The 60,948-nt window shown below is 42.5% G+C and overlaps 1 protein-coding gene, 2 long non-coding RNA genes and 1 other non-coding gene across 4 annotated transcripts; 3 read left to right on the plus strand and 1 right to left on the minus strand.

Annotated features, from left to right (window-relative positions):
* The first annotated feature begins 15,895 nt into the window (after positions 1-15,895).
* Positions 15,896-15,969, plus strand: trnat-agu. Its single transcript has one exon. It is a non-coding gene; the product is annotated as a tRNA-Thr (tRNA).
* An 18,922-nt stretch (positions 15,970-34,891) lies between these two features.
* LOC118299187 lies at positions 34,892-36,625 on the minus strand. The gene is made up of 2 exons (XR_004789783.2): positions 36,120-36,625; positions 34,892-35,318 (listed from the first exon to the last, which is right to left on the minus strand). It is a non-coding gene; the product is annotated as an uncharacterized LOC118299187 (long non-coding RNA).
* Positions 36,626-36,696: 71 nt separating this feature from the next.
* Positions 36,697-59,627, plus strand: LOC118299186. Its single transcript, XR_004789781.2, has 4 exons — positions 36,697-37,055; positions 48,039-48,129; positions 57,773-58,021; positions 58,386-59,627. It is a non-coding gene; the product is annotated as an uncharacterized LOC118299186 (long non-coding RNA).
* Positions 42,051-45,234, plus strand: zgc:162730 (uncharacterized protein LOC564559 homolog). The gene is made up of 2 exons (XM_035622693.2): positions 42,051-42,209; positions 42,863-45,234. The coding sequence occupies exons 1-2, from the start codon at positions 42,177-42,179 to the stop codon at positions 44,117-44,119; spliced, it is 1,290 nt and encodes a 429-aa protein (XP_035478586.2). The 5' UTR covers positions 42,051-42,176; the 3' UTR covers positions 44,120-45,234.
* Positions 59,628-60,948: the final 1,321 nt, after the last annotated feature.

Here is a 60,948-nt window from a genome sequence, read left to right on the forward strand (position 1 = left end):
GAGAAGACAGATAAATTACTGAAGGAGGAGGAGGAAAGAATCACAGACAAAAATGAATAGAGAGGATGGTTAATCAAGCACACAGAGAGGTGGACAGCTAGAATGTGAAAACACTTTAGGAGAGGAAACTGGAGTAAAAAGATGCTATAGAGGATACATCCAGATATGCTTCGGGCTATTACAGTAAGCATCATGGGGGGAAAAAAATACGAGCCGAAACGCATGGTGAAATATTAAATTGCTTCACGCTCCCTACAGTATATTCCTCTCCTATAGTTGGAAGTCAGGGTAGAGGGGAAAAAAAGGAAAGAAGAAGCAGTCTTAGAAAGTCAGAGGGAACGCAATGTAAGGTAGGAGGAGTTCTGAAGTCTTTCTGTCTGCTTTCATCTCCGTGTGTCCTCTTTCTTCTTCTCCTTCTGAAACTGTCCTTGAAGCAGGGAGGGAACATTCAGTGCTGGTGAGGATGGACAAAAGACAAAACATCGCGCACACACACACACACACACACACACACACACACACACACCTATACTTTATATAGACACAAAGACATACAGTATGTACAGAAGTGTGCCAGGGGACAGATGGGGGACCGGAATGATATTCACAAACTGACACGTGTTGCTGAAGATGCTCCCACACAAACACTTTTTCCTTTTTTATTTTGTTTCGTTGTCTTTCCCTTGTGATTCCATGAACTCCGCTCTCTCTCTCTCTCTCTCTCTCTCTCTCTCTCTCTCTCTCTCTCTCTCTCTCTCTCTCTCTCTCTATGTTTCCCTCTCAGATTGCCTCTCTCCCTCCCTTACACGTTATCTGTCTTTTTCATTCATACTTGGATTTGGGTCTTTTCCTCAGCTCTCTCTGTCCCTCCATCCCTCAACATGGCTTTTTTCCTGCTGCACAGATACATTCATTTCATGTCCATGAAAAAAACAACCACCCACCAGGGCAGTTGTCAAAGCGGATTAATCGCGTATAGCAAATTCTGTCAAAACCTATTTTCTTCTCTTTAGTTTTCGATCTCTTAATGGTGCCAACCACTCATGGACAGGGTTAGCAACGAGCATAAATTCCACCAATGACATACAGACAAGCATATACATGGAGGAAAAGAATGTGAACAGTGGGAGATCTGTTAATCATTTATTCTAGCCTCAGTTTTCCCAGCAAAGGAATCATTTCTACTTTCAAAGAAATCTTGGAAAAGACTATTTTACCATGCTGGGAAAAGGAAATGTGCAAACGTAGAGCATTCCAATGTAGCTGCTGCAGAAAGATCACCGAATTACTCGATGATAAATGCTGTTGATTTTGAGATGTGCGTGCCTGTAAACGGGAAGAAAAACACACGATGCTTTGCAAGAGCAAATAACGGAAGCTTTCCTGTCATGTGTTTGTCACGCGTCGCACAAATTATTCCAGCCGTGCGAAACACAATCCCTGTAGTTATGCATCTTAGACAGAGTACATTAGACTTGAGCCGTATGAATAGACGTTGGCTGGTCTTTACACGCCTTCAGCCATGCTCGCAGTTCTATGAGGCTCTACTTAGGCACAGCTGTACTCTAAGCGAAATCCTAACATCAGCAGGTTTGCCCACCAGTTTAGTTGAGCTGATTAGCATATAAACATTTAATTTTTAATTAGCACTCAACACAAAGTACAGCTGAGGCGTATGGGGATTTGCCTTAAGTACTTCTGACCAAAGATATTTCAGTCTGGACCAAAATGGTGAACTGTACCCAACTGACTTTGCCTCTTGCATGTGGCTTAAAAAAATACAATTTCAAATATACCTGTATATAGAGTTTGCCTCCAGAACATCACAGTTCCTAGCTCACATTTATTTTGCATTCATTTCGCTCACTGGCTGTAGGTGTTTCAACCAAACAGGAGAAACTTGCAGGCTTTGGGGACAGCTCCAACTTTTGAATGCCTCAAGGAAGCTGGAGCGACTTGATGGGTGATTGTCACTGCCTTCTGTTTCTGTGATTTTACCCACTTATGAACTCTGAATGCTCAGCCTGAAGGTCTGAGGCTGTTTCCTCCAGTTGGGATCCATGGAAGAGGAGCAGCAGCACACCGGGGCCCTGACACGAATTGGTTAGTGACGTACATTGAACCCACATCTACACTCTCACACAGACACCTGCCTGCCAGTGCCGCTATCAAGTGGAAAAATAAAATCCACTTCCCTGATGTCCTAACAGTACTTTGATCAAAGCTTTGTGGGTATGTTATGCAGGGGATAGAGCTGCATGGAGGAAATATAAGCAGCAGCCAGAGTTCAATGGTTACACGTTACACAAACTCATACCTCCAACACATCATCAAGGTAAACAACAGTTTCAACCTTATTTTTGTGGAGTTGTGATCTGGTTGTTAGCAGTGAACAATACATTATTTATTATATATATATATATATATATATATATATATATATATATATATACATATATCTGTGTGTAAACTATTACTAAATGACACGAGAGTCGTAATGGCTCTGCCAGTGCATCAGAATGATTGAAATGGAAATAGATTGGAAGCTTTCAAAGAGGTTGAAAGTCAGAGAGTTGGATAAATCACTGCTGCAGGGGGAAAAAAAACCCTGTGTAACTTAATTCTTTAAACTTCATGAGCGACTTCCTTGCTTTGAAAGAGGCTGCAGACATTTACATATTTCTACATTTACATACAAGAAACCTTTTTAGATATTATTATTATAATCCATGTGGCTCGTAATGTAGAAGTGTATTAGGCGTGACTGTGTGCCGGCGTGTCCACTGGCATCAGCATGCTGTCACATAATTCATCATACAAAAAAAAGGTCATCAGTCACTTACACACCCACCCAAAACACACAATATGTGTGACAGTTTAGAAACACCAACTTCACATGCTCCTATCCCTGACAAGGAAGAGGATAAATGAACAAACACACATGGGCAGAGTCAAGTGCGCACTCAAGCAGCTCCCTGTCCTCGACTGACTTGGTGATATTGCTGCCAGCAGCACAGAGCTCAGCTGAATGTAACAGGGTGGGATAAGGGGGAACACATTATCAGAAGTCAAGTCGGAAACTGGTCTCAGTCATGGCCAATCAAATTATGCTTAAAAGCAGCACTCTCCACAGCATCCTGATCATTTCCTGATGAAAAATGTGTACACGGAGTGAATCAAAAAAACCAGGTCTCTCCCAGGAGGTAAGCTGATGTTGTTGTGTGAGAGTTGCGGACTCACCATGACCGGACGCCTCCATTTATATTGTTGTGTAGGAGGATTGTTGTGTGGCTCCAATATGCTCTGACTCTGACTAAGACAACACATTCACACTATAACCAAAGGTCTGTATCCTTTCTGATTGCATAATCAAGGTGGAAGTGTCAAAGTACAGCAGTGACCGAACTTCCCTTAGACTCTAATTTTCCATATTCCTATACCTACTTCTGTGTTCTGTGAACTGAAAATGTATGATTTGCATCCAGTACTTTAATCTGTTGTAACTAACTTACCACAGTCTCTGCAAAGAAATAAACAGCATCTCAAGCGCACATAGTGTCAATATTCGGAAAAAGGAAGGAAAATGATGCAGTTATTTTACACAGCACACTGAACTGTCTGTTCTGTTCTAGCAATCTGAGTTGAGCAGGTACCAACCACTGCGAGAAGTGTCAAATGATTTGCGGCACTATGTCACACACCGCCTAATAAAAGTCATGGCCAGGCTCGGACTGGCATTCTGGCAAGTCTGGCAAGTGCCGGACCAATTGTGGGCCGCAGGGCAATGTTGGGAAAAGAATTGTTGGGAGAAAAAAAATCGGTTACAGGCGTTTTTTCTGTGTCTATTGCAGCGAGAGCCTGTCTATTAAAAACAACAAAATAAATATTTTGCGGACTGCCCACTTGATGCTGAAGGCCCATCTGACAGGTGCAGTGAGTGCTACAGTCCCCCCCCCCCCCTCCTCCCACCCCTTCAAGTGGATCCGTCCATCCAAAATAGTCCCGTCCATCGTTCCCTAAAACAGCAGCACTGCCAACTTCATATCTACTTAGCCTATTAAATAGCCTGATATTGCGGTGCATATGTCAACAGAGGCGTGTAAAACCTCACTCCCCTTCACGTTAAGGGAGATGTGCTAGCGGCGGAGGCCAGCGTCCATGCATTTTAGCCTCCTCGCTAGCGCGTCCGCCTCCGATGCCGGAGGTCGGGAGTTCGAGGTCACTGCTGTTGCACATAGCGATGTTGTGGGGAAAATGGGGCCGGTCCGAACAAAATTGCAGAGTTTTGTTCTCAGTCCGACCCTGGACTGATGCAGAAAGACTAGCTCACTGGTGTCCTGCATCGGGAGTACATTGACAAATCCGGGGCTGGTCAGCCCAGTCTATGTGGCTGTAATGCGGGATGCACATGAAACCATGTTGGAGGCTTGTTTTAGGACAGAGCTGTTCTGGGTTGAGATGTTTTCAGTCAGTCAGATTGGAAGAGGCTGACTCTACATGAAAGGACAGATTGGTTTGTACTGAGTTCTGTTTGTGTTTATGGGAGGATTTTGTTGAGAGTCTCCCTTGAAGGTTGGTTTGTTGAGGCCTACTGTAGGTTTTAATGTGAAACTTGGCTTTGTTCTTGAGTTGTTCTGAATTATTTCACACAGAAATAATACAGAAGGGGGAAAAACATGCAGGCATTGTTCTGATTTGTAAATTATTGAAAATACTCTTTGATCTCTTATGACTCATATCAGGAGTGGTGGAAGGGGTATAGTTATACATTTCCCCATTTAAGTGTGTCATTTATTCATAATTAATAGTGAATATGAATAATTCATTGGATTTATTCATTATTTTGTGAAGATTGGTTTGATGAAGGTCGACCGATTACTGATTACAGATAACACTCTAATAGTAAGTGTGTTCAAATGCATGCATGTATTTGTGTATACTTTAATGTGTACATTTATGTGCTTACATAATGTAGCTGGTGTTTGCCCTGTAGCCATTTTTAACACCTAAAATCACATGAGCCAAGGGTTTCCCACATGAACTCATCCAACTTCATGCACACGCTTTCACACAGTTTGATGGAGAGCCAGACTGTTAGATGACTATCATCAGGGTCAATCATCCCCTCAGCCTTTTGCTGTTTAGATGAATGATCCGATCGGAGTTCAAAATTACCTGATGCGAGGCTGGAGCTTAAAAAGAGCCTCAGTGCGGCTTTAACTCAAAGCTGGTCTGATGAGCGCCGACAGCCGATGTGAGGCCGGTCGACTTCAGGATGCTTGAATTTAATTTGAAGGGTTCTGCAGAAGCATTATTTTACAAAACAGATGTGATGGGTGATTCCCCCTTTGTAACCCTGATAACACAGTGTACCCCTCCTTCTCGCTACCCCTTTTACTCCCAACACACAAGACTGACAAGGCTCCTCTAGTATTTACAGTGTAATATTTCTGTTTCTTTCCAACAGTAATGACTTTGTAGCTTTTAATGGGTTCTGTAAGGTAAAAAGATGAATGTATGAAAATGACAGAAATTAGCAGCCTGTGTGAGTTAAGACCATAACTGACAATTTGTTCTGATTGCAGTAGTGATTTCCAGTTGAGCATTTAACAGTGACTCGTGATGCAAACAACCTTTTTTTAGGGGGGGGGCGGAGCAGCCGGCAGAACACACGCAGTTACATTAACATGCAGAAGGCCCTGGTCGGCCAGCAGGGGTTTGAACCCAGGTGTGAATATGAGCGTCGATGGTTATTTGTCTCCGTATGTTGGCCGTGTGATGGACTGACGACCTGTCCAGGGTGTACCTCGTCTCTCGCCCAACGGAAATGGATATTTGTATACATGGAAGATTGTATACATGAATATAGTCCATCCAGATATAATACAAAAAAAACCCGATGATAAAAAGTGGTTGTACATATTAAACTGACAGGATACAACCTGTTAATGTGTGATCTTCCGAAGCTGCTGCAAGTCAATCTGCTGCTAGGCGTAGCTTGGCACTGGAAGGACAGACATGGGACTGCTGTTAATCTTCTCATCAAAAACACAGCAAGAAATTGAGCGCCTGTATTTCCCCAAATGTCAAACCATCCTTTTAATGGATTCAGCGGATAAAGGTGTCTGCCTTTATAAAATGTTATCAGCAGAAAAGTTGAACAGAGCGCAGGCGGCTCATACACTATGAATTTGTTTCGTGCCGTTGCATCCTGCAGTTGTGGCAGCTGCCAGCAGGGGCAAACTTCAGCTGCACGCAACAGTGGCCACTGCATTATATGTCTCACTGTGTTAAAGTACCGGATAAGTGTCGGCCTCAGCTGTTGCCAGTTCAGAGCTTTGGGTGGATATTACCGTTTGGAATTATTGGTTGGTTAAGTCCTGCGCATGCTTTATGCTTTACTACACGTTGTACCTTTACAGACAGTAAAACTTAAATTTCTGAGCAACTTTTTAGAGTCCATCCATCCATCAATTTTCTTCCACTTATCTGAGGTCGGGTCGCAGTGACAGTAGGGTGAGCAGGGTATTCCAGACATCCCAGATGGATGCTGAGCTTTCCCAGGCCAGATGGGATGTATAATCCCTCCAGCCAGTTCTGGGACTACCTCGTCTTTCCCCTCCCAGTTGGACATACCCCCCAAAGGAAGGCGCCCAGGAGCGAGCGTAGTCATATGCCAGAACCATCTCGACTTTGGCGAATTCCTAAAAAACCTTGTTGTAAGAGTGTGGAGGAAAAGCGAGAGTGTCAGTGTCAGAGAGACTGACAGGGAGAGGAAGCGAGGAAGAGATCAGATAAAACCGACAGCGGAGAATTGAAGTTAATTTGTTTCTTTGATGACAGCAGAACACCCACGGTGATTAGCAGAGCACTTTCAATTGGGATATCTCTTCCATCTATTACAATACAGATCCTCTCTTGTCCATTTATATCCCAATCTGCCTCTTATCTATTCAGGTCCCTTTTCCCCAAGTTCCTCATCTCCTTTCCTTTCCATCCCACACAGATAGTTGCCTCATGCCCCCCCCCCTTTTTGTGTCTCTGATGCAGTTTCATCTCTCAAGTTTTGATACACTTTCCTTCCTAGTCTCCTTGTCTTTTTTATCCATCTCCTTTTATTTGCACTTTCTATTTTTCATCTTCTGAAGTTCTGTGGCCTCTTTAGTCCCTCCCCTCAATCTCACCTTCCTCCTGTTTCGTATTCATACCTTCTGCCTTTTCTGTCCCATTAGCATCTCCTCTCATCCCCCTGTCTCCCGAAACTACTTCCTCCCCAGTTATCTCTTCTCCTGTTTGTTGCCTCTCACGCGCTCGCCCCTTCTCTGAAATGTATTACTGTCATCTAGTGTTTAAAAACATGAACCACAGCAACGCTGAGTTTGATCAGCGCACTGAGGAAGTCCGTTCCTCCTCTCCTATCCCCTTATTACCAAAACATTTCAAATCAACAGCGACAACAGTAAATGTTCCTTGATAATGACGATATTCATTTTGGGGGTAATTATTATATAATTTTTTTGGGCAAGTATGAAATGCACACTGCAAGGGAAACAATTAAAATTTTCCTCATTTATTAGTCTGGCTCATTAACTTGCTTAAACAAACAACCCATACTAACTAATTACTGGATCAAATTGAGGAAAAAACAGCAGCGATGATGCATTGTAATAGCTACAGTTCTCACCACATGTTGGAGATGAACCATCTTGATAGAAAGCGTGGCTAGAAAGTATTCACATTTATAAAGAGGCACCGATGCAAAGTTTGAGCTCCGGGGCAGAAAACTAATAAAGCCGCAGCAGCATTTATATTTCTGGCAGCACTTAGGCAAGCCCAACGAAATCAACTGTATGTTTCCTTGGAGGGAAAACGGGGCTGAGGTATTCTCCTGCTGGATAGAAGCGATGTTCACTCAGATTATTCCAGAAAGTTGACACACACATACACACACACACACACACACACACACACACACACACAAACTGTTTTGAAAACTTCCCTCATAAAAAACAGGATTTTAAAATTCCACAGCTACTTATCAGCTGCAGGGGATCTACACACCTGTTTTTTTTGTCTGACAAATTTATTGTGATGGATGAAGCCACATGATGCAGTTTCCAGCCAAAGCCAGCTCACACATGTTTGTTATCTGCCTCGGGCATCTCGCAGTGACGCCGATCGGGAACTCATCTGAGCATGTTCCGTACCCTTCAATCAATTGCAGGCCACTGTCCGTAAAATCCCGCCGGTGTATGCGTGCACAGGGCGTCGCCCAACAGCCTGAGAAAGTTGCCCAACGTCGAGGGGACTGGGAGAAAACATTCCAGGACCGTTTCTGAAGAGGACGATTTGGTTGAAAGGATTTGAAGTTTCTGACAAAACTCACACCTTCAAACTCGCCCAGTCTTGCTCGAGCAATATATTTCATAACCACTGAAGGATTTGACGGGCTTCTCTTACTCAGCAGGAAGCAGGTGGTTAAAGTGTAAAGATTATGATAACATAGTCATGCTTTTAACAAGACAGATGAAAGTGATTACAGTTATAATTTTAAATGAACACAAATGAAAATACAAGGTGTGGCGTCTCCACACGTCTCCCCCACAGGCCTCCCTATCAACAGTCGGCTATGACGACGTTCCCCGACTTCTGAGACAGATCTCCAATCGTGCGAACAGCAGGGCCCGCTGTCTCACTGTCAGGTATGTGAAGGTTAATGCTGCCTTAAGGTGAGGGATTACTGCCAGCTTAAACTCGGGTTTCAGTTCACGTCTTTTTGACATCGGCAGGGGTTGATCATTATCTGGAGTGAGTCAGAGTACTAAAATGACAAATTGATAAAAACTGAGGAATGCGGGCTTCAATGGATTCATACCTCTTAGTATAGAAAACCAGGAACATGAATGTGGGAAGCTTAAGTGAAAGGAATAAAGTTGGAACTAACAAAATAGAAGGACTGTGGCATGAGAAGTCAGAAGTGGGGTTTGAGTCTTTGGTAAAAGATATGTAGTGACTCTGTCTCGGGCTGGAAGGTGTCTCCACTGCTGAATATTTAAAGCCTGGTGATGACCAGCCTGGTGCAGGGAAATTGAAGCCAAGCAGCCAGTCGTGACAGAATCCAGAACATGGACTCGTGTGTCTGGCTTAGCCACGGCCTGGAGGTACACGGAGCTGCAGATCCCTGAGTGCCAGCATCCGGGGATTTAAAACTAGTATGAGCAGCCACAGGGACAGGGAAGAGGGAGTGCGGGACAGAGCCGACGTGCAGGAATCTGGTGAGGTTCAACACAAGGCAGGCTGCAGTGTTTGTCAATTCGAGGAAGTCTGCGAGACTGTGACTTGGAGCCCTGCAGAGGATACATCTGCTTGGATAGACGCTGCGGAGCGTGAACCGGCAGGATCACATGGTGGATGCAACAGCGTGACTTTTTTTATGATGATGAGACAAATAAACATAGTGCATCGACAATACGTCCAAGACTTCTAAGAATCACAGCGTGAATCTGGGCAGACGGAGCAGAAAAGTGTTTTTGATCCATACTTGATCTAAAATACGGTTTGTTCAATTTACTCAGTTTGCTTGAGCTGAATTTAAAATTGATTGTTGCTGTTGGACCTCTTCCCATATTGTTATTACAGTAAGCGAGGCGAAGGAGAAAGTGCATATCAACATTAAATGAATTGAGCCTTCAGGACAGAGACAGCTGCTACCTGCCAAACTCAGTAATAACCTCGGTGCAGGGTACAATAGTTACGTCAGGCAGCAAATTACCTTTATCAAACACTTTTACAACAAATTCACAGATTCTCTTCGTTGTCGTTGCTCGTCCTGTCTTTAGCACACTGTAAAAAAGAAAAGTTGTCAAATGTCACAGTACAAAGTATTGAATTCAGTTTTGTGTGCCCGCTCCGCTGTAGCAGACCTCTTTCACAATTTTACAGTTACAGTTTCTTCAAAAGTGAATCAAAATAGGGCTTTGTAATTTCAGTAAATTGTTCTTTTTGTAACAGGCCATGTTTTAAAAGCAGAAAGCATTCAGATCACATCGTGCTGTCTCAGTGTGACCTCTGGATGTCTGGTTAAGTGTTTGCCGGTTCAAAGAGAGTGATGAGTCTACTGTTTCTTCAGTGTGAGAACCTGATATAGAGAGCCACATTGCACTGCACACACACATCCCATCACCATCATGAGGACACTTAAACAAACACACAAACCCCCCAAAAATGAAGCCTCCTGGCATGTTCCGTTTCAAAGTTTAGAAAAACAAGATGATTTGTAATTAATATTTGAGCATAAATTAAAACTCTTTTGCTGGGCGTCATTAAGGAACATGTAGTTAATGACCCATGTAACCAACCACATACACACACACACACACACACACACACACACACACAGAATTTGTTCCTCTGCCCAAAATTAAAGAGGTAGAAAAAATATCAGAAAATTGCAGAAACATATTTGTTAATTTGACAACAAATGCAGACAAATACTGTAGTGTGTTGTGTAGCTGGTTATTCACACACACACACACACAAACACAAACATACTAAATGTGTTGTTGTTTTTGCAATGTACAGAAAAAACTGTATTGTTTAGTGAATTATTACATAATTGCTCTTTTAGTATCATAAGTAAACCTTGTTCTATAATGGGTGAAAATTTAGATTATACTTAATAATGATCACATTTATATGAATTGAGCTGAAGATAATTTTTAAGGAACAAAGATATTGTTTATTGAGATACGGACGGTTGAAATGCACCAGGTTAGTTTGACCCGGGAACATTACTGCTGTCCCTTACAGTTAAACACAACACGAGGAGAAGGCACATGCACACACTCGCACAGAAATAAATCTCAGACAACGAGAGACACGTAAGTGCAGTGGGATTTACTGAGACACGGGAGCAGATTTTCCAAACACACAACTCAAACACACAAAGCTCTGAGCTTGGATAATATAAAACATATATTTAGATTATGGCATCTAAAGCTACTGAATCTGTTAAGAAGACAATTTATGCTTTATGGGCCCATAATTGATATCCATGTAACTGTAGGCTAATCCCACCGTTATTGGTTCTAAATAACTAAAGTCGAGCAGTGTAAGCCCTGTGGGCAAAGGATGCAACACCAATTCGGGGAATGTGTCTTGGTTCAGACCGACCTCAAACATGGACTGAACCTGCCAGTCACACATCAAAGACGCACAGGGGGATCCTTCTTCCGCTTTGGAATCTTTCCCGATCTTTGAAAGCCACCATGCAGAATCAAGTGTTGAAACCTGAAAATAAACGTGAAAAAAATGAAGGTACATGTAGTCAGTGGCCACCTATGTGGTTACAGATCACATGTAGCTTTAAACACATTCTATGTTACAGGATGCCGCTGTTGAGGCGCTGATGCTCGTGTATTATGATCAACTAGTTGCAGCTTTTCAATGAGCAGTGGATGTATATTTATGGCCCGTTCTCTCTCGGGCCTCCCACACACCAGCATAGATCAGTGAAAGCCCTGCCGCTGGCATCATTTCAGTTGGGAGAGAGGATGGAGATGTGAGGCTGGTTCTGGTTCAAAGTCTTGAGGATGAGGGTGGATGGTGGTAAACAAAACCCGACACAGTTTCCTGCAACACCGCCCGGCACTTCCGATCTCCACCCATGTAAACAGCAAGTGACCGGCAACGGACGAAAAATCCAAAGTCCATGCATAATACCGCTCCATGTTGTGGGTTTTAGTTGCCGTAAGGTGCATCTGTCATGGCCTGAAAATGAAAGACCGGCGTTAGTCAACACGTTGATGTTTAGCCATTTAACCTCACTCCTCCTTTTTTGTAGTTTAGTAGTGATTATGAAAAGCATTTTTCGCTCAGAAGAAAATATATGACTTGGTTGGCTGCTTGCTTGTCTTACCTAAACTCTCCAACTCACAACAGGGATTCAGACTTTCTTACTGGAAACAATTGCTGAAGTGGCAGCAGGTTAGCATCATAGTTCAACTTTGACAGACATTACTTCTCCCTTTTTCTAGATTTTTGTTTTGTCTTTGTGTACATCTAAAAGTAAAGACACTTTAAATGGATTCTATAAATGAAGCATATCCTTGTACTTTTCTTGTACAGCACCTGCCTCTTTAGTCAGTATTTCCTGAATCGTAGCGAGGAAGAGGTTGAGGTCTCTCAGTGAGTCTTGTTGATCGGCTGCTGCAAACACTCAGTCCCTGCCCTCTCCGCAGTTTCCTGCTGTGCATCTGAACCATTGAACCATCTGACTTCTCCTGATGAATTGATTTATTTATGATTGCGGTAGACTCTGCTTCGTACTGTAGGTCCACATTCTCCTGGGATCGCATTTGTTCAGTGAAGTAATTCACTGAGCCGTGGAACAAAGGTTTTATGCTAAAAATGATAAAAATATCCAATGAATCTGCCTCAATGAACAAAGTGATCACTGGCGGAGCAAATGCGCTTGTTTTTATTGTCAGGAGTATATGTTGGCTAGTTAACATCGGAGAGCTGGGACACTTTGAGCACGCTCCTGCTTTGATTGTATCACATGTGGAGAGCTGTAATGATTCTTTCCTTGGACCCAAATGTTAACTTAAGGTTTTCATAAAAAGAGTTGTATTGACTGATGTTTACGCTTCTGTGTTGACCTTCAGAACAGTATCAAGGGGTTTCCACTTTCATAGAAGGGAGGAGGAAATGTAAAGAATGGAGTTCACGTGGAAAGAACGGACTTCTTTCATGAGTGCACTATTTGGGCCAGGGTACAAAGTACGCATATGGAGGAAGTTGTGCTTGACGTCTGGGTCAGAAGTAAGACTTTCACTCAGGAGACAGGGGTCGAAGTCCCATTTTATTTCTAGACTTTAACGTATCATTCTCATTTTTCAGTTTTAACTTGCGGCTTGGTTACGTTTAGGCAACACAAACACTTGGTTAGGTTGCCGCAAGCCCTTGGGATCTTCTCAATAATTGTCAGAAGAAACTGAAATATGTATTCAGAATATACAACAAATTACACTGCAATCTTTTTCATACTAATTAGGCTGACTTCACATGTTCTTGCACAACCACAGCTTCATTCAGAGTTCATTCAGGACTCAGTGGAACCAATACAGGGATAAGGCCTTCTGGTTTAGTACTGCTCGTTTTTTGTTTTTTTTTCTACTTAGTCAAATTTTGTTTTGGCATTGGTTCACCCTTAAGTCAAATATCACACGTAAATAATCATGTAAATAGTTAGTAGCAATAAATAGCTCCTTTTGTATCGACTTTCCTCTCTCTGATCTCATTGTTATGTTGCCCTCCCAAATCCCTAGTCGGGACATACTGTATGATGCATCTTGCTGATACATCAGGTTGACACCCACTTCATGTAGTTGTGCATGTGTGTATGTGTTGTGAAAACCAGTTTACAACCTTTGACACACCATACATCTGCATGTACATACTCGACCTATGCTGCCTGGCTGTCTGATAAAAACAGTTGTGGGATTTTTCCAGTCGAGTCCTAAATGTTTACAGAAGGACACTTGTGAAATTGTGTAATGGTTCAAATGTGAACGTGTGGTGAGGGAGGTTAGGTAAGTGGATCTGTCACGTCTGATTCATGCCTTCTCAGATCTGCATGGTTGTGTTTGTTCAGGAAGCGCTGGCAGGCCGAAAAATTGTGGAGTTGAGACACCTTTCTGTGCCCCCCAGCATATCAACACACACCAACATTCAAAGTCTTGGAAAGACACAAGCAAGGCCAAGCGAGTGGGCAGAATATAAGATAGAAAAGTGCACACCCACGGATACACATGCACACAAACACCTGCAAAGCTGCCCGAGAAATGTCTGCCCCAGTGAGAAGGTCAGAGCACAAACGTGCGTGTTGTAGCAATGGTTCAGCTCCCCAATGTGGGGAAACACATTTGCCTTTTAAAACCCTCATGCGGGGGAAGCTAATTGCAAATCCAAACATGAACTCTTTGGCTGCCCTCCGTCTGGTCCTGTTTGTTCAGGCAGTCATTTGCTTTTCCACCTTTCCCCCCCACGAATCACTTCACATCAAAACTGCTGCTTATCTCAATGAGAAAAGAATAAAGAGGAGTCAGAATCACTTCTCCTCTGAAATCGCAATCGAGTTCGAAGCCGAATGCAAAGGACGATGATTTGTTGGGTGTTGATTAGCTTGAGATTGAGTGTCATGATTCCTGTGGGCCTATATTTGACACCACTAGACTATTCCTACGTTTGCTGGAGTTTCTGAGCTGTAGCTCGTTTCTCGTATCCGGGGATGGATGTTGGTCTTGAGTCCTGACGATGATGGGGTTGTCCTTGGAAACCTCAACCCACAGTGTATAACTATACTCTTATACACGGTGATGAAGGTCTTTGTAGCCACACACAAGGCATGGCACACTAAGTCCAGTCAATTTGGTCTCAATTGAACATGTCAACAACTATTAGATTGTTTACCATTAATAAATTGAATCCTACTCAATTTGGTTATCGTCTCGAAACCGAAATGTGAGACTTTTACATGTTTATCTGGACCAGGTAAACCTCTCTGTATGTCACAGTATACTGGAGTTTTAAATCTGGTGTTCTGTGGCGCCATGCCTGCGTTGGTGCAGCAGTCGTGACGTGTTTTTATGATCGCCAGAGCTGAAGATGGGAGTAGGCCCGTGGTGGAAAAACATGGTAAACCTCCAAGAAGGTTCAAGATAACTAGAAGTACAAGTATAAGTTTCTGATGCTCCAGATAAAAAAAATATGACGTTCAGAAGCAGGGTTACAGTCTAGTAAAAGGAAAGGGATGCAACATTTAACAGTAATTGTGTAACTATTTTGACTGCCAGAAGAGGGAGACAAAAGCTTCACACTGCAGATTTAACTTTTCCTCAAGCATTCACGAAGATGTTCACATTTTTGGGATTAGAGTGAAAACTAGTTGTTATTCATTTATTTGACGTATTATTATTTACAAATGATAAATTTTTGTTAGTATGAATTTCTTATTTGTTTGTTCATGTATGTGTTTATTATTGACTAGAGATTTGAAGAGATTTCCATATCCCACTCAGGATGAACTTAAATAACCTTGGCGATCATCTGATTTCCACCATTGTTACTCTAAGTAAAACTTAATTACATGCTTACATTTGAAAGTAAGATAGTAGACCTCCTGAATTGCACAATGGTAGCCTTGTAATTTGTGAGCATGTTAGCATTCAAAACACCCAGCCTCATTGAGCCAGTAGCATGGCTGGAGGCCCTTAGTTGAGTTCATTTCTATTGACAGGACACTTTGCTGAACAATTAGAGATGGGTCCGTGTCCTAAAACTGTGTGAAATCAAATGCGAGTGAACAGGTCTACGACGAAAATTTAAAATTAATTCATCCTCAAAATGTGCCCTGTCTACTTTAGCCATTGTTAGAGTAATGGTTGTCGTGTGTGTGTGTGTGTGTGTGTGTGTGTGTGTGTGTGTGTGTGTGTGTGTGTGTGTGTGTGTGTGTGTGTGTGTGTGTGTGTGTGTGTGTGTGTGTGTGTGTGTGCGCACGTGCGCGTGAACATATATTCTGCAGCTGGACAAGGCTCAGCCACCAAGGAAATAACGGTGCTTGATTTCCCAAAACGGCCCTGTGTAATAATGATACTGTTGTCAGGTCGAGAATAGAGCAGGACGTAATGACACACAGTATATGAGTTATGTCACAGGGGCACAGTTTCGTCCACTGAACAAATTACAAAGAACTAAAATAAATTAACATGTATGAGATATATTTGAGATAAATTTGATTTTCTTTTTTGGCGGGTGGGGGGGGTTGGTTACAGCAGAACATTTTATTTGTCATTTATTCAGCTTCTTATAACGTGTAGATGAGGGTAGGTGACGTGGTGCTGTGGCTTAGTTGGTTAAAGTGCCTGTCTAGTAAACAGGAGATCCTGGGTTCAAATCCCAGCAGTGCCTAATATGTGTTGCAGTTGCCTTCCTACTGCATTGTTTGCAGTAGCAATAAGTTTGCATGGATTCAACGCAGTATGTTTATGTCACTCAGGTCTGAATTGCTGGTTTGAATCCTGGCTCCTCTGGTCTGCATGCCAACGTGTCCTTGGGCAAGACTCTGAGCTGCAAATGATGTCTGATCGCAAAGCGCCGTGTAAATATATTGATTTGACTTGTAGTGTAAAGTTCTTTGAGTAATATAAATCAATTTACATAGATGTGGCATATTTTCTTTTCCACTCCTGTGGTTATGCCATTGGCCCAGACGGCCTGAAGATGTCACTTCAAGTCGTTTGTATTTGCAGACATCATATGAGTCTGTGAAAAACAACACATTATGCGCAGCAAGAAGCAGCTGTTTCAAATCAGGAATCGATACAACGGTTACCGTGGCGAGTTAGAACACAACTGACGTGCATTCAAATCCAATCAGATTCAATTTGGCTGGACTGACATTTAAACTCAGGATGCATATGCAACTGAAAGTTTGAAGCCAGTGGGATCCCAATGTCGATGACACAGAGGCTAATACTATACTAGGCATATGACACTTAAACAAAACAGACCAGTGGTAAGTTAGTATTTTAGTTCTATATTCAAATATATATATATTTTAATTTTTTGAACAAACATCAGGGAAAATGCAGTTCACAGTCTGATTTTCTTGAAAGTTTTTTGGAAAGTCAGATTCTAAAACAAACACAAGGGCAGACAGCATGACCTCCACCGCAACTCACACATATCATTTCTTTATCAAATTTTCTGGTTTAGAAAATTAAATATTTTTTAAATATCAGAAAATTCTGTTTTTGTGCCTGTGCTGTGTGTAATGTGACCCTTGATGTGCGATCGAGCAGGTGTGAACCTCTGTGCATTAACTGTACAATCTACCAGTGAATTTGACCCCGACTCCAAAGCTGTTCCTGAACCAGTTTTACTGACGTTGAGCAGCAGGTGGCAGCACTACATTAGTGAAACAGACATTAATAAAAAGGAGGGGAAGCTACAACTGTGAAGTGAACACACACCCTTTGCAAAACATGGCAGCTCTTCGGGGTGGTGAACAAATGGTGCTGAAAGAAACAAGAAATGTCAGGGTTTGCGATGAATGCCGATCTTTTCAGTTTTGCCTCCAGACACCGTTGCCATTGTGTAAATCCCTGCTGTCAGTGATCATGAGTCATTTGTTTGAAGAGTAGAGACTGTTTGTACTCTTTCACATTATACAGGATTTCCCAACTGTGTGATGAACAAAGTTGACCTTAATATGCCCTGAGCAGGTTATATATGAATGGTAAAAGAACACTGACAAAAGTCAGCAAATTCATCCATGACGGCCTTAAACTGTCCTTAAACAAAATAATAATTACAGATCAGGCAGACGAGATAATCAGGCAGATAGGAATACTCATGCCACTCTAAACTATTTATTTAAAAAACAAAAAAAACTGTCGTTAAAAGTCTGATAGTGTGATAGATTTTTGTGTATATTGACCTTCTTGAGAGTTTACACACCCTGTGACATTTTCAGTCTATTAATAACAAGGCACTGCCTGCACCGAAAAGGTCAATAACCACTTCTGTCGGCAGTTTTTAGCCATATCTTCTTTCCACATAGCGATGCGTAGGAAATAGGTGAAGATGGCGTCGATACTGAATACAGGCAAAAAACAATTGCTAAAATTGTACTATAAGTCAAACTCTCGCAATATAAGGGACTATATAAGAGGTGCCAGAAAGAGATTGAGGGCAAAAACCAGTTTGGGGGCGTCTGACTATAGCTTTTGCCTGTGAAGCAGAGCTTCAGCTCAGAAAGCGGAAGAAACAGAAAGGCTTTCAGAAAAGGAAGTGAGGCCCCTTTGGTACACAGGAGCGGAAGGTTCCAGTGGGGTGGGTGGATGCTATTCAAATCAAATCAAAAGCCTATTTGGTACATGATGTACTGTTCATAGCCACGCATGCCCTACTTCCCTTTACCACAAAGCAAATAAATAGTTACCTCCATATTATTGCTTCACATTTTGGCAGCTGCTGCACCTCTTTACAGTGACTCCTCCGGGGATTGTCTAACATTCAGGTGTCAAAGTCGACCATCGCAGACATTTGTGCTTCACATAGTTGACGGATGGATGCTCCTTTCTACGCCGTTCGAGGGAATGACGTCACGGTGTCGTTGAGGACGGGTCACCTTTGTCATTTCGCCAGTAGTCTCACTGCACGCGTTCTAAATTGTTGAACTTTTTTCAAGGCTTTGCTCTATGAGTCTGCAGGTGTGACCGCAGTCAGTGACCCCCCCAATCTATTATTGCTCCAGCATCGGCCTCTTCAGTTGACAATGCCGCGGGTCCAGCAACTCATGTTGTGTCCATCACACCCTCAGACCGTCGCGATTCATCAGACCAGACAACCTTTTACCTTTTCCGTTCATCTCAGTCGACCACAGACACTCTTACTTGTTTGACATTGACAGACGAGATAATGTGTCATGGTTTCTTGCGAAGGCCCATTTCACCTGATGTTACCCATGTGCATCTATCACACAGTAAATGTTGTGGTGTCTTGTGGTCCAGCAGCACTTCCTCTCCCATGACGCCCACTGGCGCTCAGACTCAGATTACCCTTTTAGTTCACTCTGGTTTGTAGTTCATGTACAGAGGACGCGTGGAAATGGCTTGTGGAAAGGGAGGGCCCAGGACTTCCGGAGTGTCGGGGGTCTTGTTTTGTTTTTTTGTTCCAGTGTGTGAACCGTGGAAAACCACCCACAAGTCCTTGACACATTTTTAGAGTGACACGATACGGCTCCTGTCAAACCACGGGGGTTTCTTAGTAGATGTGCACTGTACTGTAGAAGTCTAACTGACGGATTCAGAGACAATTGTTGTTTCCTTATGGTATATGAGCCCAAACATATCTATACAGTGTGCACATTGTGAGAGGATACACATCAGGATTACACTGCTTACACATCTTTATGTGGATCAATACATGTGTACCGTCCACCGTGGTACTCATCTAGTGTGGAGGCAGATTGGTGAGCCTTCAGGCTTGTACTTTTTCACGCAGTCTTTTCTTGTATCAAGCTGATTTTTTAATTTAGTGTGTTGTAAATATTAGTAGTGTAAAAAAAACACAAGTTATTGATCAATAACTAATAACTGTCCAGCCTTTCAATGCTGTGTTCTTCTTGAAACAGCAGATTTGTGGCTCAAGAGCAAAAAGAAAAAGCTCCTACTTTATTTAAAGTGGTAATTGAAAACATAAATCAGAGGTAAAAAAAAAAAAAGGCAAGAAAATTCTATTAATAGTCACGTTAATGCGTGACACGTTCTGTCATTGTCATGAAACGGTTTACCGTTCAGGCACTCATCATTACACGTGTCACAAACGAGCAGTCACCAGATGGCTCTGAATATGAGACAGACCACATTCACAATGAAACAACCGAGTCACACAATGCCGGTTTAAAAAAATGTCACTTATGACTGTAAGCTTTCACAGTGACATTGTATACCACTCGGACAGAAAGCAAACAGACGTCTAATCATCTAACATTAGACCTTCCAGTCATAGGTACTGTACTGTTTCATTTGTAAAATGAATTTGCTGGTTAGTTGTTAGTGCAGGGCACAGATCTGAGTCGCTGTTGAATATCGTTAAATGTGTGCGCACTTGTGCAATGCAGGAAGGCTGCAATGACTGGCCTATAGATGGCACGTGGTGCCTTATCAGCCCACAAGATGCATTCACACAGTCAGGAAACGTACCCTTACTTAAATACGTTAGGCTTATGTGTTTAGCGTTTGCTGATTGCTAACCAGTATTTTTGACATAAAGAGAGCCATTAAAATGTGGCTATGAAATTAAAGAGAAAAAAAAAGTCCGCCACTGCACTTTGTACTTTTAATGGATACCATCTCAGCAGTGCAATAAACACTAACATGTTGCATCTAGCATCTACCCCACCCCGGTAGATAATCAACCAAGTAGATAATCAACAGCCACCACTGCTTCAAGGATATAATCACTTGCAATGTTGTTGTTTTTTTAACTGATTCATCCTGCTAGAGCACCGGGCTCAAAGAATCTCCTGCAGTGGGATTATTCAAAACCGAGGCAATAAACTCTAAGCGTATGATTTGAGACTTTTGTGAGATTTCAAAGTATCACCAATGCCTATGAGATTAAGTGTGAGTTCACAACATTTGAATTGGAATTTGATCGCCATATTGCTTTAAACTCCAGACTAATAGTCCTTAACTCTGAGGTGATTCAGACATTGTCAGACATCTGTCTGACTTTTGGCCTCATAAAACACTTCAACATGGATGGAATAAAACAATAAACGTGTAAACTTCAAGCACTCATGGCGCACACACACACACACACACACACACACACACACACACACACACACACACAAACACACACTGGGCCAGTAGAGGTACTCTGACGTCAGCCAACACTTACTGCACCTCCTCGCCAAGTGAAATAAAAACACACATTCATACACTCACGTGAATGCAAAAACAGTATACAAGTAAAGCAGGCAGATTAAATACACAGACATGCTGAAACACTACAGGGGAAATGAAACATGCTTGACATTTGGTTAAGTGAACGGAATTAATAGACATGAACGCACACACGCACACACACACACACACACACCTCTTAAATGCTCACAGGCCAACATTGAATCAGCTGACATAGTGCAATAAAAGACACTACTGCTCACAGACTTGAGACAGAAAGTGTGACTTGTGTCAGTGGGAGTTCTGACCTAAAGGGAAACATGTCAGATGTCCTGATGCATCTTTCTATATTTAGGACCAATGGCCAAACAGCACATTCAAGTGACTACATTTTTAATTGAATTGTAATAAATTGTAATGAATATTAACAGCATCCAAATTAAAGGCCTGACCTTTACAGAGAAAAAGGGAAAGAAAAGTAATAGTGAAGCTGTCACCTTGGCATTATGGTAAGACACACTATATGCAAGTGTTTCCACGTGCATTATGTTATTGACTTGCAAATCCACACATAATGTAACTGTTGTAAGACAAGCCCTCCAGTCCAGTGTGTCTCCTGTCTGCCAGAAGCGGCCCCCTATTTTGTATTATCAATTTTGTGCAGCCGCTGTTGTATTGTTGTCGGGTCATGACCGACGTCTCTGCTCTCCCACGGTCCAGAGCTGGGGGTCTGTGGGTGTCACTCTTTAGGATGTAGCCAGATGCGCGATACATGCTCGATCCTTTCCCCCAAACAGAGGGAACGCAGCAGCAGTTTCTGGTGAAAACGTGATTCATTTACTGGGCCCCGCTCCTTGTTTTAAAGAAATCATTAACTTCAGCGTGCGATTCCAGGAAAATGCCAGGATATACCTCATTTGGACTTTGGATGATGTTTTTTCTTGGACTCCCAAAATGCAGTTTTTACAAGGGAAATGTTTAAACACATAAATATATAAAAACTAAATCAATATGTAATAAAAGTGTGTAAAAAGATCAATAATGTGCTGAAAATGTGTATTTTATTCCCCTTTAAATTTTCTGCTTTCACATCAACACATTAGGTCCAATCCAATCCTCAACTCCCACTGGAATATTCACACCTGATTACCTTTTTTTTTTTTTTATTGCCGCTGAATTTTCCAGTTTCTCCGCCAGTAAATTCCTTCCATAGTCGATGGTTACTTGGGTTCAGACTGGCCAGAGTCAAAATCCGTTTTTTCCCAGATCAGTTCCTCCCCATGAGCAAGCAGGCACACACCCTGTTTTATCACCGTCAGATTGACACAACTGTAGACACATGGAAAACGTACCGCAACATATTCAAATGCTGAGACTGATGTGTGAGAGAAATGGTTTCGTCCATTGCTCCTTATGAGCTCCCAGTTTCTGTAATTGGATGTGTGTGCGTGTGCATGTGTGTCTTTATGTGTGTGTGTAGGTTCCTCACAGTTTCCCCGTCCAACAGCTAGAAAATGAATATAACCATGAGGAAGTTAACCTTTAACAAATCTTCCAGTACAAACACTTCTGCAATTTGATTTTTTACACACCAAAGTACACAAAGTCACACACTTTTTGATGATCTGCCTTATTTATACTTGTAGGAAAAATAAATAGATGACACGAGGAAGCTCCCACTTGACAGAATTTCCACAAGCAGTTGTTGTTTCCAAAACACAACTCTGACAGGTCAATGTCTTTCTGGCCGGTGGCTTGTGGCTGAACCTTTGAAGCGGCGAAGGAAATTTCAAAAGCGTCGGTTTTGTGCCGTTGGCTCACTGTTACCGAAGGCACAACTCCCCATGTCCTCTCGAACACTGAGGGATTCAGAGTCACAACTGGAAACACAACAGCAAAAAAGTGAAAGAAAGTCAAATTTAAATTTCACAGTCTGATGACATACATGACAAGAGGTACCGCCGACAGAATATGTTTTTGTCCGTACCTATGGATTAACACACTTGTGAAAAAATGTGATGTTTCCAAAGCTTTATGGTTACGGTTTGATTTGGATCAGGCAAAATGACGAATTCGGTTTGGGAAGAGATATTTGTGTTCAAATTAGGTACTTGATTTTAACACGTGTCGTTTCTCAAACCTAGCTTGACAAAATCATCTCGGTGGCTATACTGTAAAACCTTAAAGAGTAACTTAACCCCCTGAACCTCTTTTTTCGACTGAAAACCCATGGATATGGGTAGACTACTCAGCAGTGTTGGTGATGGATGCAGGTCCGAGTCTTGACGTTTTTCGTGCAAAGAGTTTTAAATTCTTCACTTTCTGCAGTAAATCTGCATAACAACTCCTTCCGACTGGTTGAAGCCAGGCTATTGCGATTTGATTTTGCTATTGGCTGGTCTGCAGGCAACTTACGTCACCATGAACCACTCCCTCCTCTTGTAAAAACCATGTCTCTGACTGTGCAGATTGTGAGAGAGGAGGAAAAATCCAAGTGTGGAGTGAAGCAGATTGCAAGGACTGAGCATATTGACTGAGTAGTTGCCTGCAAAATGATCGACGTAAAGATAGAAAATTGGAAGGTTCATTGTTGAAGAAAACAACATCTGTGATTACTGTGTAGAGAGCTGTGGAGAGGCTTTCACAGGAACTGACTTTCCCAGTGTCCGAGCCCCACAATGAGCCGTCACTAAGAGGGACGCTGGCACGAGTGTCTTAGCCCCGCCTCCCTGCACTGCGTTTCAAAGGCATTTCTTTTTTTAATTTTCCGGGGTAGAGGCACTTCGGCCGAAACTTTAAGGTGAGGGTGAGGGAATGATTGTGGTCGTGCTTACACAAAACAAATGCTGATCGTCGGTTGTTACTGGGAAGCAAACTGCAGCGAACCCCTGTGGTGAAGTCAACTGTTCTGCTGACCCATCCATCCGATCCCGACCTCCATACCGACCGTAACTCCACCTGACCTTCCTCCTCTGCCCTTGTCTTGATAATTATAACGTTAGGCGCTTGGCGTCTTTGTCACTTGAACTCACACAGGTGCTGCAGTGATTTTTTTTTCCGCTTACACGGCTGCAATCTCAGTCCAGTACGTGTACAAACCAATCTTTAGAGTAGACGGACTACAATGAATCACCGTTGTCCCCGAGCGAATATGTGGCTTTGGGTGGTGGATCTCACCGGTGACAGAGAGCTTCTTCGTCACCTCAGCTGTGATTCACACCATTTAACTCCTATTAAAAGGCCACAAAAGCCACAAGACACAATTATAATCTGATTACTCAGTAGTAAATAATAAACTGCCTATCTATTAACATTATACACTGTGCCTGTGTAGACTTGCTTTTTACGGAAAATTGAATTTGCGACAGCTTGGACGAGCAACAGGCTGAACTTGCTACATAGCTGAAGACGGTCAGAACCAGCACTGGACTGTGTGGACATACGGTTGCACCTACTAAAGTATATTTGAACGGTGGTGCATTCACTTACTGATGTGTGTGGTCTGCCGACTGAGCCGGGGGAAAGGAGGTAGTGCGCAGTCAGCGGACTCAAATCTTTAAACTGGACACAGTTTAATAAACTAACCAAGTGTCTTTGGAAATATATGACTCAATATTACCAGTGCATCTTCCGTCATCAGATGACATTAATGGCTGAGAGGATGTATGAAATAGATGGTCAGACTGGTGCGTCAAGAATCACATGTTGAATTAGACCATTGATTGTTTTTTTTTTTCCATCATGGAAAAACAGTTCTCCCGCCCAAATGTACACAAGATCACACACGGTCGTTGGGACTTACCTTTATTGTGCAGTGCATTGCTCTAATATGGAGTGTTCCACGTGATAAAAGCTGTCTGCTCAGCTTTTCCACATCTACCCAGTCATGTGGGACTGAGTCAGGTGATGTCAGCCTTTGAATTGTACAGCAGTGATTCACGGTACGCGCATGTGTACAGACAAAACAGCGGCTACTTTATTTCCTCTTGCGACACACCAAGAAGATTCTGATTTGGAGCCGAGGCAGTGAGCTTTTCTTTTTTTCCCCTTGGCCTGCAACCAGATGGCTTCATTGTTACACACCTCTGACAAGGTATGTATTAACAGAAGCCAAGCCCGCGCTGTCAGGCGAGAGTCAGCGATACTCTGCTGACTGGGCGGAGGACGCGTGTGCGACGTGCATAATTAACCTCAGGTGACTCTAGAGAGTTCCAAATATCTTATCGTCATCGCTTCTCTTTCAGGTGGGGGATAGACTAAGGAACTAACGTAGGGCCCAGGAGATTTATTCCTGAACAATGACACCATTCTGACATTGATTAACCCGTGTAGTACATTTCAAGAAGGGCCTGTTGCTGCTGTTTTGCTTTAGGTAAGAATAACTGCAGTAGAAGATTCATTTCAAAAGGTACCTAAACATGCTTACGAAAACAAATCGGAGGTCACTTTCACTTGAATCTGGTAGGTTGAAGGTCAAATACGTACAAGAGACGAAGTGTGCTCCTGTTGACAGGTTTGGATTTGAGTGTTTTGCTCAAGACCTGCATATTTTCTATTTTCTGTGTTGTTAGGTTTTAGATATATCTCAGTTCTAATAAGAGTTATGAATATATTTTTGTTATTTTGTTATCCATCAGAACAAGTATGGTTTTAATGCATGACATAATCCGCTGTACGTCTATGGGATTTATTACACACAATAAATTGCAAGCACTATACATACGTCTGGCAACGTAGCTGGCCTCCTATCTGGATGGTTCTCCTGTGAAAGCCTTTTACACGTTTGACTTTCGCATAGATGAGAGCATGTGAGTGTACAATCACTTATACCCAGTGTAGAGCTCAGAAGGCCGCACCACGCGTGGGACAGTAAATGTATAAATATGACACTACGCGGAAAAGACAAACATACTGTAATTTCACGAAAACATATACTGGTACAACCACTGATACAGTACGTGAGAAGCTACAAAGTTTCAAATCTGGAGATTGTGGTCATGAGTCACTGTAGTCAGTTCTTTGATGGTACCTATCCGCATCATGTGAGCCAATGTCATGTGGTCTGACACTGGAATATGAGCACTGTAGCATCACAACAAAGGAGGCCGGGGGTTGAACAGTGAACAGGGGAAAAAGTCTACTAACAGGGCTGGAAACTTCTCTGTAATTTCCTGGTTTCTTCTTCTAACTCAAATAGAGTGGAACAACAATACACAACTATTCTGAGATGGGACCCTCTCCTTTAAGAGTACGATATAAAAGAGAGGGGACATGATTTCTGACTGAACATGGACTGGGAGATCTTCAAAACAACCTCTCCTATCTTGTATTTCACATACGAGTCATCACAAATTTAACAGGCCACCCACATTTCCTGTTTACAGTTGAACAGGTTAACAGTAACATGCCTCCAGTTTTTGAATACTTGCTTTTTAAGTGACATTTGAAAAAAAACTTGATTGTAGTTACTGTAGTACTTGAGTATTTTCAGAGGACTTACTCTATTGCAATAAGTATTTTTTCATGTTGCAACAAATGCAAGTGCTCCATATAAAAATTCGATTGAGTAACAGTTTATTAGATATTGATTTAAAAAAATCTAATCTGTATTGATTGGGAAATGTTATAAAACAAGTTTAAAAGCATAACAGTTTGTTAAAATGATCAATATATGATCAGATTAAATGAAAATGAGTTTAGTTTAGTTTAGTACTACACAGCATAGTTTGGGGAAATTACTTTAAGCACCATGCAGCACAGTGCAACACAGTTAAGTGAAGCTTAGTATAGTCCAGTGGATTATTGTGCATTTCAGTGCAGTTGTGTGCTGTAGTACAGTAAATTGAAATGTATGTTGAGGTGCAGTGTTGCTGTTTAATTTCATATAGTATATCATGATTAGTATAGAAAAGTATAATTAGTATATACTGTAGTATAGTATTGTGTGGTGTGATATGAAAAAGAATATAATTGTGTTATATAGTAGATATAGTATAATATAATGTAATTAGTGTATTATAGTACAGTACACTATATAGTATAGTATAAAAACATAGTATTTATAGTAAAATTAGAATAGTGTATATAAAATTGTAAAATCAGTATATTATAGTATTGTAAAGTGTAGTAAAATTGTTTATTGTAGTATAGAATAGTATGATTAGTATAGTATAGTTTTGTATCATAGAGTTTAGTATAAATAGTATAATTAGTGTGTTATAGTATAGTATAATTTAGATAGTATAACATAGTATACTATTGTGTAATATAGTACTATCAATATAGTATAATTAGTATAGTACTGTGTATTACATATGTATACACTCTATATATTTTCCTTTATATGTTGTATAGTTTTTTCTGCAGTTACTTGTTCACTTGTGCACAGAAATCTTAGCATGATCTTAGCATGAAACCAGACCAGGTGAAAATGTTGCCTCTGCATTCCTAAGATTCCTAAAGGAGCACGTGAAAACAATTTCTACACACTAGAAGGTTCTTTCAGTACAAAAATGTGCAATGTGAATTAAAAACATTGCCTTTCTGATGCCAACAGGTCAGCAGACTGCCCAATTCCTTGAAACTCAATCCTGATTATGAATGTTTCCTTTACACTGGGAGGAAATGAGGCATGAACCAGGCAAGGTGTTACTTGCATGAAACACCCTTGACACAGACACATGGGAGCAGTTTCTTTTGACTACTAGAAATCCATGAAAATGAAAGATTTTCAATGTGAAAATGTTTCTGAAAGTACATGTTTTTTTGGATGTTGTTTTGTATCAGTGCTGTGTGAAATTACATCAATACAACAGCACTGCAGCATGAGCATCCTTGGCTGTTACAAGTTAGAAGACACTTGCCAGAGCAACAAAATCCATCCAAAAAACGAAAAAATAAATCATTACAAATTGTCAAGGCGTTACACAAAGTGACTCAGAAGTTTATATTTTAAACTCAGTTTGTTTATTGGGTTTTCAGAATATGTACACAGACTTGTACATTCGACTATTTTCAATTATTAATATTTCAACATATTATAAATTGCCTGCTTAATGTAAATACCGCAGAACGTTCTGTAACAGATCCCGATCGCCCCCATCTCTACTCTATTCCTGTGAATCATGCACTTCTAGGATTTGTATGCTTATGACATCATGCAAAATAAAAACTTTGGTTCCCGTCACTGCAATTTTGGGAGCGTCCCTTTTTCACATCATGCAATAATATAGTCAGAGTGGTCTGTGTCCTGCCCAAACCACGTATAAGAAAACCTTTCCATTTGACTCCTAAGTATTTTTAGAGATTGCCAAATATGTTGGCCTCCATCCATGATGGTATTTTTAAGAGCGTGGAAAAAAATGCCAGATGCAATAAAGAAAGACAGGATGCAGACCCGTATTCCTTGGCAACACAGTTGGCAGCCTGATTGACCAAAACAAAACTGTTGAGTGTTGTTGGCGTTTTTTCTTTTTTCCTCCATAGGGGCTCGCCAGCTGACCGAGGTGGAAACACGGAAATGCTAAGACACTTGAAAACTGAAACGCTGAAACACGCTATCAAGGACAAAAATTGGTGGTGAAAAAGGGCATTTGGGAGGGAGGACTGGAACTGACCTGTACGGTCTCCTCTTCCTGAGTTTTAACAGGCTTGTCGGAGTCATGTGTCCGTCACTCATTGTTGGACTCTGCTGCTGAAACAGAACTTTTTACTAAGTATTATAATACTTCAGTCCTCATGCAACCCATACTGGATACTGTAGGAATGCTGAAACAAATCTCTGCTTGAATTTGTAGTTGAAGAGGGGCATTTTTTTTTCAAAACACATAAAACTTCAAGTTTGACCTTAGACTGACAGTTCTGAGAAATGCTTGTCATTACTCGGAGCGCGTCAAGCACCAGCATGAAGGGTCCCAGCTGCTGTCCTCATGCTGTGCGCTTGGCTCTACTCAAACCCACAGTACACATTCCTCACTGACTCACCAATCTTGTGTGTGTGTGTGTGTGTGTGTGTGTGTGTGTGTGTGTGTGTGTGTGTGTGTGTGTGTGTGCGTGTTTTCATCTCTCTCCTTTAGTCTGCTCCTCTTCCCTCACACAGCTCAGCTCAGGCCCATGTTTTTGTGTGTGTGTGTGTGTGTGTGTGTGTGTGTGTTGTCTGTCGTTTAAACAAGTCAATGACTCAGTCCATTATATAATCGCTGCCAGTCAAAACACTGAGTCCACCCTGTCGTAGTCCGAAGAACCACCATCATCGGAAGTTCACACTGAACCATAATCATGGATTCTCTGTTTTTCTTGTTGCATCGTGCATGGAGATAAAAGGACAGTTTTCTCCCTGTACCCACACATACAAACACACACGCGCACACACACACACACACAAACACACACACTTGTGCCTGCATCATTTCCTGCCACAAACTGAAAACAGGTTTCACCTGCTGATGTCACAAGACCTCGCCTTTGTCAAACTTGAGCAATGCCAGGTCACACCCTAGAACCTGTCTCTAGGCTACACACACACACACACACACACACACACACACACACACACACACACACACACACACACAAGCACACACACACATTTGTAGTACCATTGTAATGTAGCAATTTTGTTTTTTAATGTCAAGCATGCTTATTTCTCTGACACCCAAAATTTCTTCTGTACGCAAGTGCATTTGTTTTTAGTGTGCTTGCATCCTCTGCCCGTCTTCACCCCTCCTGCTTCACAGTCTTATCACATCATCTGTTATCGACAGAACTGTAGCTACTGGTTTTCCTTTGTGGAGGTAGGAATGTGTATGTGTGCATACATGAATAGGAGGTGATGAGTAAATGACAGCAAGTGTGTAGGTGTTGGCATTTTGACCCAGTTAGCTTTGCAAATAAGGTGTTGGCTCTTTCTCGATGACAGATTGAAGACCATCAATAAGAGGCCACAAAAGGCCTGGATTATTACCATGGTTAAGTCAGTTAATGAGTTTTAGTTTTACTCGTACAGTTATTAGAGCTACATAACAAATCTGATGCTTAAGCGATTGTTCCGACTGTACACTTACACTGGAAATTTCCATAAGGTGAAACAACAGAAAATATGACAGAGAATCTGGTATGATGCTGTCCAACCTCACCGAAACTGTCACCTGACACGTACGACTTGATAAACCTGATCATCATTTTTTTCATCATCAGGAACATACACAACTCTCTAGTAATCTAAATCAATAGTGGATCAAATTGCAAGGACAGTGTGTTTGCTGCTGAGTCATTAGGGAATTTTGATTCACAAAATTATGACTACAATAACTTTCTGCCAGAAACACAACAAGACTTCATAGCTGCGGAATGTATTTACTTATTGCAAGACCATAGATGCTGCCTACATGCCAACCTATGATTTTCCATAAGTGCACCATGTCGGATGTCATTTGAATATGAGTTCTTAGAAATGTTGATGCTCTTTGGGGACAGCGTGCTTCCTAAATGTTGATGCAACGGTAGCATCCAAATGTGTGTCGTCCTGCTTTTCGATTTGCAAAGAGGATCTGAAATGTGATGAACATGGTCTTGTCTTTTTACCATCTATCCACACAAACACACGCACACACACACTTCAGCTGTGTGTGTGTGTGTGTGTGTGTGTGTGTGTGTCAATAGTGGTGTAGTGGGAAATACAAAGTGTATGTGAGAGAGAGGAGGAGAGCTTAGGGACTGAACAAAGGACAGAAGAGTTTCTGTCTCTTCCATATCACAGCACATACTTATTCATTTGACCATTTCATCATAATACTAATATGTTCATATGTAATAATATGCATCTGGATCTCTTACATGGCCTATACATGTACAGTGTGTGTGTCATTTGTACCTGCAAATTAGGGGGGAAAAAGTCTAACATTGCATAATTCGCAAATGTATGTTCCTGCAAAAAGTGAGTTTCAACCATGATGGGCACATTACAACTGACGTTGTTTGATCAGTTTTTTTCACATTAGTGGTAACTTCCAACTCATTTATCAAATGTTTTGCTTCTGTCTTTTCTCAAGTCCCTGACAGTCGCAGCAACAGTCTTCAGGTCCATCATCTCTCCATAAACTCACATTCGTCTTTCAATCATAGCTGTCTAATGTTGGAATCAGCATCACATCAGCGTGATGCCAAATTAACCCTGAATGTCTCAACACATCAAGCCATTCTCGCCATCTCGTCGGCGGTTGAACTGTCTGTCATTCATGCTCTACAACCAAAGACAAGGACTTTTTGGATTTATGTGCTTAATAACTTTGTGTGTCATGGATGTGTTTAAAACGAAATCCTTAGCAGCAAAACTGAACAAGCTGGTCTTGAATCCATAAACTTTGAAGACAAATGTGCAGCTTTGTTGATTCAGTTTAAAGGATAAAACCGTAATGAAACAACAACAAAAAAAGAACATTAAAATGATAAGTATAGTCCGTCATCCAGCTGTAATGTTTGTATGAACTCTGAAAAAGAAACACAAATTCAAACTCTCTGTGTTAGTTCTTGTATAGTATTATTCTTATTCCAGCCAAGACACATCTGTGAAACTCCCTTCTTCCCTCATTCTGATCTCTCCCTCCTTTTGTGTGCGTGTGTGTGCGTGCGTGCTTGTGTGTGTTTGTGTGTGCGTGCGTGCGTGTGTGTGTGTGTTTGTGTGGGTGTGTGTGCGTGCGTGGGTGTGCGTGCGTGCGTGTGTGTGCGTGTGTGTGCGTGTGTGTGCGTGTTGTTCCGGCAGTGCAGCCAAGAACATACTTTTCCTTTTAAAGAATAAGTCAACATGGTTAAAGAGAAAGCGTAGGGCGGAATACTACCGTGTGATCCAGATAGAAAGGTGGTTATGGACTTTGGTACGTGACACAGGGGCGTTATCGGCTGAGAGTCTGGCATGTCGTCCAGCGAGTGAAGATAGTGGCACCGCATCAAAGACACACGCTGTGTAGTGACGTAGAGCATCTTCATACTTTTTGATAAAGAAATAATGGGACGGTTAAAAAAAGAGCCCTGGGATCATAGTGAAATATTTAGGTTATTGTATTAACGTCTGTTCGTTGTTGTGCAGGTTCCATTCATTGTTGACCCTCTGCTGGATGGTTTCCTAAAGCCTCATCTAAACTCCCAAAGGCACTTGAGAGTCTCCAACCTGAGTTTGCCACGCGATTCTCTTTGAAACCAGAGGACGAGGGCAGACCTGGAACAGGGGCAATATGTTTCTCCAGCGGTGCAGCACGCGTCTCTCCCCTCCTGACAGGGTTAAAGGATGATAAATGAAGGTGAAATGCCCCGGGGCTAGTTGAGGCTAGTAAAGTGGAATACCAAGAAAGGGCATTGTTGAGTTTATTACGGATAATTTATCATTTTAATTCAGTTCACCTGAGCTTTATCACAGTGACGTTTTTTTCGATGGAAAAAAAAACATGCTGCCAAAGCACTGACGTTGCCAGATTAAAGTAAATGCGGCAACCATAATACAAAAAAAAGGAATCGCATGCACTGCATGGCACGAAAGAAGGAATTACTGACGACAGAAAATGTTGTAAGAAATGCTCCCAATGGGGGGAAAAAATGAAATATATTGAGCTTTCTGCTCCAAAGAGTTCCATCTTGCTCTGTGACAGTCATATGATCTCGTGCCAGGAGGGCGAGACAGATTTTTGCGATTCTCGAACAGGAAGCAAAAGGACGGAATATCTGGGGAGATTTTCACCTGATTTAACTCACTGATGGAAAACAGAAAAAGTTAGTGGGACGTTTGCACAAACATCTTGACAGTTGCTGACTTCAGAAATGCTTTATTTTACACATATATATTATAGGGGGCAGAAATAATGAGTTGAAGTGTGTGGGTGAACTCTCAGATTACTGTTTTTGCGGCGACGTTCTGTGGAATAGCTGACTTTTGACATAACACTCCCACAGCCATAAAACAACAGTTTTACAGGAAGCCGTCAGAAAACACTTAAAAGAAAAAAGTTCATCTCGTTCTCCTCTGCTCCGTGTCTCCTTTTCTCCACTGATCTCTTTTCACAGGCAGCAAAAATCTCTGAGCTTTTCTATGCTTATAATACCAAGTCAAAGCATTCACCAGGCGACGTCTTACAACCAGCCTTTTACAACTCCAAAAAAGTTTCCTACAATCTGACTTTTATGACACTGGTGATGAACAAAATCCTATTTTCTGTTGATTCTTCAGGGATGTTTTTCACCTGTCATCTCACTTTTCTTTTGTAAAAAGAAGCAGTTTGTAAAGTTTACAATGTAACTGACGGAGCTCATTTCCTGGCAGTCTGAAGTGCAGCCTGCAGTTCTGAACATTTTGTTTCATTTGTTTCATTTTCCGACTGGGGCTTCCCGTCTATCCCTCCCCGCTCATTCTTCTGCCTCTCTACGACCTGGCCCCGTTTCCGTGTGAGAAGGAAGAGCGCTGGTGTTCTGGAAAAATGGGAAAGGAAATGATGGAGGAGGAGGAGGAGGAGGAGGAGGAGGAGGGGTAGTCAGCTGTGTCTACTCATTCATTTCTATTCTAATCTGTAACAACAGTGTTGCCCAATACTGAAGGGTTTGCGATAAGAAAGATTAAGGGTCAGGACTTTAAAATCTTAAAACCAATAAAGTGCAGGTCAATGATTTCCTGTATCACGGCTAGTCTAACGTTTTTCCTGGCATGACACAGACACACATGTTGCACAACTACGCGGTACATCCTATATCCTCTTCTATTTTCTGGACTTAAAATAAAATAGGCAACATAGTAGAGTCTCGATCGATACGTATTCCTCGTACTTTGGTTGACTGTTTACTTGGTCACAATGGTCCGAGACAGACGTCAGCGCGTCGCACCATGTGCGATGGTGCTCGATCTTTCTCTGTGATTTCGTTTGTTCTGTCTCCGTCCCGGTGGACGAGGTTTGTTTTTCGGGAGTTGTCAGCGGCACTTGACATCTGGCCACGCTCTTCCAGGTTTGGCAAGAGCACCCGATGATTAAACAGTCCCAGAAATATAGCCCCGAAACATCTGCGGAGTTCTCACAGCTTAATTGCGGGCGCCCGGCCGACACGGGATGAAACCTGGACGGCGGCCACGGAGGCAGCCCACTTTGTTTGTGGTAGAGTCACAGCAGATCAGCCACAGGGCCCGAGCAGCGGGAAAACACCTCCACACCGACTGAGTCATAATGCAGCGACGGACGTGGATATCTCCTGCAACAGGCTGTGGTGACCTTGAACTGCTTGTGAACCTGCAGCCATCACACACTCACACACACACACACACACACACACACTCACACACACTCTCACACACACACACACACACACACACTCACACTCACACTCACACACACACACAGGGGTAGGTCATGTGCTGATAAAGCATTTACTGTGCCAACATGCTGAGGATTGCTCAGTATTTAAACATATTTACGGAGAGCAAGTCCGACTGTTATGGCCTTTTACTACTATTTTTATTATGTAGCAATTAGATGAGTGGAAAGAGACAGATTTGCCCTTTTTAACCCAGGCATGGAGAAACAGCTCCTCTGAAAAGCCAAAGAGCTCATAGCATCAGTTTGTACCATTCAGTAAAACGACTTTATATGTATAATGATGAAAGACTTTTTTCTAAAAGACATGTACATCGATGAGCCACATCAGTTAAACAGAAGACTGCTTTTAATGTTGTGGCTGAATCGATGTAAGTGAAACCAAAGGTTTGTCTAATTATTTGTTCTCAGGAAATACATGTGGATTTCTCCTTCAACCAAACATTTCACAAAAGCTGAAGCTGAGCCTCAGCCGATTTGGTACTAGGACACAAAATAGTACATGTTGTGCAGAGACAGAAACAGAAAGATGTCAATTCTCTGACGTTGACTCATATCTGTGAAATGTGTCGCAAAAAACTGCTCAAAAAAAGCTCCGTCTTGCAAAACAATGCAGATCATTTTTTTCGTACTCAACAAAAATCTCACCGGTGGTTCCTCTTTGTGTCTGTCTCACAATTCTGCTGCATTTTGGTGACGTGCCAGAGAGTGAAAAGGGTTGTTGTGTCTTGAGATCAGTAGATCAAATCTGGACCCTTCATGGTCAGTGTGAAGTGTCAGTGTTTTCTTTTTCTTTTTTTTCGCCCGCAGCTGTTAAGTTCACGTTTGTTCCTGAGGGGAAAAATTTGTCTGGGATGTGGATGAGAAATGTGTAAATCTGCAGAGAAAACACCCTTCAGAATACACACACACACACACACACACAACACTCCAGATTTCACTCGGTTACAAAAAAACACCACTTCTGACTCCCCTAACGCTACGAGGCTGATAAACAACTTGTACGTTCCAAGCTGGGATGCACAATGCTTTACTGTAATATCATCCTACATCCACAGAAAGGATATAATATAGAATATGAATTATTTCCATTTTTATTTGAACATCTGTCTTTTGACAGAGTTTGGCCCAAAGCAGAAATTCCTCCAAAACCACACTTCTGTGTTGACAGAGGAAGCAGGACCTTATTTCCTCATATTTCCTCATTATTCATGGTCTTTTTATTTTTCCTTTCCTTCCATCGAAAATGTGTTCATTTAGCATTTCTTTTTGAGGACCGCATTTGGGTGTTTAGCTGTATCACACCTGAACCAGCCTCAAGGAAAAACCCTGCAGAAAACAAGTTTAACCAGTCCAGTGTCATGCCACAGGCTACACCTCGCTGGGCACATCTTTAACCCTCTCAGTTCACAATCTGCCTGTCTTCTCAGACCTCCCCCTCAGTGTGGATGAGTCCAAGCTGGCGTTGTTCGTCTTCTGTATGAAGCGAGCACTCCAACTGAGGACACAAATGAAGTCAAGCAACATTACTTTTAAAAACGCTGCTTTGAAACGGACGAACATGGAACAATACTTATCCAAATCAAGAGTGTAGTGAAGTTGGATCCGAATTCCTACACTACCAGCCTCGGACTTAGTGAAATCCCGTAAAGGGTTGTTTCATTCAGCAACAACCCCTATATAACAGTACAAATTTCAGAATAATTTCACAATCATTCGATGATTCATTCAAATGAATTGGAAAAGAACAAAACAAAGGAAACAGGCTCCGTCAAATGATTGGTTTGTGGAGATAAGATGTCAGTAAAATTCTTGAGAAGGGAAAACGTCCGGCTTGTATTGCCAAATGACAGTTTTGTGTTTCCCTGTTACTCCACTGCACTGACACATACAAAAAAAGAAAACGTTTTGACCAGTCATCAACCACTGCACATTAACCTGCCAGATTACTGGGAGTGGTGTCCATAATATGCAGCGTATGGACTGATGTAAACACTGATTGGCAGGCAGTCGTTACAACATGTGGGGATTTCGCAAAAGATCTTCACCACACTGTTGTAGCATGAGTGCGTCCAAAGAAAAACACTGTGTAACTACCGTGTGTCATACTGCTCGGACGCGTACAGAATTGTCTTCTGCGTATTCATTTGTTGAATAAGTTTGGCGTTTTATAACATTTTGGGGTGTCTTTTTAACATCTGGTAAGGACAGCCACTAATGTGAAATCATAATAATCATGATAATCATTATAAAACGAATTCAAAAAATAAATAAATCAACAGAAGATTCAGTCTCATACCATGCACGGAACGCCTCCACTGCTTAAAAACAATGCTGATTGCTACGTGACTTACAGCAGAAATCTGATTCAGAAGTGTGTCCTCTGGAGGAGTCATGTGACCCTCGTGGAAATGTGTTTGCACGTTCACAGGTCACTGTGGCGCTGTGTGTGCATGGGCTCCAAAGTCCACGTCCACCAGCAAGTTATCCTACATAGAAACATCCTTATCTGTTGCATGACATATAAGCGATAACGGTGGAGACACTGTGTCCCTGCCCCTCCATACACTGCATTGGGAGAGTCGGGTACTTTCCCCCGATAGCAATCTGGTCGGGGAGATTAAACCTCTCACTTACTTTCTCTCTCCCCTCTCTCCATCCCTGACAACCACCCCTCCATCTCTTCCTCTTCCCTATCCTGATAAATCATCCTGGTCAGTTCAGTGGCATGAGCAGCCTTGGTTCATCACATCTCCGTGGCGGCCATGTGAGCTCAAAGAAATCTGCACTACGGCGGCTGCTAAGTAACGGCTGACCCCGGGCCTGCTTATGCGTGCAATGTTTGGCACGTCGCCATGGCAATGTAATGGAGGGCAAGGTTAAATATTTGCAAAGTATCACTTATTAGAGGCAGAGGCTGGTCAAACTGTAAAGCCAAGGGCTTCTGGTGAAACAGAACCCAGGGCAGAGCGATGAAGGAAATTAAAAATAAAAAGCAATAGAAACTGAATGAGAGGAGAGCAGTCTAATGAGTCAACAGCAATCCGTTCATTCGGTTTTAAAATACAGGCAGTAGCTAATCGTTCATACACCAATTCATTAACCATCAGCATCAATTTTGTTTCCACATCACAGAAGCCTCGGCAGCCTCTGGGCATCTCCTATGTATTCTGACCTCACCTGGCTGTCACCACGAGCCGTATGATGATGACTTGGCAGTTTGCAGCGATCCAGGGTGAGTCAGACTGAAAAGTTCCCCTGTTTCCCTCCTATTGGGCCAGAACAGCTCTTGTTGGAAAGGAAACCCTGAGGCGTGATAATATGCCAGCACAATTAATGCACTTTCTTTTCAGCATTGCCGCAAAAGTTATGTATTCATACAGGATACATTATCAGGGTGGGTTTGAACAGGACGACCACGGAATGTATAGTCGGGAATATCTTTAAAACTAGAATATAGTTAGTTAGTATGTTAATATGTTTGTTTTGACATGTACTTGTCACGTCACTCCAGACCGAAGGGCTAAATATAAAACTAAATGATATACTTTTACTCCATTATATATATTCGGCAGCTGGATTTAGTAGTGATTTTGGTGAATAAGATTTTATGTTCAAAACATACGATACGTTTTTTTTTAGATATGACACGTTGTTACAGATTAAATTACCAAACAGCATCATCAGAAACAATTAGATCCCATTTGCATATCATCATTTCTTTTTTCTTTTTTTTAAGTACATGTTACCTATTATATATATAAACAAGAAAACTATGTGAATATTTCACCGATGATCACAACCATTAGCAACATTAGATTTCAGTTAGTGTCCAAGAAAAATTGTAACTGAGGAGAAACTGTATAAGTCAATGTAATGCAGATGCTACATGGTTCATAAACAGAAAAAAAGCTATAGGTTTCCCATAGTGAATAGTTGCTGTAAGGTTTTCCCTCCTTATACTATGCCGACCCGACAAAATATACATCACGTAAAATACTTTTCTTTCACAGGATAAGATATTTTTGTTTAAGGATCCTATGGATCCGCCCTGCAACCTGTTGCCTCATATTGCAGATTTTCCCACAATTTACACAACTCATCAGCATAGTGTGATCATGTCCACACATGTCGGGAACCTACATTTACTCTGTCATGTCGCTTGAAACCCCCCAATGGAAAACTTGGCATTGAACACTCACTCGCATAGTCACCAAGGGAGAAAAAAACAAAAAAAAAAAACAACAACAACTACCGTCAGCAGGAATGCTCCCTTAAGCTTGGGTATGTGTGAGTGTGTGTGTGAGTGTGTGTGTGAGTGTGTGAGTGTGTGTGTGTGTGTGTGTGTGTGCGCGCACCCCTCCCTGTAAAGAGTGACTTTCCATTCAGCTGAGGCAAGAGAGAGAACAGAAACAAGTGGAGTGAGTTAACCAAAACACACACAAACACACATTTACGAGCAGGGACAGAAACACATACTACAAACACGTCACTCGACATGTCACTGCAGCCCCTTACTTCTATGCCAGTTTGAGGAAAATCCGAGGAATAGGCCGAGGGATAATTTGTTGACGACCTTATATTCATCAATCTAACATTGTCGAGTTTACATTTGAGAGAATTGTTTATATGTAGCTGCGGTTAAAAGCTGAACATGAGATACCTGCTTGTCTGCGGCCTGGGAGCTGTGGTGATGGCAAATTATGGCGAGTGTAATTTCTCACTGGAAGTTTCTTTTTGTCCCTTACAGTATGAAGGGGATGGGTGGATGCCGAGTAGAATGATTTGAAGAAATAAAATGATAAATGAAAACTATTTGCTTCAGGACTGTCCTCGACACTTGAACCAACGGTTTGTACAAAAATGGAATTTCGGTAAAAGCCATCTCACCGCTCGGATGTTACGAGTGAGAGATGCATATGCAGAGAGTTCCTATGTGGGGAAACAGATTGGGGAGGACATGGGCGTGTTCTGGTGGTGAGCTGCAGTGAAACTATCGTTTTCTCATACCGCAGCGTTTCTTGAAGCAGAAGTGGGAAGTCACTATACATTTACAAGGTTTGCTCGGGTCGTGTCCCATTGCTTTTAACGGCTTGGCACTTTTCCAAAAAAGGATTAGACATAACAGTCAAAATCAAAGATGACCTCATCACTAGACTATATGAAGATGGTTTAAAAATACTTATTAATGTATCGGTAAATAAACTCAACTACTAGAACAACTGCTACTACAATTTCAATTAACTAAGTGAAACTTTTGGAGCTGTTGAGATACTTACTATACTACTGCATACAATAAAAAGAATCTGGCAGATAATCATAATGATAATAATAATTTGATAGATTTTAAATTTAGATTCAACTTTATTGTCATGTCAGTAGCTGGGAAAGAGAGTAGTGGGGTGGGGTGGGGGGCATCACAGAGGTGCAGAGTTCAGCAGGGCGACAGCCGTGGCGTGAACGCTGTCCCTGAAGCTGCTGGTCTGGGAACGTGGAGACCTGTAGCGTCCCCCCGAGGGGAGGAGGGTGAACAGTCTGTGGCTGGGGTCAGAACGGTCCTTGGCCTGCACTGGACAGCCTGGATGGAGTGCAGTGATGCGTTGGGCAGTTGGTTTACACCACCCTCGGCAGCGCTTTCCGGTCCGAGACAGAGCAATCTCCATTAACCAAAAACTGTGATGCAGTTGGTAAGGAGGCTCTCTACGGTGCAGCGGTGGAAGTTCACCAGAACCTGAGGGGACAGATGGACCTCCTTTAGTCTCCTCAGGTAGAAGAGGCGCTGGTGAGCCTTCTTGACCAAGAGAGGTCCTCGGAGATGTGGACACCCAGGACTTTGAAGCTGGTGCCACGCTCAACCTCCGGCCCGTCCATACGGATGGGTGTGTGTGTGTGTGTGTGTGTGTGTGTGTGTGTGTGTGTGTGCCACCTTCAGTCCTCCTGTAATCCACAATGAGCTCATTGGTGTTCTTGGTATTGGGAGCCAGATGGTTGTCGCGCACTTCCTCCCTGTAGGCAGACTTATCGTTGTCGCCGATGAGGCAAACGAACCGACGCAGTGTCGTCTGCGAACTAGATGATGGTATTAGAACAAATGTACAGGTGTGCAGTCGTAGGTGAAGAGGGAGTGAGGGAGAGGACTCAGCACGCAGCCCTGTGGAACGCCGGTGTTCAGATTGAGGGGAGAGGAGCTGTGGTTGTCTAACCTAACGTCCTGGGGTCTGTTGGTCAGGAAGTCCAGAATCCAGTTGCGGGCGCAGGTGTTGATTCTGCACAGTTTCTGTATCCAACCATGGTACGTTTACTGTTAATTACCACTTGGTTATTATTATTGCAGTGACTTTTCTACACTTGCACAACATGTATTAAGTACAGTGTCATTGCCAGGACTTCTTATGACTCATGTGAGTGGGTGACACATAGCACAGCCGCGCAGAGAATCATGTAGTAACCCGATATGCTCATATCAGCAAAACTGTCTTTTGGAAGCAGTACGGAAAATGATATAGATGCTAACATCAGATAATGTATTTCGTGTCTGAGTTAATTTAGTTTCACCAGATCAGGAGTTTCTTTCTCTCTGATATAATCAGTGAATCATCCGAACATACAGATATACAGGTTTGGTCAAATAAGACGTGACATAGCTCTAATTAAAGCCATTATAACTGATGTAATGTGCTCAAATTGTGTTTGTGGGCTACGAGGTGGTTGTGGCATTTTTATAGACTTGAATGTCACACAACACTGGGTGAAAAAATCCCTTGTAATGTGTGAGTCTAGGAAGTAACCCTCAGCAAGTGTGTGTATATAGTTACAAAACAACACAGGAGGGTTCATTTGACATTTGAAGAAGAAAAGAAGAGTGACATTTATTTCCATTTTGTGAATCTCCCATGAAAACACATTTCCCGAAAACGTGTGTTTCAATTTGTGACAAATCTTGTTTTGAAATGTGAGAAGATAAAAAAAAATTTGAATTAAAAAAAATGAGGAAACAAGAGCTTCTGGATTAGTTAGTGTAAATTCGCACAGTATGTTAACTGACAGATGTGAAATATTAAGTACAGTCACAACAGCTCAACATAAAAAAATGACTTAAAATAAGTACATGGAAGTATACAAATATCAAAATGAGACTCATTTGTTCATGTAAATCCTGTTTTAGACTATTTGGCCCTCTTGCTCATGTTTACTCCTCGGACCCTCCAGTCATCAATACCTATATTGATGAGTGGAGGGCCTTTGAGTTTCTTTCGTTGCTCTGGTAGAATATTGGAGCTCCCAGTGTGATAATGGCAGAAACCAAAAGGAAATAAGGGGGGGACGTGATTCTGGTAAACAACAAGGTACAGTTACATATCCTCTCCTCTCTGTGGGTAAAAAAACATTCAGACGCTGCACAGAACGTGATCAGGGACGGACGGTTTAAAAAAAACAAAAAAACAACACTTCCTATAAACCGACCATTAGTCAGAGCCCTGTATGTACTGTAAATACATGCTTACGTGTCCACGTACATGTTTAGGTGTTCAAGCGCAGGGAAACACCGGTCTCGCTCCGTACAGTAGCTGCTGCACTTTTTTTGCGGGATGTGGGAGAGAGAGAAAAAAAAAAGATCAGGCACAAAACAAAACAAAGCAACCTCTCTTTGCCACTTCACATCCTCTGATCCTGTGAAAATAAATTCACAGCTCTACATCTCTCTCTCTCTCTCTCTCTCTCTCTCTCTCTCTCTCTCTTGCAATTCGTATATTTGACATTTGTTTGTGCAGATATTGTGTATCTTTAAAGTGTGCTGTGTGAAACGTGCTGGTGTTACACGGGAATTTCCCAGCTTGGGATAAATAAAGTAACTATCAATCTCTCTCTCTCTCTCTCTCTCTCTCTCTCTGTCTCTCTCTCTCTCTCTCTCTCTGCAGGTTACAAATGAACATGTACAATACATGGCAATACATAGAAAATGCAGAGGTTAGCATTAGTATGATGAGCCACTTTGCTATCAATCTATAAAGCTGAACAATTTCACACAGCTGGCTAAAAATATACTTTTTTCTCTCTCTCTCCGTCTCTCTGTGGGTCTCTCTGCCGTTCTGTATCAGGACCCGCCCCCTTCTCTGAGCTCACCGTGAAACCTGAGGGGGGCGTGTCATCCGGGAACCTAGCGAATGGAAACTCCTCCCTGGGAGGCTTTCTTTCTTTTTTTTTTCTTTTTTCTTTTTCGGAGCCTCTTATAAAAGGTGCGGGCGGCGCCGCGCAGAGTCAACGCTGAGGTCCGAGGCACAGGTATCATCGAACAGCGAGCCAGTGGACCACTCGAATCTCCTTCTCCTCGCTCTTCTGGCCAAAGAGGTACAGCATGTCCGAAATGCTCGACGACATTTTCACGAAGGTGAGTCCGAAGTTTGTGCTCGATTCCAACTTTTGTTGTGGAAAAAAAAAAAAAGAGGGGGGAAAAAAAGGGCGTCGCGAAGGAGTTCACTCTGTTTTTTTTCCGCTCTCCTTTTTTTTTTTTTCACCTCCCGGAGTTGTTGTTGTCGTCGTCGTCGTCGTTGTTTACTTTGTTTCTTCGCTCCCGCTCATTTTCATTCCTCCGCGAATCAGCGATTCGACCGATTTGAACCCGCTCGAGCCGCCTCAGGTCCCAGAGGAGTTCTTTCAGTCGAGCAGATCGAGACGCGCCGGCTGCTTTCTCAAAAACATCCATGAAGAATAATCAAGCGACGTCAGACATCTTTATTATCCCGCTCTTTATGATTGCAGGTTGATGGCAGATTCCATTTATAGGTCATAACTTCTGCTGCGGTGGGGGGGTTTTCTCACAAAAATCTAATTCAATGATTTTTGATACAATTTGATTAATTGAATTATTAATTCAGAATTCTCTGAAAAAGGTTATTTTGTCTTCAAAAGATGTAACGATTTTGAATTATAACCTGTGACTTAAATTGTTTATGTGAAAGTGGTATATATGTTCAACTTTGATTATTTTATTTTTTTTAAATGGGAGCTTGTTTAGTAACTGTGTCAATGCTCCCCACACAGAACCTTCTCAACCTGTCCCTGGATGATGCCTTGCTCCAGAAGCAGCCTCAACTCAAAGTCCCGGGGCAGAGTCGGCTGAGCAGGTCGACCTCCTACTTCTCCCCCGCCTCCCCTCCCGAGTCCTCCGGCCACAGCTTGAGCACCGAGCATGTCAACAACGACGAAAACGGGGGTCCCTTCTGGCCGTCCAATATCTGGAGCCAGGCGTCCGTCTCCAAGCCCAAACCGCTCCCCTTCAGGCCCGACCGCTCCATGAGCCTGACCGAGTCCAGCAGCAGCCTGCTCTCCTCCTTCGGAGCGCTGAAGCACCTGGACGCTTTTCCCTCAGGTGCCGCTACTACTGTGGCCCCCCCGCCGGGCTTCCCTCCGTCCTCTTCCTACCTAGCCCAGGTCCAGCCCTTGCTGGCCTCTAACCGTTATAAGACTGAACTGTGCCGTGGCTTCCAGGAGACCGGCAGCTGCAAGTATGGCAGTAAGTGCCAGTTTGCCCACGGCGAGCCGGAGCTGAGAGGCCTGAACCGCCACCCCAAGTACAAGACGGAGCCCTGCAGAACCTTCTACAACTTTGGTTACTGCCCCTATGGCTCACGGTGCCACTTCATCCATGAGGAGAAAATCAGCGAATGTCCATTACCATCCGGCAAATTCCCTACTCAGCGGCAGCCAAATGCCACAACTCCCGGTGGTCAGAATCCCCGCCACCAGCTCCGCCAGAGTGTCAGCTTCGCTGGCTTCCTGGGCTCCTCACGCAGCTCTTCTCCTCCATCGTTCGCTTCATCCTTCAATGACCAGAACCTGGGGTTCAGCCGCGCTCCCTCTGTTTCCCCCCCTCCCGCCGATCTCCTCTCCCCGGTGTTCAGCGACTCCCTGCACCGGGAGGCAGCCGCGTTTCACTTTGGCAACCATCAGACCCGTGCCAGCGCGGGAGACATCCACAACATTCCTCACATCCTGGAGCCAAAGGCCTCGCGCTGTGTGTGCGGCCACGGAAATAACTTTAACAGCAACAACAGCCGAGCCTTTGCCAGCATGGAGGCGGACGGGCAGCACCAGGACAGCGGCATGCCGTACCCTGGCACCGGGGGCCACGGCGCATTCACGAAGCCTGCTGGACTCCAGCGTTTCTCCTCGGAGGACTCCCTGGAGGACAGCTACAGCAGCTCCAGTGGAGGCTCCAGTGGATCTGAGTCTCCCACGTTCGATGGATCGGCCACCAAGAGGCTCACTGTGTTCGAGCGCCTGTCCCTGTCTGACTAAGTGTATCCGGGGGGGGAAGAAGAGAAAAGGACTGACACTTCAGTTAACCGTGTCTGTCCATCTGGACTTTCTCCAGAACCAGAACTGATCAGGACAAGTCAGCTTCAGATGACACAAATAACACTTAAAAGTTCTTAATTTATGCTTGTCTCGGACAAACTGCGAATACTGAGATTAGTACCCAAATGTTATCAGACTCTATTTTTATACTTAAGAATATCGTGTAGCCTTTTAGACCTTTTGTATGTGGTCTTCCATCAGAGCTAACTCCTCTGCAGGTCTTGACAGCACCAGTAAATAGTCTGGTTTGTAATTACCGTAATCTGCTCGTGACGATGATTAATCCAGTGCCTTAAAGATTCTCCCTGCCTCATAGGCCGTCCTCTCTCAGTGCCACGAACAGTATGTTTGATTCAGTAGCCTTTCATCAGTGAGACCCGACGTGTGTCATTGATCCATTTTTTTTTTTATCTGTGATATGCACTTTACAGCTGATTCAAATGGGAGAAACTGTCAAATCTCCCGGTAGCATTCAACCAAAGCTTCATACTTTCGCTCTGCTCCGCATGTATGTGTCTGTGCAGCTGTGTACGCGCATGTGCGGGTGTATGTGTGCAACCTTCTCTTTTTTTTTTTCTTTTTTCTATAACCGGGGGTGCACGCTTTTAAATAAGTGCTGAAAGATCAAAAGTGTGAAAATAGAAAAAAAATTGTGAAAATAGAAAAAAATTATGTCAGTCAGTTTGGACATGAGTATCTGTATCCTGACACACTATTAGATTCCCTCGTGTCAAACATTCTGTATGATAATTTGTTGGCGGCACCCGTCCTCTATTTACCCCTGTTTGTTTGAAAACCTGGTTCAGGGACTTTAACACCACAGTATTCCTTTTGGTTATTGGTTGCCTTATGTTGTTTAACTTAAACTAATATATTTATTATGATATTTATTTGTGTTTAACGAATAAAAAAAATGTATTTTGTACTTTATTTATGGAGAAATATTTCAAGGTCTGTGAAATACCAATGTGAGGAAAAAGCAGTAAAAAAAAAGAGAATCTTATATTTTTAATTGCCTGAAAGGGACAAAATAAATTTCTGAATGTATAAAGCAATGAATGTATGATGTTCTTTCTGACTCACTTATTATTCTGTGGAAATTTGATACTTGCTCATTTTGCCCTCCAGTGTCTTCTGAGCGAAACACATAGGGGCCCCTCATAATTGGAAGGTTACGCATTAATTGTCACTTTAATCTTCACACACAATCACAGTTTAGGATTATACTCACACATATTGTCAAAGACATTTGAGGGAAATATAAGGGTAAAATTAAGAGTATATTCAGGGTATATACTTTGCTTTGAATGTGGCATGTTTCTGATGCTAAGATACAGTTAAATTAAATATTAGGAATCAAACAGCATTCTGTAATTAGTGACAGAAGACTTAATTTATTAGTGGGAAATATTTAAACTGACAAGAAGGCTGACTTTTATCAGCTTCATACTGATATTCATAATACCAGTAACATGTCTCAGGTATAAGACTTAATACATATCTATGTAACTATTCTATTCCAAGTATCAGAAACTGAGGAGTGCACATGGAGGGCCTGCCCTCCTCGGTTCCCCTCCTGCTGTGTTTAGTGGCATATATTGTCTTTGTTGTGTATACAGTGCAGTATTTAGATAACCTCACACACACACACACAGCTTTTCATTTCCAGGTAATAGCAGCAATGTTCTGAGAACTGTTTCAGTAATACTCTGAAGTCGCTGAATCAGAGTTAACCTGTGTCAAATTCAGCTGGCTGTTCATTTCGAGCATTAAATATTCAAAAAACGTCTTCATAAAAATATATAGGCCTATATCAACACAATCTATATCTATCTATATATATATATACTATAATATACCTATAAAGAAATATCCAGTAAATGAATCAACAGACTCTTGATAAGTAACATTGACGTAGATATTTTTTCTTCAAAAAGGAGTAGGAAGAAGCAACATGTTTATCTTGTCCTAAACACTTAACCAAATTGAAAAAATGTACCCAATATAAGGATCCTCCTCGGTGTTCATTTTAGCAAAAGCAAATGAATGTCTATAGAAATGAAACAATAGCATCGTCGCCGTTAACGGCATTCTCTTTCCTCATTACTTTACCTTTCAAAAGTACATATTTTTTGTACTTCTTTTCTGACTAACATATTATGACTTTGCTTTATATTTTCCCCCAGATTATTTCACAGAATCACCCCAGCCACATTGATCAAGAGCATGCAGGCACTAAAAGACTTTGCTTTTTTCTTCATTGGGCTAAATGTCAGAGGTAAAACAAAAATACACCTTGAAATTTGGCAGCAGGAAGTATAAATTCTGCTCGCCACCAGACACTGGATCTCTCAATGAATGACACCGGTGATACCGGCATTTCCCTGTTACAGACATAAACAAAGACACAGGTGGGTCATGGAAGACCCAGGTCCGTCAGCCACCCGTCTACTGACCTGGGATAAACTGGCTTTAGTCACTGGTGACAGACACTCCGCCCTAAAACGTTGGAGAAGAATTGGGGTAAAATCCCCACATCTAAATCTGTGAAACTATTGTATCAGCAAAGACCTTGGCTGTAATCAACGCCGTCAACATTTTGGGGCTTTGGGACCAAAAGAGACACAGCGTGCTCTGGGCGCGGGGAATTTTTTGTCCGCTGTCATTTTCCAGCTTTCAACCAGTTTGATTGATCACCTGCGCTGCCTGAGCTCACCGACTCCACCGTGGTTTACGGCCTAAAAGGCAGACTCTCTTTAGGACACGCATGGGATTGTGTAAGACACATTTGCAAGTTAAGCAGAAGTACAGGAAAATACCCTGTTGCAATTTCCTCTTTATATTCCCTGAGAGATCACCGCAGCCACCACCCCTCAGCATGTCAACGCGCTGAACTCTGTGTAGCAAGGCTGCAATCTGGAAAAAGAAAAGAAAAAGAAGAAAAAGTTCTTGTTGCAGCAATGGTTCATGGTAACGGAGAAACACACAAACACAAGGGATTTGTGAAGAAAAAATGGACGACGATGATGATGTCCGTGTGCAGTGTGGAATAGTTTTGAGACATTGCACTCTCAACATTGTACAACTGCGAGGAAGGTTCTGCTCTGCAAGATCCCAATGCTGCTGTTTACACTCCTGTGGCATTTCCTGACTGAAATACTTTGCAGATTTGCAGACGTTTGTCAGATCTGGATTTTGCTGTTTGCGGAGACGAATGTGGCTCCGGAAGTCTCTGTTTGTGGACGGCCTTTTTGAATCAGATAACCAGGGGAATGCGTGGGGGGGGGGGGGGGGCTTTTAAGACCTCCAGAGCCTAGAGACACAGTCATGGGGAGTTTTTTGTTTCCCTCGAGCCCATGTGGCGCTGCTTCCCAGTAACTTGTACTGCTCTCTCCTACAATATTCTGTAGCAGCATATGGCGGAGATCTGGGTTTATACCTCAGCGTTCTCGGCTCAGTTCAAATAAACTCCTGTATTTTTGCCCCGTGGGTCTTGTTTCAGCACGGCCATCGGTCTCTATCCACATCCGCCCAGACTCCCGGTGCGGTTTGTTTGTGGTGAGAACACACGGTGGCAACAGGACTGTGTGACTGTGAATATGTGACACCTGTGGGAATTGAAAAGCTGATAAAAAGAATCAAGTAAATATGCACAATTGAGTATCCAGTCCCCTATAATGTAGTTATTCAATATAATTTGCTGACCATGGTAATTTGTTAGCGTGTTAACTTTGTAAGATTGTTAAGATAAGTGCTGTATATTATGTTATTATCCGTATTGTTGTTGTTGTTGTTGTTATTATGGCAGATGCTGTTGACAAGTATCTTACCCGTTGTTTCTCCATCCACTTCATTTTAGCCCCTGTCTGGCTGAACAACATCACACAGGCCCCAGCGGAGTCACAGTCACAGTCACAGTCACAGTCACAACAGCGATGAACGAGTAACAGGTCAGTCCATATGAATGTGAAAGTTAGCAGTGAACACAAACACATATCAGTACTTACATGGAACAAAGTATATATGCTGTGTGTTCTTCCTTAGACCAAAGGCGGGAACCAAGCTACACCTTTAAGGGTTGCTTCAACAATTTGTTTTTGCATATGCTTCAACAACAGTGTACATATGTCGCCTGCGGCTGGCAAACAAATACACACACCCGTCCTCTAAAGCAGCCTTATGGCTCAGTTACCACATGACACTCATCTGTCTGTGTCCCACATTATATCCAAGACACATTTGGCTCACTCGGAGAAAAACTGAAGCCAATAACTCTGAAACTGTAAACAAAAAAAAGCCAAGTACACTGGTGAAGCTGTGGATGGATTTCCGACCCTCGAACACAGTAAACCTCTGCTATGGCGACTATTGTGCATTGTGTCTTTAAAACCGCGTTCCCTTTGGACCAGTGGCAGGATGTGTTGCTATGGTGACGGACAATGACCACAAAGTGAAAAGAGCAAAGACAAAAAAAAGGAAAAGGCTCAGTGTGTGTTTATGCGCTCACAAATATTAACTTCCCTGCCTGAGCAGACTGGTTAAAGTTCACCAAAATACTGTCAACGTCAGTGACGCTGCCTGCCAACAATGTCAAATGTGTTGTCCTGCATCGCAACATGTGAAAATATGTGCTCAACGATTCATCTAGAGACAATATGGAAAAGCAGGTTATTGTACAACACTGCTAAAGTGGAATTAGGTTCAATTACTTTGAAAGAAAAATAAAAGAAGCCTCATGAACTTACATTTGTTACATCTTCTGGGGAGGAGCTGCTTTAAGTATCCACCTAATTATTAATCCTCTTTAAGTTAATTTTTCTTTAATATCACCCTAACCCCTCCCATCCAACCACCGCAACAGGTCATTCATTACACGCCACCACTCTCTGTGGACCTGTTAATGATCAACCGCCAAGTTGCTGCTGTGAGAACTCTCTTTACCCAAGTCACCTGATCCTGAGCACTATGCGTACACACACTCACACAGACACACACCTTGGAGATAAAGTTCAAACCTGGGTGGCGTTATATTAAGTTAAGGCAATTACACATCGTGTGTAGTGTGAAGGTGAGAGGGAGTGAGAGAGAGAGATGTTTATTCAGGACGACAGTGTCAGTCATGCAAGTCACAACTGCAAGAAAAGGAAAATCAAGTGGTGCTTCTGTGTGCGTGTGTGTGTGTGTGTGCGTGTGTGTGTGTGTGTGTGTATACTTAAGCACAGTCAGGTTTCAGTCTTGATTTTCTTACCTCACCCACGAACCAGTCTCCCTCCCCCCCCGGCCTGTTTTCTGTCAAAACCTACAGATTAAGTATTATGGTTGAGTAATCTTTCAACTGAGAACCTTCGTCAACCATTCAGAGAATGACGGAGTGCATTATGTAACTGTTCCTCTACTAACTGGGTCATTGGAAAACATGTTTTTTTTTTCTGGGAAAAGATCAAACGCCCGAGGGGTTAATGCACCTTACGGTCGGTAATCGGAGCTTTGTCCCAGTACTCCCCACAAACCTCCTCTCCATTTGAAGGTTACCTGCTGTAGGGGAACAGTATCCGTGCGTGTAGTTGTGGAGAAGAGTTGCACTGGAAATGAGGCTATGTATGGATTTGGGAAGGTCACTTACAAAGTGTACACATATTTTAATTTAATCGATTTCCATTTGAATTGCTCAAATTCAAAAAAAAGATTAAAAAAAAGATAATTGAAATTTCTTTCAATTATCTTTATAGTGCTCAACACAAAACATCTTGCTTTCATCCCCAATATACTTTAAGGCTATGTTCTATTTTTTATTTCAAGTTCCACTCAGTTTGGATACCAGAAAATTAGTTTCTGTGTAAATGAACGCAGTTAATAGACCCAAAATGTGTCACTTTTCAAACTGAATCTACACAAATTACAAAGAAGCTATTGATAGAAGCGACCAGCAGATCGGTGTATGTCCACGACCAGCATCATCAGATGACTCAAACTTGAAGGAACTGAATACCAGTAATGAATATAGGAGGTGAGTAAGACTCTTATCTATTTATAATTCAAGTGCACCGCTATAGGCTGAAAGGGGAAATAAGAAAATGGGAAATGGAATAAAACTTTTATGTTTGAGCGAAATGTAAAGGCCCGGCCAGGTGACTGAGCACAGTGTAGTACAGTTCATGTGAGGCGAATATGCTAGGAGACATGACACGTGGGCCATGACTTGCAGTGCACATGGATTAATCTTTGTTTTTTTACAGACGCACCAAAACAAACATCCCCCTTTTTTCTGCTCACGTACATAGTTGCCTACTTATTTAGCAAGAAGTGGAAGAGACGCGGAGAAATGAGGGAGAAACAGCAGCGCAAGTAAGTCAGATCAGGAGGGAAGGAAGGAGGAAATGTTTGAGGAGTGACATCACAGCAGCGGAGTGGAAGTGCTATCCTTTTATAGCCATGTTGTCTCTCTCTGGCACATTCCTCAGCGACGGAGCTCAATCCCCTCCTCCTCCTCCTCCTCCTCCTCCTGCTGCTGCCCTCATTTCTACAACATCACGGCTGTGACGCAAACACGGGGAACAGGGGGGGAGAAGACAAAGTTTGGGGGGGGGGGGCGGATAAACTGGGATAGCAGTTGGTAAACTCTACGATAGAGATCACAGGAAAAACTCCCTAAACTCCCCCATGTCCCAGCCCTCCTGACCACTTCTCTTTTCCTTTGCTCCACTCTCCCTCGCTCAGCTTTTACTTTCACTGGCGGGTCTGACTGAGCACCAGAGGAGGTGGAACTCACGACCAAGTGTTCTGTGTCCGATTCACAGGATCACACAGGGAATCTCAAGAGCGTATATGCGCCATTAATGATGTGAATTAAAACGCTGCATTGAAAAAAGTGAGGAGACACGGCAGCCAAAGGTGAAAAACCATGTGGTGTACCCACCCGAGAGACAACGTCATAAACTAATTGCTGTGATTGTACAGAACAAGAAGTGAACCTAAACAAGTCTGTACACAGTGACCTAAAAGCACAAACGTCAACGGTCGGCCATGGTGCCAATATCAACATGAGTTATATGACCTGGCCAGAACCCAACTTAAATTGGAGGTAGACAGGCCTAATTTATTGAACATGTGAAAGGTGCACCAATACACAGTTTTTACACAAATCAAGTCCATTTTTAGAGGCTATAGCACTCCCAAGGGCAGGCGTTCTATATCACACCTCCACACCACAGCCTTTCATTCTCATATATGATTAATAATATGGAACGCAACAAGCCAAACGGAACACATTCAATTGACATTATCAAGAACACGAGCAACATGATTCATTTCTCTTTTTCTCGAGTTCCTTTCGCGTGAAGGAAAAATGCAAGTTAAACTTGACTCGACTGATGTCTTCGCCTTAAGAGCGATAGCTTCTAGCACAAGCTGTGTGTCTAATTGTCAGAATTGTCAGACCTTGTAGGAACTGCGTCCCTGGTGTGATCAATTGCATCAACTGTTGGGCAGAAGAAGAAAGTCCCCTCAGACAGTTTCACATCTGTTTGCCTATTTAAACACATCTTTCACAACAGGCTGGCCCATACATGTCCACTGCACGCTTCCTGTTCATGCTCACACTCAGTACATGCTTCTCCTTTTAGACCTCGCACTTCCTGTTTTGATGTCTTTCCTTTATGTGGTATGAAAATAAATTAGCCCTGCGTCAGTGTGCTTATTAGCAGCAGATGTGTGACCTGCACATGAGAATGACGGGAGCTTTCTGCAAACGGAAGCTGAATACCTTCACACTGCTCACATCAGCAGTGGAAGTTTGGTTTTAGAACTGCACAAATCAGTTTTTATGTGTGTGTGTGTGTGTGTGTGTGTGTGTGTGTGTGATCAAACGGTGTGGATTTGAATTATGGTTGACTAGCGTTACTGTTGTGTTTGTCACACGGAAGCAGTGATTTTGGACTAATCCTAATACGATACCGATACCAAAATAGTGTATTGGCAACAATTTGGAATTCTGGTTGTGATTACACCTACGCTATACTACCCAAGCCAAAACATTACCATGTGTGGAGTCGTCAGAATCTATACAGTGGCTCATCTGTGCTTCTGATTCCCAGGCAACATTTCAAAGTGGTAGAGCGTCATGGATGCTTTATCTATGCCTCAGACTCTTATGGTAACAATTGATCAGAGGACTGTCATTAATTATTATCAGACTCATTCCCAACTCTTCAGCTCACCTCAGCTCTGCACGGTACCAACACCAAACCGCACACTGACACGTTTAGTGACGAGCTGGTGAACACGCGAGACCAGAGCCAAAAGAAGAGTGAAGATTTGGCTGAACGTTCATCGCATGGATAAATTATACCCCATTAGAGGCATCTGAGGATATAGGTTCAAATCTCACAAAAAAAGAGAAAAAGGCTCCTGAGAGTTTGAAGGATCCAGACCAAGATGTATAAAATAGTACAACTCCTTAAGGCTTATTTCAAATGCACACGATCTTTCGAGATGTACACATTGTTTACCAAGGATTGTTTGCCCCAATTTTTTGGGGAGACAGCTTGGTTCCCCTCCATTTTCAAGGTCACATGAAACCTCTCTCCTCTCAATCGACAATACTCTTGCGTGGATTTTTCCACAAATAATAATTTCACACCTTTCAGGATACAGGGAATTTTTGTCCTGATCCGAAGAACGCCAAAGCCTCGATGCTGAGGGAGCAGTATTATAAGCTCAGTACTTCTTGTCAGTGGACGTGTTATTTTAGGTCCCGTGTTTTAGTCTCGAGCTAAAATCAGCATTGGGGCTTGGGGCTGCTGAGCCAATTCATGACACAGCACACACATCTTAGCCGGGAGGACAATAGGCCTCTCTGTGAGGAAGCGCTCACACACATATGCACATATAACACACACACTGCTATGTTTAAACAGGTGGGCAGAAAATGAAGTGGTTAGCGACGTGTGTGTGTGTGTGTTTGATTATTGAAAGGAAAGGAATGGATATGGCGTATATGTGTGTTTAGCCTTGGCTGCCCTCCCAAGAACACATACCACAGTGACACTGGCAGTGCAGAGACCAGCAGAATTCCTTCTTGTGAAAATAAGCATCATGGAAACATGGAGGAGAGGAGAGGAGAGGAGAGGAGATGCATACACCTATGTGATAGGATACAAATAATGTACATGTGCCAAAAAGTAACATAAAATTCAAAGTTATTTTTATACCATACATGTTATACAACTGGGGTATGGTCAATTTGCTTCAAGATAAAGAGCAAAGAAAAACGGGCAAAAGGCCTACATGGTATTTCAAAATAATATGAACTACTACCACCACTAGGTGTACTTACTAGCTTTTACTGAGCATTCATACCTCATTGGCTAATGGCACCTTCTGAGGTGTCATGATGTGACAGTGTGATTTCTTTTTCAAGAAGAAGATTTAGATGGCCGACCAACCCTGGAGTTTAGCTTTGCTCATTTAAAAAAATGAAAGATGGTTACTGGAAGCAATGTTATTGTTACATCCTCAGCAATTGATAATATTGCACAGGCTTTTATAAATGGTGGGCTGTTTTCATACTTTGGGGGTTTGGCTGATTTTGTTTATTCTCAGCGGAATGCAGTTTCATCTAGTCCATTAATCTGATTCTTTCAAGAAACTAATGAAATCAGGTACTTTTACTGTCAGAAACAAAACATCACATCAGCGGTTGTGCAACAGGTCGAGTGACCAAAATCGACTTCTGAGCAAAATGTATGTTGGCCTCCAGGAGACGCTGTTTCAGAATGTATCAACTGTGTGACTAAAACTTTGCTTTAAAAACAGGAATTAGCCAATATGTCGGGTCATCCGTCTTATCTTGTCATCATTTATCTTTTATTCGATGACAATTTCACATTTACAAACTTTTAGTTGTTGTCAAATATTTGTCAAATGAAAAAAACGGTCGGCAACAAATATTGCTCATGAGTTGTTTGGTTTTAGGAGTTTTTTGTTTTAGATTACACGACACTGAGAAATTGCTCAAAATGTTGAACATATGTAATACTTTGTGCATCACCAACTGGGAGTTTTCAAACAATAGGACTCTATATATATATATCAAGAAATTACCATTACACACAAACAGACCATGCTGGCGCAGCAGTCGCACACGTGGTTCTGTACTGATACAGCTCATACTGGGAAGTTGCGGACGGTTAGACATGTGTGATGTGTGCACGCATACATAGAAACGGCCTGAGCTTTTGGGAAGTGACTCGTCGTGTGAGGTAGTTGAGAGGCACTGACGGCTGAAAAAAAAAAAAAGAGGAAGCAAGGGATCTGGTGACGCTGGGTAGACTGTTTGGCTGGCCGCCCGACAAAGCGTCAACGAGCACCGGTTAACAACGGGAATGAACTGATTGGGGATTTTCATAATGGGTGTTCCCAGAGGCGTATTTTCTCTGCTCCCATCTGTTACCAGGAGAGTGTAGCCTAGTCTCTAGGTAGGCTCTTACCACAGCTTTACAAACACACACACACACACACACGCACGCACGCACACACACGCACACACACGCACACACACACGTACCACTTACCATGACATAATGTTTACATTTCTGTGGCCAGAAAGTTCCTCGGGGGACAGAGGAGCACATCACCTAGAGACGCACCCAAACAACACAAACTGAGCCTGGATGTGCGTATGTGGTCGTTTCTGTCATCACCTTCGCACTCCTCAAAGTAAAGAAAATAAATGTATACTTGCTGTCACCGCAAAGACGTTTAATTTGCATCCTTCACTGTTGTACTTGGTTTTGAACATGCACCTACAAGGGTCTAGCGTTTAAGAGGCTGTGATGTAACTACAACGTGTATTTCTGGTCATTTCCACTGATAGATATCTTATTCAAATCGTGGCTGTAAAAGCAAAGATTTTTCAAGTCTTGACTTTGACATATTCAAAGTTTTAATAAAAAAGCAACTTAAATTAATTATCACATCATCCCTCAGACATCACATTTTTAACAGTGTACAGTGGCCATATAAATCTCGCATTAGGAAATTTAGGACTCAAGCACATGCGGGCACTAACGTTGTGAAACAGTTGGCAGCACACATGCAGGCTGATACAAAACATGGAAACTACTGGGGAAGTTGACACCGGAAACAGATTGGTGGGGCACAGACAGCCACCAGACACAGAATCCCATATATTGTATGAACGCACACACATACACACACACACAGATGGAGATGAAAACATGGGCAAACACGTCGCCATGTAAAAAAAAAAAAAGTGCAAGACGTCATTTGATTAGATCCATCAATATCCCTCTGATCAAACAGACCGATCAATATTATGAGCTGTTGCCTAGATACAGTTGGATGAGTGTATGTGTGAGAATATACAGACCGGGAATCATCCTTTGGCACACGTTCAGCTGCATGAAGACACACACACACACACACACACACACACACACACACACACACATCAGCTACTCCTGCGGCATTTCTCCTGCTCGACTTCGGATTTGTATACGTACAAACATACACACACTCGCACTCACTTGATTACCATTGTGTGCAGATCATTTCTTGTACACACACAGTCCTCACAGTGTAAAGTGAAGGTAGAAAGACGGTCTGAATACCCACATGAACTTCTTATCTGACATCACTGGAGTTTGGAATGTGATGGGAGTAATAAAAAACACATCTTTCAGGCCCAACACATTCCTTTTGAGGGAGTAATAGGCATACATACCAAGGGAAAAATAATCGCCAATTCCGCTGCCCCACTTCTGTCTAGATAGGGATTGGGTCAAACTGAAAATTACACATGCACACAAGTATGCATAATACACACACACACACAAACAAACAAACACACACACACACGCACACATTCACCCAGAGTTATCCTCAAGTTTAGGACAATATAAACAGTTTTGAAGCAAATTATGTTTCAGATACACACATTGACTCCCTGTCAATACACTTTTTTTTTTACGTTATAATCTAAAAATCTTCTTTCTTTACATCAAGGCCGTAAGCGGAACACCCATCACTTACAGTAAACTCTCAAGGAACATTATTGTTGTGTATGCTTGGGCCATTTACCACTAAAGACTATTTTTATTTTTTTACAAGAGCAGAAATGAACAAAAAAGCAGTTTATAGATTCATCTTTTGGCCGGCACAAGGGACCTCATTATCTGTGTACAAATATTTCAGTGCCGCAGGAACATCCTGTCCACAACACAGCAAACGCATGCACCAAATACAAATAGAGTGTTCCCTGTTATAAAAAAGGGTTAATTTCAGCACAACACCAATGAACCAACATCCAAATATTTTTGCACACAAACATGTCTGACTTCCAGGCAAAGTAGCAGCTCTTCGAGCAACTTCAATAAATAAAGAAATATTTCGCAACGCAGATTCTTATGACGCTCGTTCCACATTCGGCTGATAAGTGTCCAAACACCTGACATCACTCTGCAGTCCGTCTCTTCATGCCAGTGATCGTGTTCCTCTCCCGGAGGACGTCAGCTGTGTGGGGTGGTTACGAAAAGAAACCTCCCCCAATAACTTCCCCAAATAAGACTTTATCAAAGTAGATCTGCACAAATTATTCTTCACATCTCAGTTAGGTAAAGTCTCACACGTTTATCTCTCACAATAGTTGAAATCCACACCGCCCACTGTCTCTCCCTCCTTTTCTCTCGCTCTCTGTCTTTTCCACATGTGGGCGCACACACACACACACACACACACACACACACACACACACACACACAAACACACTCTCTCCTCCATCTGTCTGGCTCATCAGGTTCCTGCTAATGATTTAAAACATCGGGACTCCCACTTCTCTCATAATGAATTTCTAATGATTCGCAGCTTTTGAATGAAAAGACATTTTTCACTTTCTGTTGTTCTCCTCTGCTCACACGAGGCTGACAGTAACGCAGGGTGATAAACCATCCCTCTGTGTTGAAACAAAAGAGTTCCACTGTTTTGTTTTGTGTTGGGTTCAAGAGGCTCTAAAGGAACGGTTGCCTAACACACATACCGTTGAGCGGCTCGCTTCCAGGGCCGAGGGTTGTGCAAGTTCCCCCAAGTTCCCCTATTCCCTGAGTCTCTGTGTTCACTGGCAGCTCTGGCCTCTTGTCGTAAGATGCCCTTGTCGCATGTGTATAGTAATATGCACACAGAAAACTTAGAAATATAGATGTATCGCATATGGTAACAGATGCAGATGGCTTATCTCATTTCTTTGAATGGAAAGTGCATTAGCCAAATTAGTCTTACCCACTCAGTGAAGTCCATCCGGATCTGTCATGGAAATGGTGCAACAGCTCCCCCCACTGGTGAATCAGGTGAGCACAATTTGACATTAAAATCCAGCAAGGTGTCTTGAGAAAAAAGAATTAATCCCTTTACATGAATGCAAATTGCTAAACTTTTTGGCTATTCAATTTTTAAGGTTTCACAGTAATTGGGTTATTTAAGGGTTATTGAACAACATTTAACCATCTGTCAGAGGAATGTTGTTCAACGTCACATATTAACATGAGCATTTTCTTCCTTCTCCCCTTGACCAAATCCCAGAGAGGGGATGACCCACATCGATGGAAGGCATCACATGAACCAGTCTCATCAGAGCACAGCAGCCATCCTTTAAAGCAGCCCGGCGACACTACGCTGCCTTAGCTTATGGCATCGTTTTCTTGATCCAATCGGCTAAACTGTGCAGAGTGGATGACAACACCGTCAGGGGCCGTGGTGCAGATATGATCCAGCAGTGGGCAGTATAATGCAACAAGTACCAGCAAGATCCCCTGTGGCACCATACAGGATGTAAATACTCAGTTCCTCCTCTACCTCTGAGCTGCTCCCAGACAATGAAAGCACGGCACACACTTTCAAAGACACCTGCATTCTGCCACAATATATGCCTTGTCACTAAAGCCAGTAAATACTTTACTGATGACATAAATATAAGAGACTAGTTCTTTGTTGTGTATAATATGTCCAAATGTACAGAGAGAGCTACACCTCACAGGCTCACAGGCCTCTTACACAGACAAACAGGGATCTCACATTCAGCTTTTCATTACTGCTGCTAGATACAAACAAATCTTGTACATGTACACTTTACAATGTTAGCTGCTTTGGAAAATATATTATGAGTCTCCCTAAAGGCTGTCTAACTTTTCCTCAGATTTTACTTTAAACGTGACCACATCATATCAACAGGATCGACTTCCATTCACAATGGGGTATAAATATGAAACAGCTGCCTCCGTCATCCTCCGGGATTGCTCGACTGTTGAGCGATTGGGCAGCGTTGAGGATCATCCCAAAGATGCTGAATGGGTGACAGATCACGGCTCTGCGCAGCCGAGTCAAGCGCACCAAAATGGAAAAGAAGAAAAAAAAGGGGAAAAAAAACTTCTTTCTGGACCTTTGCCTTGTGCCCAGGAACATGATCACAGAAAAGAGCCTTTCCCAAACATTAGCCACAACGTTGGCCGCAAAATAATGTTGAAAAGACACATGAATGGGATTCATAAGAGGAGTAAACTGGAATAACAAATCAGATGGTTATCAATGAAATATAATATGACATATCATTTTATTATTGTAATTGGAGCTATGGCCAAGCATAAACCATGAAAAATCTACAAAAAATATACATGGTATCGGTGTCTGCAGCCTTTTGGCCACACTTTGGGACCCTCCTATGTACACGCTGACGCACAGCTGACTCTTTTTTTGGCCAAACAAATGGGTTCAAAAAGAACCAACGTCTTGACTCTCACTCTCTCTCTCTCCACCCCGATCCATTGTCTCCTTCTCCCTGCCATCGTCTCTCTCCTCTTCAGACATTTGTCACCCTTGTCTCTTGTTTTTCAACCTTCACCATTCCTGACTCTCCCTGTCTCTCTCTCTCTTGCGCTCCACTGTGGCTTTCTAATTGAATCCACAGGACTGAATTCCAGTGGGCAGGGGAAGAGGAGAGGGAGGGGTGGAGTCAGAGGTCAAAGGTTATGTTACGACCTTTGCCCCGTGAGTAGAACCCTACTGTGCTGCGTTTCTGGATGCGTGAGCATGTGTGTGTGTGTGTGTGTGTGTGTGTGTTTTTGTAAAACAGGAGAGAGTTACTTGTTGAGTTACTTGTTATGTATTTATGCATAAATGAACATTCCAAAGCAGTCACTCTGGTTATCATGTTTATTCATGAAGCAGCAGTCATGTATTTATGTTAAAAGTTAAGTACAATACACAGATTTATGTCACTTAACTGTTTTATTCGTCTTTTCTCTGTCCTCCTGTCCTCCTTCTTTTGAATGTCAGTTCAGACGAATTTAAATTGATTTCTTCCAATAATGTTGGTATAATTTCTTGAACAAAGTACAGTGAAAAAGATGTGAAGTGTGGCCGAAAAGGTGGTATTAGTTTGCTATTGATCACATCACACAATTCTTGCACTGAGGGTAATAAATAAAAATGCATTTTCTTCTTCAACTTAAACTCTTTCTGTGAATCCCAAAGGCCATTTATATGTACCAACCAGCTCAAATGTACACTTTCTCTCTCTCTCTCTCACACACACACACACACACACACACACACATACACACATGAATGGGGCAGGGGGTACATTGTGATAGAAGGAAGGTGCTGAGGAGGGGGTGAAGAAAGGGGAGGAAAAGAGGAGCAGATGTTCATCAGGTCTACAAACCCCCCTCCTCCTCCTCCTCCTCCTCCTCCCCTGCCTTTATTATTTCACTGGTAATAGTAGCCTCTTATCTGAAGAAGCCTGTGTGGGGCTGTGGAGGAATGACTTCACTTAATCATGAGAGTTTCAATAGGCTGAGTGTGCAAAAGTGTGTGCGTCCTACTCCCTGTAACACACACACACACACACACACACACACAAATGGTGCTACAACACAAATGTTTCACACCACAAATTGTCTACAGACAATCACACAGACTCATGATTATGGATTAGATAGCGCTCCTTCTCTCACCACCCAGTCCTCTCCTTACATCCCTGAACTGGCTCTCACAGTGCTTTCTTCCCTTTCCTTTTCATTCATTTTATTATTTTACATTATTTTAAAACATGTATGACTTCGTTTTTTCTCCCCATTTCTTCAAACACATCTTGCCGGATTAGGTGCAGAGCAGTGGCGCCCTGGTGTGAGAGGTGTCTTAGGTAACCTCACACTGCCATGTCACCTCTGTAAATCTCTTCTAATATCAAGCAGATGTTGCATCAGGTAATGACTTGGCTAATTATCCCACAGCGGGAGAGATTATGTGACAAAGCGAGGGAGTGCGTCCCATGACCCATCTATGTATCTGGTTGATTCATCCCAAAATCTGTACATAGACCATTTTGTGCATGGAGCCTGTCGGACTCACATGTCTCGCCTCTGATTGATTGCTCCATCTACAATCCTCCAATGTCTCCCTCTCTCTTTCTCTCTCTCTCTCTCTCTTTCACTCGCTCACTTCCCGTTTTCTTTTCTTCTAAATTGCCCCCAATCCTGCCCCTTCATCCCTTCTCACCCCGTCTCGTTCCTCCTAACAAGCCCTTCTATCTCACCCATTCGGCAGCCTCTGTTATCTCCGCCATGCGTGTGTGCGTGTGTGCGTGCGTGCGTGTGTGTGTGTGTGTGTGTGTGTGTGTGTGTGTGTTCGTGTGTGTGTGGGTGTGCGCGTGTTGGGGGGGTTGAGTCGCGGAAGGGCTGGCCATTAGTTTGTTAGTTGGT

This window comes from Scophthalmus maximus, chromosome 11, assembly GCF_022379125.1.
Source record: "Scophthalmus maximus strain ysfricsl-2021 chromosome 11, ASM2237912v1, whole genome shotgun sequence".
In the NCBI taxonomy this organism is placed as follows: Eukaryota; Metazoa; Chordata; class Actinopteri; order Pleuronectiformes; family Scophthalmidae; genus Scophthalmus; species Scophthalmus maximus.

What these genes read in the sequence shown, in the direction of transcription:
- zgc:162730 (XM_035622693.2), top strand. Translation starts at nt 42,177, where the DNA reads ATGTCCGAAATGCTCGACGACATTTTCACGAAG. An exon ending in TCGACGACATTTTCACGAAG is followed by an intron (nt 42,210 to 42,862) that starts GTGAGTCCGAAG and finishes CTCCCCACACAG; the next exon opens with AACCTTCTCAACCTGTCCCT.